The sequence below is a fragment of the Manihot esculenta genome, chromosome 3 (genome assembly GCF_001659605.2).
Source record: "Manihot esculenta cultivar AM560-2 chromosome 3, M.esculenta_v8, whole genome shotgun sequence".
NCBI lineage: Eukaryota > Viridiplantae > Streptophyta > Magnoliopsida > Malpighiales > Euphorbiaceae > Manihot > Manihot esculenta.
In genome coordinates, this window is record NC_035163.2 from 11,169,576 (window position 1) to 11,241,664 (window position 72,089).

The following is a 72,089-nucleotide window of genomic DNA, read 5'->3' on the forward strand; positions in this document are numbered from 1 at the left end:
CAGGGTGAGGTACTCGGTCGGATGAAGCCCTTTTCTACCAGCTCTTGCAACTGTTCTTTCAATTCCTTCAACTCAGCTGGAGCCATCCTGTAGGGAGGGATAAAGATCGGTCGGGTTCCAGGCATCAATTCTATCTCGAACCCTATCTCCCTAGCAGGTGGTAAACCTGGCAACTCGACTGGGAAGACGTCTAGAAACTCTCTAACCACTGGCACCGAGGCGGGCTCTCTGACCTGACTGCTAAGCTCTCTCACATGAGCCAAATACCCCTGACATCCCTTCCTAAGCAACCTACGAGCCTAAAGAGCTGATATCAGACCTTTAGGTGTACCCCTCCTGTCTCCCCTGAAGACAACCTCTGACCCATCCTGACCTCTAAACCTGACTACCTTGTCCCTGCAGTCCAAGGTAGCACCATGGGTAGATAACCAGTCCATCCTTAGAATGACGTCAAAATCTGTCAAGTCTAGAACCACAAGGTCGGCGGACAAGCATCTTCTCTCAACAAACACAGGACTACACTGGCAGACTGACTCTGCCACTGATGGATCACACTTGGGTCCACTGACCCAGAGAGGACACTCTAACTCAGAGATCATCAACCCTAACCTCTGGACGGCTCTCGGTGTAACAAAAGAATGAGATGCACCAGGGTCCATCAAGGCATACACATCTGAACAACCAATGACTAAGTTACCTGCCACCACGGTGTTAGATGCATCTGCCTCCTGCTGTGTCATTGTGAAGATCTGTGCTGGAGCTGATGGACCTTCACCTCTGAAACCCGCTGAAGAAGAGGCTGCCCCTCTCCCTCTGCGTCTGCCACTGGCCTGCGTCATGGCTGGAGCTGCTGGCTACGCTACACTACCTGAAGCTGTCTGCTGGGACTGTGCCATCGGGGCTGCTCTTGGACATTCTCGAGACATATGCCCCTCCTGACCACATCTGTAACAGGCTGTCGTCCCAAATCGACATACTCCTCTGTGTGGCTTACCACACCTTGCACAAACTGCATTATCAGCACCAGAGCTTGAGCCACTCCCTAGTCCCAGACTGGACTTAACCTTGTTCCAGAACTTGTTCTTCTTAGACTTCCTGGGACCTCTGTCCCACTTCTTGCTACCTGAAGTTGCTGCACTCATTGAAGAAGAGCCTGGGGTTTTAGAACCAGAAGGCTATGCCACTGACTGTTTAACTGACTCCTGAACGATGGCACTGGCCTCCATTTTCCGGGCCATATCCACTATGGCATGGAAGCTCTCCCTATCTGCTGACTGGATCAAGGAGGAATATCTGGAGTGGAGTTTCATGATATACCTCCTTGACCTTTTCTGGTCTAAGTCAAGGCTTTGCCCTGCAAATGGCAACAACTCCAAAAATCTGTCTGTGAACTCCTCTACGCCCATCCCATCAGTCTGCCTCAACTGTTCAAACTCTATCATCTTCAGCTCCCTTGAACTATCAGGGAAAGCCCATCCTGCAAACTCGTTTGCAAACTCCTCCCAAGACATGCTATCCACTTTCGGGTTCACATAATTCTTGAACCACTCTCGTGCCTTTTTGCACTTAAGTGTGAACCCAGCCATCTGAATGGCTCTACTATCATCAGCCCCAATCTCATCTGTGATCACCTTGACCCTCTCCAGATACACAAACGGGTCATCCCCTTTTTCATACTGGGGAGCACCCAACTTCATGTAGTCAGTCATCTTGGCCTTGCTCCCACTGGCTGAGCTAGGTCTAGGAGGTTGGGTAACTGAGGCTGCTGGTTCTGCTGGAGGAGGAGGAGGTGCAGCATCCCCTGGGGTAGGGTTTGCTGGATTTGGATAGTAAGGTGGGGGTGGATACATTGGATACTGTGGGTATGGTGGATAATAAGGTGGGTATGGCATCTGTGTGGGATAAGGGCTAAAGCTATGGTAATCCGATGTGCCTCCCATCGAATACCCAGAGTTTTGTGAGAAGGGTGGGTAGTAAGGTGGCTGAACAAATCCCGAGGCCTGAGTGCCTCCTTGGGATTCTCCCATTCCTTCTTCTGACATGCTAACTCCCAGACTGCCATCCCTCCTCTGCTCTACATCCATATCATCCCCCATGTCCTCTGACGCTCCTCCCTGAACTGTTCCTCTGACTGATCTGCTTCTACCCAGATCCAAAGACCTTCTAGGGTCTCTTACTGCTCTTTCTCTGTTAGACCTACTAGACATTGCCCTAGGCAATGCTGGAGGACGGGCGCTCGTGCCCTCATCCTCAGGTGGTACTCCAGTCAATCTTGCTGATCGACGAGTTCCTCTCATCCTATTTTCTGAAAAACAGTACACATCACATAAACATTAGCATCATATGGTTCATGTGGGCACACATGAACCTGCATCACACATCATAGCATATCATTAATGCACATGCATATAATCATGGCATTTCACATCATCATGTAAGACAGGACTCCACATCCTATCCTAGTGGACATGATCTTCCTATTGTGCTTGACCTTCTATAACATCTATGAGCCCGACACTCTAGGTCCGACCATATGAATCTAGGGCTCTGATACCATTCTGTAACGACCCGAAAATCGGACCGCTACCGGCGCTAGGATCCAGATCGGCTTAAGGCCGCCGGAACCCGTAGCAAGCCTGACATGCAACCTGTAAACCTGTTTAATCCCATACATGATCAACAACATACATAAAAATTAAAACTTTACTTTCATACATTCTATCATACACCAAACTCAACCTGTGCATGCACTGAACATTGCCATAATAAAAAACTTGACCCCTCTGTGGGATCTCATCAATGCCCCCAATGGGTGGCATAACATGTGTTGAGTTGGCTAAACATCTCTATTCATAAAACATCAAAGATCATGCATCAAAAGGGATTACAATAAACTATGGTCAAGCACACTTCTAACCTTAATATCGTTACATTACATATCTATACACCATTATACAAACTGTCATGTCCACATTCTAACTATTACATACATAAGACTTCCTTACTCCTCTTGACTTCTCTGTCTAACCCGTACCTGCAAACCTAGGGAATTTGGGAGAGGGGTGAGCTACTAGAGCCCAGTGAGCAGAATAGTAAAGCATTTAAAACACATGCTATCATGGAATGCATCACATCACAACTAATCATATCAAGGATGAACTTGTCACCATTTAGCCCTCTACATATTCCAATCATGCCAGGGGCGTAGTGCAGGCCACACCTGGTCTTTCTCTTATACATAACATAACATAACATACATAATCCACGGTGCCGGGGGCGTAGTACAGGCCACGTCCGGTCTTTCTCTTACGTAGTGCCAGGGGAGTAGTGCAGGCCACACCTGGACTTCCATACCATATCATCATGTCATAACATATGAGGGCTAATGGATCATTCAACATTCATCCACATCAACAACATATTATACAATGCAACATATTCGTGATTTCTAATGCAAACAACCTAAAAATATCACATGGCATCCGTGATGCATGAACATGTTCAAAACTGATTTATTACTTGAAACATAAGGAGTTATTCTACTCACCTCTGGCTAGCTCTGACACTGACTGAAGCAGCTGACTCACTGCTGAGGTCCTCGGTTCCTCGGGTCCGAACCTACACAGGTGGACTCAAATGAGGGACCAAACAACTAGAACATAACTCTAAAAACATCCCCCAAAAACCCCCTGTAACGACCCGAAAATCGGACCGCTACCGGAGCTAGGATCCGGGTCGACTTAAGGCCGCCGGGACCCGTAGCAAGCCAAACATACATCCTGGAAACCTGTTTAATCCCATACATGATCAAGAAAATACATAAAAATTTTAAAAAAAAAACCTTTCTTTCAAACATCCAACTCAACCTGAACATATACTGTACATAGTCATAATCATAATTATGATCCCTCTGTGGGATCTCATCAATGCCCCATGGGCAAATACATCATGAGATGAGTTGGCTTTCATAACATAATAAAACATATCTGATCATGTAATAAAAGGGATTCCTCATACACAATGTCAAGCACAATATCTAATCCTCAATATCATTACAAAGCTGAAATTATACTTTTACATAACACTGATACAATTATCATGTCCACCCTATCTATTACATACACGTGACTGCATTACTCTTGTAAACCTCCTGGTCTACCCTGTACCTGCACATCTGGGGTTAGGGGAGAGGGGTGAGCTACAAAGCCCAGTGAGCAGAATAGTGAAAACATATATTAAAATTTCATGCCATTATGTAATGCAACACATCACAACTAATCACATCTCGGATGGTATTGTCACCAATAGTCCTCTACATAGTCCAACTGTGCCGGGACGTAGAATGGGTACAACCGGTCTTTCCCTTATCATAACATATCATAACATACCAATGTGCCAGGGACGTAGAATGGGTACAACCTGGACTTTCTCTTACATCGTGCCAGGGACGTAGAATGGGTACAACCTGGACTTCCATACCATATCATGCCGTAACATCATCATGCCATATGAGGACTAAAGGATCATCCAATAACCAATCCACATCAACATTTTAAATGCAATGCAACATATTCGTGAATACTAATGCAAACAACCTACTATATCTCATGGCATTCATGATGCATGGATCATGCTCAAAATTCATATTTCATTTATTTTAAAACTTAAGGTTTATTCCACTCACCTCTGGCAAGCTCTGACAAACTCTGTAGCAGCTGGCTCACTGCTGAGGTCCTCGGGTCCGAACCTACACAGGTGGACTCCAATGAGGGACCAAACATACATAAACATAACTCTAACATACTCCCCAAAAATCCCTTAAAACATCATGAAAACATCACATAAAAACATGCAAGAAATGGCTGAACAGGGCACTTTCGGCGGCAGGTTCGGCGGCCGAAAGTCCCTCCAGAGCCGAAAGTCAGGCACTTTCGGCGGCACCTTCGGCGGCCGAAAGTCCCAGACAGATCCGAAAGTCTTCTTTCGGGGGCAAGCTTCGGCAGCCGAATGCTGCCTCCACAAGGGGGTTCGGTGGCCGAAAGTTCCTTCGGCTGCCGAACCTGGTTTCTCCCAAAAGGGCAGAAACTTGGCTCACATGAGCCTCTTGCCTCCCAAAACCTCAAATCATGCATATAGCTCAACTAAAACATGCATACAAGTTCCTAGGGGTCTCAAACAACCATATACTCCAACTACAACACTTCAAACACACACAATCAACACACATTGCTTAAAACATCAATATTAACCCATAACTCAACATATATCCTAACATGCATTCTACCCCATAAAACAACTTAAAACTTACTTAAAACACATAAGGAGCTTAAGATCGGCTCTTACCTCTTGAAGATCGAGAGGGAGACGACCTAAACTTGGAGATCCACAAAAATGAGCTCCTGAGTTCCCAAAGCTCCAAAACTTGTTTCAAAAGTTCAAAACCTTCAATGCAAGCTTAAAACTCAAGAAAAATGGTGGGGATTTGAAGGAAGAACACTAGATTTGGAAGAGGGAGGTCGGAAGCTAGCTGTGGCCGAAAATGGGAGAAAGCTCGCCCATTTCGGCTCAGTGGACCCTTTTATAGGTGGCTGGCCAGGCCACGTTCGGGGGCCGAAAGTGCTTCCGCATGCATGCCATGTTTGGCGGCCGAACTTGACTTTCGGCGGCCGAACCTGGACTGCCCTCACTCATGCTTTCGGGGGCCTAACGTGCCTCCAAAAACGCATGCATGTTCGGCGGCCGAACTTGACTTTCGGCGGCCGAACCTGGGTTTTCCTCCAAAGACTTTTCATGAAAAAACTCATTAAATCTTCATACTTAAAACCATGAAATACCTTAAAACATTTTATGAAAACATGTTTCTACCCTACTAGAGGCTTCCGACATCCGAGATTCCACCGGACGGTAGGAATTCCGATACCGGAGTCTAGCCGGGTATTACACCCCCTAAAACATCTCTAAACATCCATGCAAGAACATGCAAAAGAAGGCTGGATAGGGCACTTTTGGCGGCAGGTTCGGCGGTCGAAAGTCCCTTCAGGGCCGAAAGTCAGGCAGGTTCGGCGGCACCTTCGGCGGCCGAAACTCCCAGACAGAGGCGAAACTCATGCATGTTCGGCGGCACTTTCGGCGGCCGAAACTCCCAGACAGAGACGAAAGTCTCCTTTCGGGGGTAAGCTTCGGCAGCCGAAGGCTGCCTCCACAAGAGGGTTCGGCGGCCGAAAGTCCCTTCGGCTGCCGAACCTGGTTTCTCCCAAAGGGCAGAAACTTGGTTCAAACATGCACAAATGCCTCCAAACTCAAACCATCGTGCATTTAGCTCAACCAAAACATGCATACAAGCTCCTAGGGGTCTCAAACTACCTTAAACCCCAACTACAACACATCAAACACACATTACAAGCCACATTGCTCAAAAACTCATCAAAAACCCATAAACTCAACATAAGCTTACTCATGCATTTTCTACCCCATGAACTTGCATAAAACTTGTTTAAAACATAATGTAAGCTAGAGATCGACTCTTACCTCTTAAAGATCGAGAGTAGAGGTGATCTAACTTGGAGTTGGGAGAGATTTAGCTCCTTGGGTCTCCAAGTTCAAAACTTGCTCAAAACTTGAAAATCTTCAAAAGAAAGTAAAAACTTGTGAAAATCTTGAAAGATCTGAAGGAAAAGACTCAAGATTGGTGAGGAACGATGGAGAGCTCACCTTGGCCGATAATGGGGAGAAAACTCGCCCGTTTTCGGCTAAGGGACCCTTTTATAGTGGCTGGCCAGGCCACGTTCGGGGGCCGAACGTGCCTCCGCATGCATGCCATGTTCGGCGGCCAAACTTGAGGTTCGGCGGCCGAACCTGGACTTCCCTCACTTATGCCTTCGGGGGCCTAAGGCTCACCCGAAATGCATGCATGTTCGGCGGCCGAACTTTGAGTTTCGGCGGCCGAACCTAAGTTTTCCTCTAAGGTTGTTTTCATGCAAAAACTCATTTCCTTTTCATTTAAAATTATGAAAAACATTAAAAAATTTTATGAAAACATGTTTCTACCCTACTAGAGGCTTTCGACATCCGAGATTCCACCGGACGGTAGGAATTCCGATACCGGAGTCTAGCCGGGTATTACACATTCTCCCTTACTTTAATCTTTTCGTGCCCATACAATTTTCTTTTATTAGTACAAAGGTCTTTTAGAAATTTCGCGTACCTGGGTATTTGCTTTATAGTTTTAAAAAGGGGTATGTTACCTGGACTTTGCAAAAAATCTCCAATATCTCTTTTTCTTCCTTTTCTCTTTTTGATTGAGCAAATCTTTCAGGAAAAGGAGGACGGATTACCTGCATTGGGGGTTGTTCTACCTCTGATTTTTTAGGGTGATTCTCTGCTGAAATTTCTATTTATGCTTCTAACTTTAGGTTTGTCGTACTGCCTTAGGCAAGCCTCTTCGGGCTGGCAGATTTTAACTCCTTCCCACTTCGCAGTGTAATTGCACTTACTTTCTGTTTTGGATTTAGCACGGGTTAGGAGGGCAGTTTCCCTTGAGATTCTAGCTTACTCACTGATGTAGCAAGTTGGCTCATTTGATTCTCCAAATTCTGTATGCTCGATTTCATTTCCCATTGAAAAGCAAGAGTGCTATTAGTAAGGGATTGAATAAGGTCTTCTAGAGACATACCTGATTTTGTAGCTTGATAGTTTGCTATAGGCTGGAAGTTCTGTTGTTTATTCCTATAGCTAAGGTTTGGATGATCTCTCCACCCTGGATTGTAGGTACTTGAAAATGGGTCATACTTCCTTTGTTGTTCATTGAACCCTCCAATGGCATTTACCTATTTCTCTCCTTCCTGAAAGATAGGACACATATCTGTGGGATGGTGGGTTTGTTTACAAATACCATAAGTTCGTACATTATTCCCTGCAGCCAATTGTTGAATTGTAGCTGTTGTGAAATTTTAGAATCTAAAGATGCAATACTTACCTCATTGGTATTTCTTGGAATGTCTTTTTCTTGGCTATATTGTCTAGAATTGGAGCTATTTTTGAGATTAAGGTTTTACCTTCTTCAGATTCCATTTTTGAAATGGCATTTTCACTAGCAACATCAATCATCCTTCGTTCTAATGGCAAAAGTCCTTTGTATAAGTGAAGGTTAAGCTGTTTTGGAGTGATTCCATGTTTTGGACAACTTGCAATTAATTTCTTATATCGTTCCCAATATTCATGTAAAGTTTCGTTATTTCTTTGTTTAATTCCACTTATTTCCTTCCTTATTGATGATGCTTTGCTCGCTGGAAAACTCTTTCTAAGAATAAGTCTCTAATTTGCGTCCAAGTGGTGATTGAACTTGGGGGCAAATAGTAGAACTAATTCTTAGCGAATTCAATTAAAGTGAAAGAAAAAATTACCAACTTTATTTGTTCGTCAGTTATATTTTGTGGTCTCATACTTGTACAAACCACATAAAACTCCTTTAGATGACAATGGGGTCTTCATTCTCCAAGTCTTGAAATTTTGTTAACATATTAATGATACCTATTTGCAATTTCAAGGGTGCATTCAGTACTAGATATGTGATGCAAAGGGGTTGCTCTTTAGCGGCAGCAGCTGCGGCCATATTGTCTATTTGGTTTGTGTCAATTAGAGGCTCGATTGGTGTTAAGATGATGTCTCTTCGATGCGCAAAGGGGATCGGGCAGATGATTGAGAGGCTCCCAATTTGGCTTGTTTTTATAACTTGGTTGCTTTTCTCAACCTTTTTGCACTCTTCTTGATCTCTGGATCAAACTAAATTATGTTATTTTCAGATTTAGTCATAAAAATAAAAAGAAATTATTAAAGGTTCCCAGCAATGGCGCCAAAATTTGACGAGTGTTGAATCCATCAATTTAAAATTTATTTTCCTTTTCTTGATTGATAAGAATTTATAGATAGAGTAAGTGAGTATCGATCCTATAGAAACCTTAATTCTGTTTAATTTAAATGACCAATTTGAAATAAAAAAGTAGTTTAATACAAAAAGTGAGAAGAAGATTTTTTTTTTTTTTTATGAAAGTGGTTTTGCCTTGGACAAGTCAAGAAAAATAATAAATAATGCAATTAAAATTTAAAAAATAATTAATTAATTAAGACTTTCAGCTGAAGGTAATCAAATTGAGGTGTTTTGCAGTTGATCATTAGTTAGAAAAATAATTCATATTATTATCTATTGTTTGGTTATAGTGGTCAAACACGCGAATCCCACCAATTCTTTTTTGTGAATAAAGTAATCCGCTTCGTGCTTAGATTAATTCCTAGTTAACTAACAACCCCAACACAGATGTAGATTTAATTAGTCAACTACATTAAAAGAGAAAAACTCAAACTTGATCAATAAAAACACGCGATTTATTTAAATCAAATTTACCAATTTCTTAACATAAATTAATATGTTAATTGTTACTTGTTATTCATTTAATTAAATAATTATGGACTTAATTAAATTAATTAGCTGTATATTATTTTTCCAAGAGATTCAATAGGATTCTCAAATTCTCAAGAAAACAACAATGGAGGTGGTGTTCTCAAAATCAGAAATTAATAGAAAATAGAAATAAGATGAAGAGAATTGAAGTGCATAACCTCACAACTTGAATAAAAATCTCAATTTAATTTAGCATTCAACTGAAAATAAACAACTAAAGAAAAGAAGAAGAAAAGAAGAAGAAGAAGATGGAGAAGAAGAAGATGGAGAAGAAGATGGGGGCGGCAACAAAAGAGGAAAGAGGGACAGAGGAAAAAATATGATGCTCTCAGTTTAATACTAGGAGGTTTTATATAGGCATAAAAAGATAAAATTTAATAGTTTAAAATAAATTCTACTACTTCTATCTTATCTCTATCCTAATCTAATTGAGTTTGATTTAACTTGATCCAACTTGAAATTGATTTTATCCTTGCTTAAGTGGCAAAATCTGCTGAGGTGGCGCTTTCTGAAACTTCTCATCACCTTGGCTACAAGTTTGGCCAAGGTTGCAACCTTCCAGTCTAAGAAATCTTCAATTCACCCTCTTTTTGTTCCTTTTTTTCAACTTCTGCTCAAAAAACTTATTCAAAATTAAATTTCAAGTAAAAATTAAATATTTATACCAAAATCATAGCAAAATTATATATTTAAATAAGGAAAAAGTTGTGAGTTTTTCAACTCATCAGTATTAGCTCTAAAACACTATAAGTTCAATGATGTGATTTCTGACTAGCATTTGTGAAGTTCCTATTTCATTATGATTGTGTACATATAATTATTGAATGGTTAAAAAATAGGAAAGTCTTTTGAGACATTATTATAGACCATGATGTGTTATACATATATTCATTATAATTTATAATCATACCATGGTAAGTTATTAGTGTTATAATATATGAAAGTGAGATATGATTAAATAATATACGACTGCTATAACATGCACTTAATAATTTATTATAATATAATATTTATGAAGAATATTATGAAAAGATTTGTTTATTATACGTGTGTCTAAAACTTATAGTATTAAAGTTTATGTCATTTAATTCTCATACCAAATGAAAAAATGTAAGAATTTATCCATAATTAGGATTAAGTATTTTTCTATTAATTAGAATTTATTATTGGATTAAAATTCTATCCAATAAAGTGCCATGATATTAAAGGATGTCATTTTAATTAAAATAAATGTTATCCGTTCATTTGGTACTTGATAGACGTATCAGATTAAATCATGAAATATAAATAAATTGGTCCTCTCTCTATCCATAACAAGTTTACGCACATCCGTTCTAAGTATCAGAGATATTAGGATTATTTCTTTTAGAAATCCTCCATTAATAAAAGTTGTGTAAAATCAAAAAGGGTCAATCTAGAAAAATCAATTTATTCAAATTTAATGCTCTCTCCTATTAAATCAAGATGGCTCAAGTTAATTCAACATTAAGTATATTTTTCAGATTCATAAGATTTAATTTGTTCAAAATCCATTATTAGAGTGTTAGATGACTCATATGTTTAAAATTAATATTATGTCGATACTTATGATAAATTAAAAAAATTAATTTTATACCAACTTCTCATATGAAATTAAAAAAAAAGAAAAGAAATTAAACGAATTTTTTCACCGATTAATAAAATAGCGAATAAAATACAACAAAAATATTATATGTTACCTTGAAATTAAATATTATTTTTATAGCTTAAGTACATAAAATCTAAGTTATATATATATATACTTTGAGTTTTCTTTAAAAGGAGTTATATATTGAGTTTATTTTCCGTTATTATTATTATTTTTTTGAAATACGGATTTAAAATCGAAAATTGAGGAAATAAAATTTGAAATCTCAAATTTACTCAAATACATTTACTACCAGGCTAAACCTATGAGTGCTACTCGTAGATAATTTTTTTTAACATTATTTTATTTTTACTTTCTAATATTGATTATTTATAATCATTGGCATTAGCTGTCACTTAAATTCCATTATTATTGTTATTTTAGTATATAAAATTAATTTAATAAATGATATTAAAAAAATAATACATTTTTATATTACTTTTAAAACATAAATTTACCATTTTTATAAAAAACCAAAATTTATGATTGTTAAATAATTTGTCACTTTTTAATTTCCACATGAATTTTGTTAGAAAACATAAATTTCTCATCTTAATTAACTATTTAATATTAAAAAATTTTAGCGAATAAGAGAGAACTATGTGCATGTTCTCAAAATCCTAGGCACTTTATTATAATTTTGTACTTAATTAAGTTCTATTGGTTCAAAAAAAAATCATAACTTTACAGATTTTCTAATTTATCGTAAAATTTTTTAATTTTGAATAAAAAAATACTAATTTTTAAATTTATTATAATTATAATAATTTTTAAAATTAATTTTGATCATATTTTATATAATAAATTGCGTGTCATTATTTTTATCATATAAGTACTTGATTAATTTGAATTAAATTTTAGTTAAGATTTTAAATTCTTAATTATTTAAAATTTTCAAATAAAATTTTTATTTAAGTAAGCGAAAATTAAATATTTTATTTATATAATTTGGGAATTTTATATAATTAAAAATTTAGAGTACTATTGTGTAAGTTAATTTAATTCTAGTTAAAATTAATTTAAAAGGTTGCTACAGTTAGAATTAATTTAAAAAAAAATAAAAAATTTTAATTAATTGAATTACATGTTAGTATTTAGACTTTAGATATCTAAATAAAATTTAAAATTGAAATAATAATTTAAGTAAAGCGTGTAATAGGAATTATAATATGAGTAAAAATATATTAATTATTAGTATTAATAAATATTACTAATTTTAAAATTTTTATTGCGGAGTCTTTTATTATCATAATTTCTAAAATTCTGTTAGAATTGTCTATTATGGTTTTATGATAAAATTTACTAAAAATATATTAATTAAATTTGATTAACCAATTAGAATAAAATAAAATAAATTATTTATTATGATAATAATAAAAAATATCATAAATATTTATGAAAGTCTAAGTGTTGCCCTCTTTCCCCATTTATGTAATAATAATAGTAGGAAGAAGAGGAGGTAAATAATAGAAAATGTGTGTATCTACTAAAATATTCTAAAAATAAAAATAATTAAAAATAAAGATATAAAAAGAAAACAATGTTTTTTTAAAGTTTTATTGAATAGAAAATCTAAAAATTAATATTTATATCTAAAATTTTAAATTTTAAATAATAAAGTCAATCTTTTCTATTTATTATAATTATAATAAAAAAATTAGATTGAATTTAGAAGGGTTAATAATAAATTATAATACAGCTGCTAAAAAAATTTTATATTAATAAAATATATAGTTTTTAATTTAAATTTTATATTTAAAGTAATTATTTTTATTTATTCCATGTAATATTAAATAAATAAATTTTTATTACATATAAATATTTTATATTAAAATATTTTATTAAGTGTATATATATATATATATTTAATATTATAAATTATGTACATATTTTTAATATATAAAAAATTATAATTCACATTAATAATATTAAATAAAATAAAATATTATATATTTTAGTTTATAAAAATTTTCTTTTAGCTTTAAATTTTTGTTAATATATATTTTAAAAATGATTTTATTAATCAAATTAAAATTTAAAAATTATATTATAATTTATCGTTAAAAATTTTTAAAAATATATATATAATTATGAATTAATTTAAAACTTATTCATATTAATTGCTTGAAATTTTTTTTTAAATAAAAAGTAAAATATTTAGCTCAATTATTTTTTTTTTAGGGTGTAGTATTGGACGTTTTTTATTAAAGTTTTTTCTTAAATTATTAATAAAATATTAATTTTTTTTTTATAAATAGAGATCCAAGGAGTAAAATCTAACGTCTCTTATATTTACCTACAGGCACTTACCACCAAAATAAGCCTGCAAATACAATAAAATATTAATTATCATTTGATAAAAGCCAACTTATTTATACGCTTTATTTTTTATAATCTTCATTAACTACAATAATTATAGAACAGTTTAAAACTTTGCCCCTCCATGAGTAACCCTACCTCCAACCCCATTACTATCAATAAAGCAAGGCAAGCATCAGCGGATTTACCTAATCAACTGTACGATCTGTGCTTATACAAGACAAGATCTTATTTTCTGCAACTTATATTAGATAAGATAAACTATTTTAGATCAATGTTTAGGCAGCAGCTTCAGCAGCAGAAGAGACTTTCCTCACAACAACAACAGGATCTCCCACATTAATAATGTTCCCTCTTCCTCCATTAAGATTGTCTTTCCAAACCATGTTCTGTCCGAAGTAGATCTGCAGCAAAATTTTATAAACTATGCTGTATCAATGGTTTTACACCAAACATGTTTAAAATTTTGTATCTGCATCTTACCTTTCCCTGCTGTTTCTTATGTGGACGCAAAACTTTGTCCGAGCGGATTTTCATTAGAGTTTCATTTGGCTCCTTATCTGCCACCCCATTAGATTGATTAATTGTAGGAACCTGCAAGCCAAACAATGTCATTTATACATTGAATCATATAATATATGTAGGAATATATACAATGCATAATTCTGCATGAAAATTGCATAATTAGAGACAAGGCATGAAGGAAGAACTAAAGGAACTGATAGACCATTTCTTAAATAAAAATATAGCATTTGTCTCTTGGGAGTCTGTAACTAATACTTCTTACTTCTTGTTAGCATGGTAACATACGAGAGGCCATGAGCTAGCAGAAGTGCTAAAGGCACAAAGCTGGGTTATTCAATTAGGCCATCAGCTAGCCATACTAAGGCTTCATTTATTTTGGAAAATAACTTGTATTTTAAAATATTTTACATGGAAAATATTTCAAAATATTTTCTGAAAAATGTTTTTTGTCATCAAAATAATTTATTTTCTATTGTTTAATTTTAATTTAAAAAATAAAATATATTAACAAATTTATATAAAGGTCTTAATAAGATACTCAACAGCTGGAAAATGATTTTTCACTTTAAAAAAAAGAAAGTTATTTTCCTTAAAATAACTTTATTTTTTTCCCTTTTGACCAGAAAAATATTTTCCATTAACTAATTTTTCTAAATGCTACAAACACCAGAAAATATGAAAAAGGATATCAGAAAATGATTCCATAACCGTAAGGCTCTGATTAAGAACAAGAAAGTCTCCTCAGATCAGACATTCTGGTGATCCTTCAACTTTAAACTAGCTGTGCAGTATTTAAGAAAGTCTCCTAAGACCAGATATTCTTGTGATGTCCACCATTAAACTACCTGTACAGTCTTCAAGCTTCAGAAAGCACCTATATTTTCTCCTCAACCCAACTGCAAGCATTATTCCTTATTTTTTGTGACTTTCAAATTCGACTTTCCAAAGGGGTAAAAAAATCCTAATCTAGCGACAACAGTTAGGGAAATGATCATATTTTTTTATGTGATTAAATAACATCAACATGATTAAACATCCAAGCCAGAAACATTAAAAACCCATGCCAGCATTTTCCTTATATGAGCATCCCTTTACAAATTCTTAGTGCTGTATAATTTTTATAGAAGATACAGAAAAATACAGAAAGAAAAGGCATATACCTTACAGCGGGAGCACAGTTTCACACCTTGAAATGTGAACTTATTTATCCTAATTTCTTTCCATAAGTCCTCAGAAAATGGCTCACAGCCTTCAACAAGGATACTGTGACACGCAACAAATGAGTTAAGAGATTACAAAACCGTGCAGATGGAGTAGGGAAAACTGGTACTACTGAAAATTACTAAAGCAATCAAATAGTACACGAACTAGTAACATTTGGATCTTACTCAATGCCTCCACAAGCAGTGCACTTACAAGCATACTTATTTAAATAAAAAATGGACGTTTGTAAGTAAGATAAATAAATCTGACATGGATCTTAAATATACTTGGGTCTAAAACGGTTAATTGGAACAGGCTCCTTGAGAAGCTTATTTAGTGCATCCAGTGATCCCTGCAAAAAATAAATTTACAAGATCCAGATATTAGATTATATAAAAGCAAAGACAATAATAGTTTGTCATAAATTGACTAACCTGAGATATTAGCATGTATGGAAAAAGGTCAGCAAACATAGTCTTGTATCCTGGAGCATAATCAGGATCCACTGGCCTAGTTTCTGATGCTGCAGTAGTGATCATAATGAACATTTAGAAAAGCATGCAGCATTGAACTGGGGCTACAGATACAGGATAAGCAAATTAATTAATATGGTATACTATTTTAACCTGCATTAAAACGCACTAGTCGACTGGGTTTCCCAAGATAATCTGAGAACCATTTTGCAGCTTCAGCTCCCTCATCCAATGCAGAGCCAGACCATTCCCATACCGAGACACCATCTGCTACTGCTTGTGGCTTTGCCAGTGGTACATTGAGCACGCCCATCCCAGGAGCCTTTATTACTGTGAGAGAGTGATGAATAATGGGTCATAGCTGAAATCACATAAAACAATAGGCAGGAACATGATTAACAAGTAATATTTAGAAGGATGCCCATGAATTTTTTCTCTTGCTTTTAGCAACGCATAAAAACTACTACAACATCCCCTAAAGCTGACGCAATGTAAACTTAAGCATCCACTAGGATATTGTCATACTAAATACAAAAAACTAAAAGGCACATGCCATAAGCAATCAGGGCTTTCAATCATGACTAAGCAGACCAAATTTGTGAAGATGAATTTCCTTCCATAAGAAAAGGCATCTTGTCCAGCAAATTGTCCATTGTCTTCAACAACCTCAAATTGTTCATGTGAACAGTTTTCTTTCCTTCTCATGTTTAATAACTTTATTAGATGATGGTTAAAGCATGGAAATACAAGGAATTTTCGGAACTCTGAGGTTCTGCAAAGCCACTTTCAGTAATTGCAATAAGCTGGGAGAATAAAATCGGTTGATAATACACATATACAAGCAGAAAAAATTTTAAGTTAGTTTGAAATCAGCTACCATTATAATCTTAAAAAACACAACATTTGAAGATTCCATCTCTATTTTCACTAAACAGAATATAAGAAAAAAATTGAAGTAATAAAATAACAATATATTTTTACCCATATTATAGGAGGTTTCAGCAGGTTCCCAACCATCCAAAAATGCCTCACGTGGCAGTCCTACCTCAACCAGAGCAAGTTTTGGTTCAACTCTCTGGGTATATGCCCTCCCTTTGTAATTCACAACCAACCAGTTTCGATCCCATCGAAATCCTGCATATCCAAGCACAAATGAATATGGCATATAAAAATGTAAAATTAAGTTTACTGGTCCAACTCCAAAGTACAGAAGGATCTGATCATAATTGAACTTAAAGAGAATCACACACTGCACCTATTGCTAAAACCAGATTAAGGTTGCAGAAATTCACAAAACTACACCATTATTTCAAGAAATAGATAGTTCCTGTATTTCTTACATTTCAGGTATTTATGCTGATATTCCAACACAGTGTTTTACATTTTAACTTGAAATTATATAACCAGTCCCTATTCTAATTCCTAACCAAACGACAGAAGTTCTTGGTGATCTGGGCCTCGCAATTGCTACGTAGGTATACGAATGTTACAGCAATCAATTTGCACTCTTGATGGGGGACAACTACCTTGCACTTTAGTTTTTGAACAAGGAGCATACTTTTTTCACTGACGTTAATCATTGAAAAGTTAAAGCACTAAAAATTATTCACTACCCATATTTTATCAAAATTAAACACTTATCAAATATCAAAGCTCAACATCATATTCCCTCTCAAGAATTTTTTCCATTTCCTTACTAAAAGTCGGTCAAAATAAAGAAAAATAACAATAACACAGAGACCCAGAAGCATGCAGATTACTGAATTCAAGAAACTGATAAAATGGATCAATATAGACGATAACAAAATGCAGAACCTAAGAGATTAACGGCAAAATCGAACTGGGTAACAGAGAAATGAATAAAAGAATTTAAGTTACGATATGAAGGAAAGAAATCAATTAAGTGGGTAGTGGTTGGAATAACCTGTAGGAGTGACTGGAGCATGAGAAACAGAGATGCCACGGCATGACTTGATTGGGTAGATGAATATCGATGATACTTTTGCAATTGCCTCCATCCTTTTTCTCTCTCTCAATCACTGGGAGCTGAAATGGCAGATTGAAACTTGATGAGAGCCATGATTCTGAATCCTTTGTAGGGAGACTGGAGATTGGAAGATTCGAGTCCCTCTCCTCTAGTGGACTGATGCATGTTGGATTAGTACAAAATTGGTCCCTCCAGAATCCGAAGGTGGGTCCCCTCCGAAAAGGTTTTATACTCTAACACCCACCCCCAAGAAAAAGGAAAATTCCCTACGTAAATCCCTGCCAGAATCAGAGAAGGTGGGTCCCTTCCAAAAGGCCACATACTCTCCCCCTCAAATTCCTTGCGCAACTCTCCCAACAACCTACCATTGTCGTTTATGTATCTTTCGAGCTCACGCTTAAAACGAGAGGAAGAAGCACTCAGCTACCATGCTGGGGATTTGGTATGGTGCTGCCAAATCTAGTAATAGATATCCACACCCAATTTTATAATATTTTTTTATTTAGGTTAAATTGTAGATTATTGAACAAAAGCTTATTTTTTATCTTTAAAATATTAGTCAACCGTTATGGCTCTTCAATTTGTTTTAGAAAATTTATAATTTAGTTTTTAGTACCATTATTAATAAGCCACTAGTTTTTATTTTTAAAAAATTTATAATTTAATTCTTAAATATTAAAATTATTAATAACCTACCATTTACATTTTTAAAAATTTATTAAAATATTTATTTTTTATTAATAAAATAATTTTTTATTTATTTTTACCGTTACAAATATAGCTTCTCTTCTAATTCTTTTTTTTTATTCAATTTTTTTTATTCATTTTTATAAAGAGAAAGGAAAGGAGGCAATTCTTCTTCTTCTCCATTTTTTTCTTCATCATCGTCTTTTTCTTATCTTCTTCTTTTTATTTTTCTCCTTTTTTTTCTTCTTTTTCTTTTTTTTTTCTTTTTCTTCTTCTTCTTTCTTTTTTTTTGAGGAGAATGAGAGAAACTATTTCATTGACGAAAAGAAATAATAAAAATATTTTAATAAATATGAGAAAATATACAAATGTCTTAATAGATTTCTAAAAATATAGGGATTGATTTATTAATAATAGTAATATTTAAAAACTAAATAAGAGATTTTATTTGAAAACAAAATTAAATTTTAAAAATTTGCTCTCTCATCCTTTATCGATTTTTAACGGAAAAGAAAACAAAACGAAAGGATTATTTCGTTGACGGAGAAAAGAAATAAAAACGTTTTAATAGATTTTTAAAAATGTATAGACTGATTTGTTAATAATGAAAATATTCAGAGACTAAATAATAAATCTCCTTTTAAAAAAAATTATTATTTACTCGTATATACAAAAATTTATTTGTTACTTCTTCCTTAAAAATATATTAAAATATTTTTTAAATTTAAAAAATTTATTAATTAATTTTTCTCATTTATTTTAATTATTAAAATTATAAAAAATTCTATAGAGATTAATTAGTAATTATTTTTATAAAATTAATAAATATTTTCATATTATAAAAATTAAATAGTAAAGTATTTAAGATTTAAATTAATGAAAAGACTAACTAGTAAATTGTTTAAAACTTTAAAAAGGTCTTAATATATTTTAAAAAATTAAAATATTAATTAATAAATTTTTTTATATTTCAGAGATAAAATAATACATTTTTATTTTTTAATTCAAATACACTCTTCAACTATTAAATTCAGCAGAATATTTTTTTAATGTTTTAAAATAAATCAATTATGTCCTTTGAGAATACATATGCCTTCCAAAATTTTAAATGAGAAATAAGTTCTTTGATTTTTAAAAATAAATAAATGGAGGGATTAGACTATATTTTTAAATTGAAAAAATTAATCAAATCAAATTAATTTAAAAATTTAGGAATTTTTACTTATTTTGATTCGATTCAGTTCAATTTTTAATTTAAAAAATTTCAGTTATTTCGATTTAATTCAATTTAAAAAATGAAAAATAAAAAAATCAAATCAAATCAATTAGTGATAATAATATATTATTTTGAATAATATAGAGAGATTAAATCTTATTAAAGTTAAAATATTCTAATTAAATTTTAAATATTAAATATTAAAAATCAAGGGTAAAAAATAAAAAATTTATTAAAAATTCAAACCGATCAAATTGAACTGAATTGAATTGAACCGAATCAGATTGATTTGATTCAATTTAATTTTTGATCAAAATCAATTCGATTTTCATAAATACTAAAATTTGAATTTTCAATTTATTCAGTTCGGTTCGATTTTGAATCAAATTGAACCAACTAAATGTTCACCCCTACTCACATCCTATTTAATTGATTCAATTGAATTCAATTTTTGATCAAAATCAATTTGATTTTCATAAATATTAAAATTTTGATTTTCAATTTATTCGATTCGATTTGATTTTAAATCGAACTAACCAAATGCTCGCACCTGCTCACATCCAATTTAAGTGCAATCAAAGCAATACATAAAACCTTCTACTATCTAACGTTCTTACTAATTATCTTATTCATCCAATTTCTAATATCATGATTAAGTATTCACAGATTTAATTTAATTTGATGGTAAGTGGATCTGAGTAAATCTGAGGGGTCTCAGATTCTATTTTTTCAGTTTTTAATTTTCGATTAAAAAAATATATATATCATGATTAATATTTGGTATATTTATAGCAAATTGAGAAGTCATTTTTTGCTACATGCTTCAAAAAGTTTATCTATAATTTATTACCCACTTTATTAATTTAATTATAATCTAATTAAGAAATTATTTTAATTATTTTGTTGGGAGTTGAGAAGATAATATAATGTAGCAGATAGTACCAAAATATGTTAATTATAGAATAATGAGGTCCAACATGAAAAAAAATACAAAAAATTTATTTAGCATTATTCATAATTTGAAGGGTTTATATATTTTTAATAACATATTTAATATATTTTTAAAATTTTATTTGATTTAATTTAATAGGTAAAGAGTTTGTTTGCAAAAAGATTTAAGGGTTTATATAATTAATAATTTATACTGTAAAGATCAAAATAGACATTTTTGTCTAAATTATTTTTAAAAATTGTTTGCACTAAAAATAATTTATTAGAGCTAGTTAATTATATCATTTTTTAATTAATTTATTTTTATTAATTTAATCAATTAAATAGCATATTTATAAATTATTTTTGAATGGTTAAAAGTATTTATCAACAAGTGAGTTGTTATTTTTTTTGAAAATAAATAGATAGAATTATATTAATTCAAAAGAGGAATTACAAAATTAGGAGGGATGAACGACCACTCCAACATGTTCGGAAATAAACGCGTTGCTTGTGTAAGAGCATGAGCAACTTTGTTTGCCGAACGAAATATATGAGAAACTAACAAGTTCCCACTAATCTCTTGAATTAGAGATTTACAATCTGAAACAATACCCCAAAAATAGAAAAATCAGTCATAGAGACAGCCTGAAGAGCTTGAATTACTTGAAGGTTGTCTGATTCCACCTCCATTCTCATCCAACCTTTTTCCTTAATCCAGCTTAATGCTTCCCTCATACCCATCACTTCTGCAATTAAAGGAGAGAAATTACCAGACATACTCCTGTCCATCCGCATCTCGAACCACCATCCCTACTCCTGTCCATCCGCCGGCACTGGTAGTGGCAATATCTACATTTAACTTCAGCCAATGAGGAGCTGGTTTCTGCCAAACACTTCCTGCATGTAGCGATATACGGGTTGCGTCTGGTATCATGGTAGTCAGTTGAGCACCCTCCCATTCCTGGTGTAAACGAACAGCTCTAAACATGGTTGACAAAACGTTTGGAGTTCTATTACTCCACACCACACCATTCCTCTCCTCCCACAACAACCAACAGAGGTATACTAAGGTAGCAGAATCCTTTGGATTGAAGAGAGCTAAAGCTCTTTTGGTCCATTCCTTAAAAGAATGAACATCTGGGGCAAACTATCCAATAGGAGAAGTATGCCATACCTGTTTAGCAAAAGAGCAGTCGACCAAAAGATGTTTTATTGACTCTGGTTCAATACTGCACATAGGACAAGACGCTGCTACATCTACATGCTGAGATCGAAGCAAGTCCCTGCAAGGCAGAGAATGTGAAACAGCTCGCCACATAAAGTTCTTAAATTTTGGAGCAGCTTGAATCGCCCAAAGCTTCTTCCAAAAACTACGTTCTCCAGCCTCTGCTCCCTCAACGCTGGTCAGTGCCTTATAAGCACTCTTGACTGAATACACTCATTTTCTCTCAAAACGCCAATACTGAATGTAGCGTGAGAAGCTCCTCGCAAAGGGATCGATAAAATTAAATCCTTGTCTCTCTGATTAAAAATAGCTTGGACCAAATCCACATTCCACCTCCCCCCCACAATCAGGTCCGAAACCATGAACACACCAAAATTAAAATCAAATTCGGTAGTAACAGTAGGTAACTCACAGTCAGGGAGCCAATTATCTATCCAAATAGAAATGTCTTTGCCGTTTCCAACGCGCCATGAGAGACCATTCTAATTAAATCCTGTGATTCCCTGATGCTTCTCCACATATAGCTGGGGTTTGTACCAAGAGGAGCTTTAAGAAATGAGCTATCTGGAAAATATCTAGCTCGAAGAATCTGACTTGCAAGAGAACTAGAATTAACAAACAAATGCCAACCCAATTTACCAAGCATTGCAACATTAAATTGTCGAATCCTCCGAAAACTCAAGCCACCAAAATGTTTGTGGCGAGCTAACCGATCCCAGCTTAGCCAATGTATTTTCCTGCTGCCATCGGCTTTAGAACCCCACCAAAACCGTGCCATCATCTTTTGTAGTTCATCACAAATGCCTTGTGTAAGTAAAAAGAGGTTCATAACATAGCTTGGCAAAGACTGCAGTACAGATTTTACCAAAACCTCTTTACCGGCACGAGAAAGAGCCTTGTGCTTCCATGAATTCAAGCGTTTCCAGAATTTATCTTTAACAAACTGAAATACCTCAGCTTTATTACGGCCAATAGCAGTGGGTAGACCAAGATAGAACCCCAAATTATCATGCTCATTGACTAATAGAGTACCACAAATCACCCTCCTCACCTCATGTGGCACATTCTTACTGAAACAAATAAGAGATTTATCGAAATTTATGAGCTGACCTGCTGCTGAAGCATAAAGTTGCAAAGCTTCCTTAAGATTCAAAGCTTGAGAATGTTCGGCCTTGAAGAAAAAAATACTATCATCCGCGAAGAAAAGGTGAGATACCACCGGGGCCCTCTACAAATCGAAACACCCTCCAAAGCACCCACCTCCACCTTTCTCTGAATTAGGCGCGATAATCCTTCCATACAAAGAATAAAAAGATAAGGAGAGAGAGGGTCTCCCTGCCTCAACCCTCTCTCCGAAGTAATAGTCTCTAATAATCTACCCTGATAAAGGACTTTAAAAGAAACAGTAGAAACACACAATAATAAGAACTCAACAAACACTGCAGAAAACCCAAGTTTCAAGAGCATAGCAGTCATAAAGCTCCATTCAAGCCTATCATAGGCTTTACTAACATCAATCTTGAGGGCTGCATATCCATCCTTGCCTCGCCGCTTGCCACGCATATAATGAAGGATTTCATAAGCAATAACAGTGTTCTCTGGTATGTGTCTACCAGGAACAAAAGCACCTTGAGATGAAGAAATGATTTCCGGCAGGATAAGTTTCAACCTGTTCGCAACCATTTTGGAAATAATTTTATACAACACCTGACAAAGTGCTATTGGTCGCAAATCAATAACCTTCTCTACCTGCTCTTTCTTTGGAATTAGTACAATTGCCGTTTCGTTAAGTTCTTGTGGAAAATTGCCCGTATGAAGGCAGTTGAGACAGAAATCTGCAACTTGGTCACCAATAATACTCCAGTATTTGCGATAGAAGCCCCGATTGAATCCATCCAAGCCAGGTGATTTCTCTGCTTGCATACTGAAAACCGCAACACGCACCTCTTCCCTTGTATATGGTAAGCATAACTCCTCATTCTGTGAGTCTGAAATAATCGTTGGAACTAAATCAATGATAGCCCGAGGAGAGCCAGCTTGAGAGGTGAAGATATTCTGAAAGTACCCTATAATAACCTCCTCCAGCCCTGAGTTCCAATCACACCACACACCAGAATCATCCTTCAAACGATCAATTCTATTCTTCCTTTGTCTGATAGTTGCTTTCCTGTGAAAAAACTTTGTGTTCTGATCACCCTCCTTCAGCCAAAACTCTTTAGCTCTCTGCCTCCAATACCATTCCCTTCGTTGAAGAAGATCAACAAACCTGGCCTTTATGTATTAAACTCCCGTCGACTCGCATTATCCCTTTTACCCCGCAATAGCCCCAAAACTTTCTTACAATTGTCAATATCAAGCTGGAATTGTTGCCTCATAGTACTCCCCCAATCGCCCAATCTAGAGCTACAAACTTTTAATTTATCCAAAACCGAGCCCAAAGTAGGATCAGACCAAACAGATTGAACAATTTCCCGACACCCAGGCTCTAGACTCCAAGAATTCTCAAACCGAAAAAGTCTAGGGGTGGAACAAGGTAAAAATAACCTGACCTGTAAGAAAATAGGCAAGTGATCCGAGGAGCTGTAATCCAGGACACTAGCTGTAGACAGACTAAATCTCCTTCTCCAATCATCGTTCACAAGGAAACGATCTAGCTTAGCTTCAGTCCAAACTTCATCCTCTCGCCCATTATCCCAAGTGTACCTATAACCAGACATAGGAAGATCCGAAAGACCAGCTTCCATCACCCCATCTCGAAAGTCCCGTATCAAGTTGTTGGGCTGAGCATTACCTCCTCTCTTCTCATCTTGAGTCAAAATAGCATTAAAGTCCCCACAGTAGACCCAAGGATATGAATACTGTCTAGATAAATCTTTCAACAAAACCCATGAAGCTTGTCTTTCATTTCTATTGGGCCTACCATAGAAACCCGTAATCCTCCACTCACCGATTAAAGCAACCTCCACCAAAACATCAATATGCCAAAAAGAAGAACTTAAAAGTGAAACCGTCTGGGCCGACTTCCATAGGAAAGCAAGCCCACCACTCCTACCTACATTAGAAACTGCAAACACACCATGACTTTTATTTCATCAAGTTGTAATACAGAAGAAATTGTTTCAACAAGAAAAATAAAATGTGGCCTCTTCTCCCTGATTAATTCCTGTAGGGTCCCTAGCGCACGTGGGTTGCCCAGCCCACGGCAATTCCAGCTAATACAACTCATTTTGTTCGGCGGGTCCTCTCTCTGAGGCCCACTGCTGGTCCATTTTTTGAAGATGAAGAATTAGAAAGGCTCACTTCTGGTTGCTTACCCAGGCCCGTTCTTCTCCTTTTGGGATCATTAATAGTGATTCCTTCCTTCTCTGCCAGTGAGTTGTTATTAATTAAGGTTTGTTTTGGTTTAACTGTTATACACCGTTAATAATTAGTAATTTATAGTGGATTGTTAATTACAATTAAATATTTTAAATGTTTAATAAATTATTTATAATTAGAAAAAATTATTTTTTAGTCTCTAAGATTTAATATAATTAACACTTCTATCCCTCTATTTTGGCGACCCAACACTTAAGTCCCCCACTTTCTTCCGTCTAAATTCCTAGTCCTTCCGTACATTTAAACTGTTTGGTCAAAGAATCAAAGATGAGAGGTGATAATTTTTTCCAAAAATAGCCTCCTCTCAATGTGAAATCTCTATCTTTCTTCTCTTTCATATTTTCTCCATTTTCTTTTATCTATTGTTAATTCTCATCTTTTTTTTTTCTCTCTCTCTTTTTTTCATCTTTCTTCTCCCTGTTTTCTCTATTTCCTTTTGACATTGTTGATTTTTCTTTTTTTTTTTTTCTCTTTTTCATCTTTTTTCTCCCTTATATTTTCTCTATTTCTTTTTGACATTGTTGATTTTTCTTTTTCTTTTTCTCTTTTTCATCTTTCTTCTCCCTCATATTTTCTCTATTTCCTTTTGACATTGTTGATTTTTTTTTTCTTTTCTATCTTTCTTCTTCTTGAAACATTATTTGAGAGTTGCAGAAAGGTAGGAGTTATAGTGAAGAAGAAGAAGAAAAAGAAGAAGTTATAGAAAGTGTAGGAGTTGTGGTGAAGAAGTTGCAAAAAGTGTAGAGTTATGGTGAAGAAGTTGCAGAAAGGGCGGGAAGAAGAAGAAGAGGCAGAAAGGGTAGGAGTCATGAAGAAGTTGCATAAAGGGTAGGAAGAAGAATTTACAATGAAGAGACGTTGGGTTTGGATTTCGTGATGAAGTTGGACAGAATAGAAAATGAGGGATTTAAGTATTGAGTCACCAAAATAGAGAGACAGAAGTATTAATTACGTTAAACCTCAGGGATTAAAAAATAATTTTCCTTTTATAATTATTGTTGTTGACATTAAAATAATAAATAAATAAATATATATATTATATAATTTATTTATTATTAAAATATAAATAATTTTAAAATTAAAGAGATTTAAATATTTAATTATAAGAATATAAAAATTGATACATTAATTATAATATAATTTAAAGATTAAAATGTAATTTAATCAAAATAAAGATAAGAAAGGAGGCGGAGGTGGATAACGTTATTCAACTTTGTTTTTAATTTTGAGGAATCAGGAGTTGAAGACTGAAGTGTGATAGCCACTGAGCCAATGGCCTCGTCCGTAGCTCTTCATCAGCTCACTAACTGCTTCTTCATCGACTCCCAGGTCCAATATCTCTCTCCCTCTCCCCGCCTCTTTTCTCTCTGTGTGTGTTCCCAAATATTTTGATGTTTGCATTTGTGGAGTTTCTTATTTTTGGCGTATATGTGAAAGGAACAGTCTGCTTTATCGTATACAAGACCCAGATACTCATTCACCAGACACAGAGGAAGCAGCGTAACTAATAACCTTATCAGACCCATCAAAGCTTCTTCAGTGGAAACACCTCCATTTCCTCTCTTTCAACCTCCCAAAGTAGAGGAATCTCCCTCTGAGGTGAAATGCTATCCCCATTATGTTTCTTTTAATTTACGGTTTGGTTTCTGAGAAATTTTCGGCTATGTGACTAGGAAAGCGCAATTCACCTGGGGCATCTTAAAGGCTTGCCCAATTGGTTCATAAAATCCTAAAAGTTGCACTGCCAGTTTGTAGAATTAAGAAACTTAGAGTTCCTAAACTATTGAAATATTTGCTATTGGATTGTATTATTAATGGGAAATGCTTCCCAAAGAAAGCAAATTAACTATCCAACTGAGCTTGCTGCAAATTTTCTGACAAATTTTTCTTTATTTGCTTTCAAATATTTATATTAGAAATTACAAAATCATAAATGAGACTCTACATGTTCTTTCCTCATTTTCCCACCTAAGAGACGAACATTTCACCATAATATTTGTTTTAAAAAACTGTCACTGTGCATTAAGCTGTGAACATCTGACCCTCCCTAGAATCCACGATTGAGGAAGCCTCATAAACTAGGAGTGCTGTCACACCTCTAGATATTTTTACTTCTATTTTTTCAGAATTGGGTAAGGCGTGTGATTGATTTCTTTTCTCTGTAACAGTTGGAACCAGCAGACCCTGATTTCTACAAGATAGGCTATGTTCGAAGTATGCGTGCTTATGGAGTTGAATTTAAGGAAGGGCCAGATGGATTCGGGGTCTATGCTTCTAAGGATGTTGAACCACTTCGCCGTGCCAGGGTGAGTTAAATTCAGCAGTTTACTATGTGTAATTGGCAGCAATGTCTTTACTTCTCCATTTGTTTGTAGACGTCTACATGCCGTTGTATCAGTTAGCTAACTAACTTTCGTCATTATTCCAGTGCTAAAGTTTTTATCCTTGTTCATAATTGCACTAATTATAAAATGGACAAGCATTTGTGGTTTTGGGTTTTCCTAATAATTATCTGAGGTTTTGAATTTGAATGAACAGATGATTATGGAAATCCCTATTGAGTTGATGTTAACCATAAGCAAGAAGCTCCCATGGATGTTTTTCCCTGACATAATCCCTATTGGTCATCCAATATTTGATATTATCAACTCAACTGACCCAGAGGTATTTTTCCTTAGCATTAATGTTATGTTATTACTCCTAATAATTAAATTAATACTTTATTTTACTTTATACATTTTATTTTTATTTCTCTGATCCTTCTCTCAATGTATTATTGTTTGGGTTCAATTTAATTAATGAAGAAGATATATTTGCTGCAATTTTGGATAGTTCTTAATTGTTTTTTAGAAGAATTTTATGAGTGGTATTTCATATACCAGTTTATCTGTGCCAGATAGATTGGGACTTGAGGATGGCATGCCTTCTTTTATATGCATTCGATTGTAAGGATAACTTTTGGCAGCTATATGGTGACTTCTTACCTAGTGCGGATGAGTGCACTAGCTTGCTTTTAGCTACAGAGGTGCGTGCAATGTATGACTATTGTTATGTTAATACTTTATATGACTTGATTAATATTCATGGATTACTATTTATTTCATTTACCAGCTTTCAATTTAATATTGTGTCAAATCTGGGCCTTACCTTTTGCTAGGAATTATCTTGAAGATATGGGTTTTTTTTTTTTTTGAATTGAAAAAAAGGTGTTTTATGCTTATATCTTAAGAGCTTAGTCTCAGCTGTTGGGAAGAAGTAAGCAAAACTCTAGAAATCCACCTTGAGGTTCATGCCTCAAATGTGCAAAAGAATATACCATGAAAGCTTTGATGCTGTGGTTTTAAATAACAGCCATTGCCTTTGGGTACCTTTATCATCACAACCGTTATGCAAAGAACAAACTTTTTAATATTATTATAATGGCCATTACCACCATTCCATAAAGGTAAAGGCCACTGCTATTTCCATTCAGACCATTATCCTATAGAGCTTTTTTTTTTGTTAACAGCATCCCTCTTTCCCAAGCTTCCAACACATCTAGCTTTCAAAAGCTTCGGAAGTTGCCAATTTTAATTTCTTTGAAGCACTTGAAATTAATTCCACATTTTATTGTAGATCAGGAGAAATATCATGTAGAAAGCAGTAAGAAGTTTTTAGTTAAAGTTGGATTCCTATTAGTACTTTGTTTTATGCTACTTAGTTAAAGTACTTGTTAGTAAGTGTAGAAAAGTAATATTTCTTGTGTATATTACAATAGAGATTACAACATATTTATACATGAAAAATCTATCCAGAAAGAAAAGGGAATCCTTTTATCAAACCCATGATCATGCAATCCCTAAGATTAACCAATTAACAAATCTAAGATCATGCAAATTCTTGGTCTTGAGCAGTAGGGGGAATCTGACTGGATGAATGGGTACTCTTATAATGTTCATAAAACTAAGTTATTAATCCACACTTGTCTAGTGGCATGCCATTTTATATATAAAATTGAAAGAGATAATTGCTATATATAAGCTCAGCTCTTAGAAGTCTTTTACTAGTCTTCAATTGTTTTACATTCTAAAATTTCTAGTTGATAGCCATTTGTCTCTGATCAACTTCTTTTGTGTAGTTTTTTTCTTTAAATGTGTATCAAGCATGACCATTGACCAACCTTATTTCTCTTTTCTATTGGGTGATATAGGAGGAGCTTTTGGAGTTGCAGGATGAGAATCTTGCATCAAATATGAGAAAACAGCAACATCGAGCCTTGGAATTTTGGGAAAAAAATTGGGTATAAGAAACCTGCCTATCTTATGAATGTTTCCATTGATGTTACCCTCTGACAAACCCTTTATATATTCAACCACACAGCACTCAGGTGCTCCCCTCAAAATAAGGCGCCTTGCACATGATCCTGAGAGATTCATTTGGGCTGTTAGCATGGCACAATCTCGGTGCATTAACATGCAAATGAGAATTGGCGCTCTAGTTCAAGATGCAAACATGATAGTTCCTTATGCTGGTATGCTTCTATCTCAGTGCCTCTAATATTCCTTATGTTTGAAAAGCTTCTATCTCAGGATCTCTAATATTTCCTCATGTCTGATATAGCTCTTTGAAACTAATATAAGTACAAAAGCAAAAAGCACAGAGGGTTCTTGCAATCAATCATATTTTATGTTTTTCTGAGTGTATTATTTGAAATGTTCCCAGCTACCTTTGCTGACTGCCTAATTAAGCTTCACAATATAGTAATCCAATTCATTAAAGCCTTGATTCCCAATTGTATTGTAACTCGATAAAGCCATTTACAAGTCCTTTGTGGTTGTCAGTAGCACCCCTGAAATTAGGGTTTGTACTGAGAACAGAAAGATGAACTACAGAAGAAAGAGGGAAGAATCTCAGGAAGTAGATGAGAGAGAAATAGAAAGAGTAAAGAGAAGATTGAGAGAGAAGATCAGATATGTTATTATATTTCTTGAGTAGTTCACTGTTATGTGTATGATCTGTTTTTATACTACCTCAGCTACAATAACTGCCTTTGACTGATCTGTGAACTACTTTAACTTCCATTAACAACCTGTAAACAATTACCCTGACCAACTCCCTAATTTCCCTCCAAAATCACCTATCCCTGAGGCTCAGCTACTCAGGTAACTCTTGCTCTTGTTCCTACCTCAGCTTTTTCTCTTATATGTGACCATACCCTTCTCAGCTACTCAGCTAACTCTTGCTCTTGTTTCTACCTCAGCTTTTTCTCTTATGTGTGACCATACCCTTCCATGAGTTCATGCTGCCAAGAAGACTGAAATTCTGGAAATTGAGCTTGAATAAAGGCTTCCCGAGTGCTCTATTGAGCTGCTTCCAATTGATTAGTCAGGGTTGCTGGAACCCAGCACTTCTCATTAGGAACGAGTAAATCCAAGGAGCTTTGCAACTAGCATAACCTATGCCTGATCACAAATACAACAAACCCGCCCCTTGTTGCAAACCCAGAAACCACCCTTAGCTTGATTTGAAGAATAAGAAAAGTGTATTACATTTCCTTACCTTTCCACCAGTCGCAAACCCAAAAGGCAGGTTCACCCATCATCGCCTTATCTTGCCAACATAGCTGCATCACTATCTTAGGCCTCACTGTCTAACCAATTTGTTACTTTACCTTGTTCCTCTCTCCTAGTCTGTTAGTCACTTGTAGCACTCTCCACCTAGCATCTCACTTCTTGAGGACCATATTTGACACTCTAGTGAAGAAAGGTAATCATTGCTGTCAGTAAAATGCTATTTTCAGTTTCATTGTTATACTTTTAATCGTTGAGATTATGGTTCAATTTCTTGGTTTTTTCTATTCCTTTTTTCTTCTCTTGGAAAAATGAATTTTTAGCTTTTGATTGTAGAGAATTTTGATTTCAATTGAAGTAGGTTTGTGAATGTTGTTGATTTAGTTCTCATTTTTTTATTGTGATTTTGGGGAAACAATGGGGAAGTGGTAGATATAGCAAAATGAGAAAGAGGGACAGAAAACGGATAACAACATGAGAGAGAGAGAGAGAGAGAGGGAGGAGTGGAAGAAAGAGAGTGACAGACTGACGGATGGATAGAAAGAGCATGATGAGGGATTTACAAAGATATAGAAGGCCAAGGGATGGAACATAGGGAAAAAATTCATTAGAGTTACTTTTGGTATTTCAATTCTCACCTAGCGGCAATTTAAACGAAATGGCCATTCTATTAACAAAATCAAACCTCAGAATCCATGAAATTTAAATTTAAACAAAATTACTTAAGTTTTGTAATTTTAATAATATTTTATAATAATACTTAATTCTGTGATTTCATTTTTTCTTTCGACATTCATCAGAATCCATGAAATTTAAATTTCGACTTGTGGATCTATGCAGTCCCTTCATTATTGACTTTTTCTTATAATAATATTTTTCTATATTATGATTATAATATATTTAATTATTAATATGATAAAATATATTTATATAATATAATGAGAATAATTTTTTATATAATATAATTAAAAGTGGGTTGAAACAAATGATTCAAGTGATTTTGCTAGACAATTAAATATGACTATTGGTGTAACATCTTTTATTATTTTTAAAAATGTAACATTATATAGAAAAAAGTTATTATAAAAGTACTATTATATTGATTCAGTTAAGTGAATACTTATTTTCAGTCTCCATGAACGAAATTTATCTAATAAAAAAATATAATTATAGTCAAATGTCTATGCAGACTGCAACTATCCTACTTATACTATAAAAATATATATTTTTCTAATTTAGCAATGTAATAAAATATATTTTGTTGTAATATAATCAAATTTATTTTAAATTATTATAAAAAGAAATAATTACTGTCCTAACTAATTAAAATATCTCTATAGTTTTAGAATTACTTTAAAATATTCTTATATTTTTATTTCATCAATTAAAAATGACATCCATTAGTTTTTATCCATTTTACTTTTAGTCTATTAGTCAATGCTGAAAAATTTTTGGTATTTTGCCTTTGTAGTTTGTACTAACTAATTACAATGCTCCTTAATTTTAGAATTACATTAAAATATTCTTATATTTTTATTTTTATTAATTAAAACTGACATTTGTTAGTTTCTATCCATTTTTATTATTAGTTTATTGGTCAAAATTAAAGAATTTTTTTGTGTCCATATTAACCTCGTATTAAACAAAACTCACTACTTACCAGTCTCATCAGTTAGCTCACGATTGTTAACGCTGTCAATACTCTATTATTAGTTTTAAATCTCTATTTTTTGGGAGAAATAAGGAGAGTGATGCAAGAGAATATGAGAAGAAAATACGAAAGCAAATTGAAAAGGAATGGGTGGTAAGTTTTATTTGATGAGGGTAATTTGGGTCTAGAAAACTTTTTCCCAGTTTTGACTAATAAACAAACCGTAAAAATTGAGAAAAACTAATAAATGTCTTTTTTAAGTTAACACAAGAAAAATATAAAGGTATTTTAATGTTTTAGGGTATTTTAATGTGATCCTAAAACTATAGAGACATTTTAATTATTTAGGACAAACTTAATAATAAAAATAGATAAAAATTAACAGATGTCTTTTTTAGTTAACAAAATAAAAATATAAAGGTATTTTAATGTAATTCTAAAATTACGTGGACATTTTAATTAATTAGGACAAATTATAGAGGCGGTATAGTAATTATCCTTTATAAAAATATTATATATTATTAATGTATATAATATATAATATGTATATTAAAAAATAAAAAGGCAAAAGTGCCCCATTATAATATCACAACTTGCCATTGTGGTAGGCTGTGTCTGCAGCCTGCTGCTTCCTTTGACAATTTTTTTTTTATTTTTGATCCTTTTAAAAATTAAACCGTACTGGTCAACTCTGTGGCAGAGAGAACCTCTACCCACAAATAAATTTTCCCACACGCCCTTTCCACAATTATTTTTTTTTTTCAACACTTAATTCATAAAAACCCCTTTAGAAAAGGTCTTGTTTCCTTGAGAAATAGTTTAAAAATACAACGTGATACTTGTGTTAAATTTCTGCTGTCAACCGCAATTCTAAATAACAAGCGAAACATAATAGGCTAAAAGGGAGAAGAACATTTTTACTTAAAGGCTATTCCTCTTTGGAGTCAAAAGTTCCTTCTTATACTTGTCTCATGTTTTACTCTTTTCCTGAATTCTTACTGTATGTAGAAATACCACGCCACAAATTTCCTTGTCAAATTGTTTATCGTTCTTCTTAGAATACTAATTTTCGGATGTATTATTTACTTTTCAATACAAATAATGGGCTTATTTAGTATTATTTTGCAGATATGTTAAACCATTCCTTCCAGCCCAACTGTTTTTTCCATTGGCGATTTAAGGATCGCATGCTTGAGGTGATGATAAATGCTGGACAACAGATTAAGAAAGGAGAAGAGGTACTATTTTATTTCTTTCCTATACTTTACTTTGAACCAGTTCCTATATGGTAGGTATTTTTAACAGGGAAAAGACATACATAAAATTCTTGGGAATTGAAAATGAGAATAAAACTCTCTTTGGCACCATGTTGATTAATCAGCGAATATGGAGAAACTGTTTTTTCTTTCCCTTCTTTTGGTTTTTTTTTTTTTTGGGGGGGGGAGGGGGGTTGGTTCATATCTCTTTTATTTGAAGAAAAAAATGATAAAGCCTTCATAATAATTGTTCTTCAAAATGACTAAATGATGAGTGATCATGTTGCATAAGGTCATTGCAGCTTCAAAAACTAGAAATCAGGCCTGGTATTCTAGTCTGAGTCTATTCTCATTAATTGTCTTTCATTTTGGTAATATGGAATATGATTCACATGAGTTGTCTTATTTCATGATATTAGTTGCCTTTCTATAAACATTATTCCTTAATTCTTTAGCAGGTTATGGAATGGTAACATATAGTCTTCTCAACTTGCTCTCATACTTATCTAATACCCAATGGTTTTATTCTTTGCAGATGACTATAAATTACATGAATGGACAGATGAATGACATTTTCATGCAACGATATGGTTTTTCATCACCGGTGGTAATTTGCTTTTAGCTTTACTCTATGCCAAAAGGAAAATTACCATTTTTCTTCATTCCTTTCTTTTATCCCCAGAATGTGCTTATTGCATTTTTGGTTATTGTCTAGTTTATGGCATGATTAATTTAGAACAAGGAAGAACAAAGGCACATGAAGAATTTTGGGAAAATTTAGAGTATTCTTGTATTTCACTCTTAATCTTTACAATTGATCTAAATGACTATTTATACACAAAAAATTATATCTAAACAAGAAGCAAATAATCAAATAATAATTACAGAGATAATTAAGAATCCTAATCAGATCAAATCATATCCCTAGAATCAGCTAGGATCAGCAAATAAGTCAATACTCTCCCTCAAGTTGGTGCAAAGATGTTGCAAATGCCCAACTTGCAAATCAGATTATGGTAGATCTTGTTGTTGAGCCCTTTAGTAAACACATCCGCAAGTTGCCCAGTAGAAGTTACATGTACTAGGCTCAAGATACCTTCTGTTAATTTTTCTTTAATGAAGTGCCGATCAATTTCAATGTGCTTCGTCCGATTATGTTGGACTGGATTTTGTGCTATACTTATAGCAGTTTTATTGTCACAATACAAGGTTATCTTGTCTCTTTCGGGCAATCTCAACTCTTCCAATAACTTCTGCAACCATAAAAGTTCACACACACCTTGGGCCATTGCTCTGTATTCTACTTCAGCACTTGACCGAGCAACAACACTTTGTTTTTTGCTCCTCCAGGTGATAAGGTTCCCTCCCACAACTGTGCAGTAGCCAGAGGTGGATCTCCTGTCATCGAGAGATCCTGCCCAATCTGCATCTGTAAAAGTTTCAACTCGGAGGTGACCATGTTTAGAGTAAAGAAGCCCTTTTCTTGGAGCAAACTTTAGATATCTCAAGATGCGAAGTACAGCCTGCATATGAGTCTCGCGAAGGTCATGCATGAATTGGCTGACTAAGCTAACAGCATAGGCTATACCCGTTCGAGTGTGTGAGAGATAAATCAACCTTCCTACCAATCTATGATGTCTTCCAATATCCACGGACTCGCCAGTTCTTGCTTCCAACTTGTGATTACTTTAAATGGGAGATTCTGCTGGTTTACACCCCATTATACCAGTTTTTTCCAAAAGATCTAGAATGTACTTTTTTTGGGAGACGAAAATTCATTTTTCTGATCTAGCCACCTCGATATCTAAGAAATATTGCAGTTTTCCTAGATCTTTGATTCCAAATTCTTGAGCCAACAATCTCTTTAGTTGAGCCATTTCCTCTTTAGTTGATCTCCCATGATGCTAAGCTTTGATACCAATTTGCTATGTCCCCTAGATACGAATCGCATTACAAGTCTGTTTACAGTAAAATCAATGTCCAAGACCAAAGCCGTTGGTTTTTCTTGATTCTTTCCTCACCCAATTGTTGTTGTTGTGAGCTCAATGAAGGGAGTTCTGACCTTTTGAACTCATTTAAGAGAGAGTTCAGATCTCAATTTAGTAGGGAATAGATAGGAGTTCTAAGGAATAAGAAATAAGATAAGATAAAAAAATCTAATCTTAAAATAAATCAAATACTTAACAATCTAACCCTAAAATAAATCACATATTAGAAAAGAGCCCATAACAAAATTCTAACATTCATTACTGGCATGTCATAGTATTTATACATGAATAGTACTGAAGTTTGTTAACCAAACTCCTATAATTAAGGAAGTTTGTCATGCAAACTAAATTCGAATAAAGCTTCAACATTCCTTTATACCCGCCTCACCTAACACAATATAGTGCCAAACAACAACTTTATATATATATATCGGTTACAGTAGTCAAAAGATCCAGCAACAACACTTCAATCATCTTCAATGAAACAGGGGCAGCAACACAATACTTCAACACTCCTTGACACAAGTGTTGGAGCATTCACCAAGCTGAAACCTGAGGAATTCAAATCTCAACTTCTGCAATGCTTTGGTGAAAATATCAGTTGTTTGGTCTTCAGAATTGCAGTGGACAATCAGAACGTCTTTTTCTTTCTTTGTCTCACGGATTGCATGATATTTGATCTTGATAGGCTTGGTTTTGCCATGGAAGATTGGATTCTTTACTATGGCAACTGTTGATTTGTTATAACAAAATAGTTCAGTTGGATCATGTTGACCAACATAAAAGGTTGGTAATTAAGAGGATTCAAATTTTTGAGATTCTAATTAGGCTTGATTATAGAGATTTTGTTTTTATTGTAAATATTTCTAGTTTAGGTTAATCCTTTATATATAACTTGTAAAGATCAATTCAATTGGAACATAATTAAAAATTTCTCCAAAATTTTTCATGGTATCAAAGCTTTGCCACTTTAATTAGCATAGATTTCAAATTTGTCATAAAAAATTAGGGTTAACTAATAGGTCAAACTTGTAGGCAACTATATCAAGGGAGTTGTTCGACACCACCTTTACCGAAGGAAAGCCCATTAAATTTTCGGCCAATCCCCAGCAATGCAACCCCACTCTGAGCACGCGCATGTCCTCACGCGCCGCCACAACTTTTGCGTCTCCTTCCACACGCTAGCGCGTGAGTCTTTCTCCGGCCTCGTTTTCCATCGGCGCTCCTTTCTGGCCCTCTTTCCGGCATGTCGCGCCTTTGACTGGCCCTGTTCTATGACCGGATTCTCCTTTGGGCTTTTCAAGGTGTTTTAATAGTAACTTGGTCATTTCTACCTATTTGTGTTGCTGGTCCCTTTTTACCTTTAAAATGTCAGATAAGAAAGGCACTAATAGAGGTTATGTACGTGTTTTTAATATTGCTCCATGGATTATTGATTCTGATGTAAATAGACACATAACGGGTTCCTCTAAAAGCTTCCTTGATTACCTTCCGTGTCTACAAAAAGGCACTGTCAGAATAGCCGATAGTTCTTTTATTTCAGTCTCCATGTTCCTCATTTTCTTGTTAATCTTTTATCTGTCAGTACTCTTACCAAAGTCCTTAACTGTAAAATTGAGTTTTTCCCTTATCATTCTGTTATTCAAGACCTTCAAACTGGAAAGAGGATTGGCTATGGCAGACTATACGATGTCTTAAATATATTGGAAGGGAATCCATATTTAAATTCACCTCGGGCTTTTTTTAGAAGAAATCAGGATATCAACCAGGAAATCATACAGTGGCATCAGCGATTAGGACAACCATCCTTATTTGTTTTAGAGAAACTTTATCCTGATTTATTTTTCAGGTCTCAATGTGGTTCTTTAGTTTGTGATGCTTGTGAGTATACTAAGCATACAAGAACCTTTTATCCCTCCAGTAATAATAGAAGTATGATTCTTTTTGTGACCATCCATTCTGACGTTTGGGGACCTATTCAAATAGTCTCACTATCTGGTAATCGTTGGTTTGTTACTTTTATTGATTGTTGTACTTGTATGACTTGTATTTATTTGATAAAGGCAAAAAGTGATGTGTTTTCTTGCTTTCAATTTTTTTACAAGATAGTTTGTACTTAATTTGATACTAAGATAAAAGTTTTGAAAACTAATAATGGCACAGAGTACATGGATGGATATTTTCCTGCTTATCCGGAGTCTAATGGAATATTGCATCAAACTAGTTGTCCTTACACTAGTGCCCAAAATGGTGTTGCTGAAAGAAAAAACAGACACCTGTTAGAAGTAGTCCGATCTCTCCTTTTCACCATGACCTTTCCAAAAATCTATTGGGAAGATGCAGTCTTAGCCGCAGTTTATCTCATTAATAAAATGCCTCTTAAATCTCTTGCCTTTAAAAGCCCTTTAGACTTGCTATAAGGGAAAAATGCTTAGACTGCTCCACCAAAGGTAGATGCACGTGTTTTGTTCATACTAAGACAGGTGGGAAGCTCGATCCAAGAGCTCGATCCGAGAGCTCTTAAATGTGTGTTTGTTGGGTACTCTCTCCACATAAAAGGGTTACAAGTGTTACAACCCTCTATCTAAAAAATATTTTATCAGTATGGATGTTACGTGGATATTACATTTCGAGAGACTGAACCTTATTTCAGTACTACTCCATCACCTCTTAGGGGGAGAACAATGAGAGAAAAGAGGTGATTTCTAGTCCTATAACTTTAGAGTGTTTTACTCTAGAGTCTAGAGGAGACTACTATTCAGGGGCAGACTAATGGTGATCAGGAAAAGATAATAATTGGACGTTTGGATAAATCAGATTTAAGGAGACACTTAATAAGAAATACACAGAAGCAGAAAAAATCATTGTGTAGCCTACCTAGTGTCATGAATCTTCCTCTTCTCCATCTGGTGAGTCATCCCTAAACTATGACCCCATTGATGATCTAGATAAATTGATTGCTCAAAGAAAAGGAGTTAGGTCTTGTATAAAGCACTCTATTTCTAACTTTTTCTCTTTTGATTCTGTATCCATCTTATAGAGTCTTTGCCTTGTCTATTTTCTCTGTGTGAGTGGATTACCAGGAGAGATTTGCCCCTGTTGCCAAGATGAACTCAATCAGAGTGTTGCTATCTTGCGCTGCCAATATTGACTGGGACCTATAGCAATTTAATGTAAAAATGCATTCCTCTATAGAGACTTGGAGGAGTGTATATGAAAATTTCTCCTGGTTTTGCTGATGAAAAGACTACAAGGAAAAGTGTGTAGGCTAAAGAAAGCTTTGTATGTATTGAAGCAGTCACCCAGAGCTTGGTTTGATCAATTAAGCAGAGCTATGATTTTCTTTGGCTATCAATAGAGTAATGGTGACCATACTCTATTTATCAGACATCACAAGAGTAAAATTACTCTTCTCATGGTTCTCATAGTCTATGTAGTTGACATAGTACACTATAAGAAAGTTCCAGATTACTAACGAATTTTAATCTGTTAGTAATTTTAACGGATTTGAAAATCCGTTGGTAATTCTTAATATAAAAAAAATTGTGTAAAAATTTTACCAACGAATTTGAAATCCATTGATAATCTATTGGTATTACTAATAGATTTCAAAATTTATTGATAATTTATAAATATATAAAATAATTAGTGTTGAAATTTATTAAAGAACTTAAAATTCATTAGTAAATCCATTGGTAATTTACTAACGGATTTCAATCTGTTAGCAAATTTTAAAAAGTATTTAAATTACTAACGGATTCTAAATCTGTTAGTAATATGCTCAAAAAATTACTAATGGATTTGAAAATCTGTTACTGAATTTTATAAGTAAATTAATAAGTAAAAAAAGTGTTGAATTTACCAACGAATGTGATCTGCTAGTAAATCCATTATGAAATTCCACGTAAAATTTCCGCGTTCTTTTTTTAAAAACCCACATTTTTCGGTTACCAACAAATTTACTAATGGATTTTAAATCCATTGGTAGTTCTTGAAAGGAAAAAAGCCCGCTTTTTTTCAAAATTTAGTAACGGATTGCGAATCCATTACTAAATCCGTTAGTAATCTGCGTTTATAAATATAATATTACCTTCTCTCCTTTAATCATTCATTCATTTTATCATTTTCTTTTCTTCCATTTTCTTTTCGGTTCTCTCATTTTCTTTCTTTTTTTATGACTTTCTTTCATTTCACTTTCTTATCTTATAATTTTTTCCTCTCATTTTTTTCTATTATTTTCCTTTCATCTCTTATCCTTTTTTCTCTCATTCTCATCCCTCTTCTATTATTTTCTTCATTTTTCTCCATAACTTTTCTATCACTTTCTCCATTTTTTTTCCATCATTTTCTTCCCTTTTCTCTCATTTTCTCATTTCCTCTATAATTTTCATTCATATTATTTTCTTCTCTAATCATTTCCCCTTTTTTTCTCATTTCCCTGATCACCTTTTTACTCTACTCTCATTCTTCCGTATTTTTCATAATTTTTATTTTTCTATCATTTTCTTCCTTTTTCTCTTTTCTTTCCTTTTTATCATTTTCTCTCATTTGCTTTTCTCTTATTTCCACTTTCTATGTATTTCTAATAAATATTGCATATAAATTAAAAATTTAGTATCAATAATAATATAATTTTAAATTTTATTGAATTAATAAAAAAATATTAATAATAAAATTTACTATTTAATCGAAATAATAATCATTTTAGAATTATTTAAATTTTTAATAGATTTATTAACGGATTGCAATCCATTAGTAATTTACTAATAGATTTATCAACGGATTTCACATCTGTTAGTAAATTATTTTTCTCTCAATTAATTAACAACGGATTTTAAATTTGTTAGTAATAATAAAGGAAACTCCGTTAGTAAATCTATTAGTATTACTAATGGACTTGAAAGCAATTGGTAAAAATTTACCAATGAGCTTTTTAACAACGGATCATAATCCTTTGGTAATCCGTTTACCAACAAATTTTTATTGGATTACCAATTGAAAGATCCGTTGGTAAACCGAAAGTTTCTTGTAGTGGTAATGACAGGGGATGACACTAAAGAAATGACTCGGTTGAAAAAGTTTTTAATTCAAGAGTTTGAAATTAAAGATTGAGGAGAACTTCAATATTTCCTGGGAATCGAGCTTGTCAGATCAAAGAAAGGAAACTTTATTTTTAAGAGAAAATACATTTTGGATATTTTGGAAGAAACTGGTATGTTAGACTGCAAATCAACAGAAACTCTCATTGAAACTAATCACGAGCTACAAACATGGATTGGTGAATCAGTGGATATTGACAAATACCATAGGTTGGTAGACAGACTGATTTATCTTTTGCATACTCAACCAAACATAGCATATGTAGTCAGCTTAGTCAGTCAGTTTATACATAATCCTCGTGAGTCTCACATGCAAGCTGTTTTTCGCATTTTGTGATACTTGAAGTCTGCTCCCGGAAAAGGTTTGCTATTTTCTAAACAGGATCATCTCCGCATACAGGCATTCATAGATGCAGATTGGGTTGGATCCCTTGACGATAGGAGGTCGACCAGTGGTTACTGCACACTTGTAGGAGAAAACCTAGTCACTTGGAGAAGTAAAAAGCAAAATGTTGTTGTTCGATCAAGTGCTGAGGCGGAATTTAGAGCAATGGTATAAAGTGTTTGTGAACTTCTATAGTTGCAGAGATTGTTGAAGGAATTGATACTGTTGGAGAGGGACAAACTCCTCTTGTACTGTAACAACAAAATTGTCATCAGTATAGCTCACAATCTGGTTCAACATGATTGAACGAAGCACATAAAGATTGATCGATATTTCATTAAAGAGAAATTAATAAATGGTGTCTTGAGATTAAATAATGTGACTTCCGATGAACAGCTAGCTGATGTGTTTATCAAAGAGCTCAGCAACAAGATCTATCACACTTTGATTTGCAAGTTGGGCTTGTGTAATATCTATGCACCAACTTGAGGAGGTATAAAAGGTTCCTAATTAGGAGGATTCAGATTTTTGGATCCTAATTAGGCTTGATCATAGAGTTTGATTATGGGGATTTTATTCTTATTATAAATATTCCTAATTTAGGTTAATTCTTTGTGTTTTGAGTAAGTTCAATTGGAAATGAGTTAAAAATTCCTTCCAAAATTCTTCAGATCATTTTGATGGAAATTCAGATCAGGTTAAAATCCTCCTTGACCTAATTGCTTGGTTAACAGCAGCAGATTCTGCAATCTACTCTGCCTCAGGCAGTCAATTGAGCAATTGAAGCTTGCTTTCTTGTTCCCCAACAAATGACAGCAGAACCAATTAAGAAACAAAGACTAGTACTTTTCATATCTTCTAGTGAACCAGCCCTATCATTATCAGAGAAACCCAGCAACTTCACATTGGTGGACCTCCTGTAAAAAAAACAAATCCAGCAATCCCTTGCACATATCTCAAAACTCGTTTGGCTGCTGTAAGATGGTTCTCAGTTGGTGAATTCATGAACATAAACAATAAACTGGTAGCAAACATAATAGCTGACTTAGCCATTGACAAATAAAGCAAAGAACCAACCATGCTTCTCTACATTGAAGCATCAATGGAATCACACCATCATCCTTTTGCAATTTAACTCCATGAGCTACAGGACTGCTCACTGGTTTGCATCTGCTAAGAACAAATTTTCTTTTTTCTAAATCTCCCAAGCATATGTCTTCTATGAAATGAAAATAACTCGCACATTTTGAATAATTTGTTTACCGAGAAAATAGTTGGGTCTATGGCAATAGTAATGGTTGTAGGAGGTTGTCGTGGCTAGGATCGACTTTGACGGAACCAAGAACAAAGCTTGAAAGGTTTGAAAATATCACGGGAATCTATGAATTTGAATTGATTGTCAGCTCTGATACCATTTGATGTAGAACAACAAGAAAGAACAAAGAGAAACAAAGGAACAAGTCTTTAGGGAAAATGAGAATACATTCTCAATAGTATTATTTCATGTAATTATCATAATCCGAAGCTGCTAAAGCAGTAGAAAATTTGTCCTGTTTATAGAGCTTGTAAACCTAATCAAATTAGGAAAGACATAATAACTTAAAATCTGTTTGGAATGTTAAATAAATTAAACTAGGAAATAATAATATGATATGAACAGAAAATACAGAAGAAGAGAGAAGAAGAAAGAGAAATCAGATCAAAGAGAAATTTCTTATCAACCATTCAGTTGTCAACCACTGAGCAACATGCATGTGGAAGATCGTACTTATAGCCGAACAATTGCAAATCGCTTGGTTCACACTCTAACTAATTTTTGTCCCTGCATGTGAAGATGCTCAATTCCCTCGTTTATTCTTGAAGCCAAACGATATCGTAGCATAATAATAATAATAACAATAAAGGAGAAAATAGTAAACTTTCTAATTAATTAAACCCTAAATTTTTCTTATCCTAAAATAAACAAAATTTGTAAGTTATAATAGGATCCTTGTGTTTCCATACTGCATTAATGATGCACATGGAAATTTTTTGCAACTTAAACCTGGTTTACATTGAGCAGTTTGTTTAACAGGTGTTGCCCTGGTATTATCTGGTATTATTCCCAAAAATGTAATAATATTGATAGTGGGCTTAATATTGCAGAATCCTTGGGATGTCCTCCCGTTCTCTGGCAATGCACGCATTCACTTGGATTCTTTCTTGTCAACGTTCAATATATCTGGCCTTCCTGAAGAATATTATCATAACAGTATGGTTGATATTGTTTACCATGAATTTCTACTCACAGCTTCTTCTTAGTGTGAGTGATGTGTTGAATTTTGGCAGACATAACAAATGCAGACTTTCTTACAGGTCAGCTGACGAGAAATGGAGATAGTTTTGTTGATGGAGCAGTTGTAGCTGCAGCACGAACATTGCCTACTTGGTCTGATAGAGATATTCCTCCACTTCCAAGCGAAGAAAGGAAAGCTGTAAAGGAATTGCAAGAAGAATGCCAAAAGATGCTTGCAAAATTTCCCACAACTTCCAAGGAAGACCAAAAATTGCTAGGTAAATTGACTCTGCATTTTCCTATGATGTCCTTAATAAACTACAATAACATCATTTCTTTACCTCTCCCTTTGGCTTGTCCCGTACCTCATGATTAAATTTCTCCATCATCCTGTAAATGATTTTGCTTGTTAGCGTTCTTTGTATTCATTAGTCCACTTCTCAAGTCATAGTTGAGTCACTAGATGCTTGGCAGTCTTTAATTAGGAATGACAACTGCACAGCGTGCTGAAATTTTCTTGCCTTGTTCTGCTGCAAACAGATACAATGGTAGAAGCTAGTAGGCCTCTAGAAGCTGCAATAAAGTATGTATCTCTTAACACTTTATTCCCTGAGAATGTGCATGGTTGTAGTTTCAAGTGAACAAATTATGGGTTTATGCAATGCAGGTATAGATTGCATCGGAAGAAGTTCATTGAGAAGGTTATCAAGTCATTGGATATATATCAAGAGCGCTTATTGTTCTAACCATGCAAATTTTCCTCTTTTGAAAATTTATTATAATTCAGGGAGTGCTCTGAGTTTGGCAAATCACTAAATTTCCATTAGCCCTGTTTAGAATTAAGAATTTTTTAAAAATTTAATTTAAATGATTTCTTTTCTATTAATTTTATTATCTGAAATGAAAAGAATTAGTTCTTTTTAACTCATAAAAATTTCATTTTTAAAAAAAATTAAAATCATACGTGTTTTTCCTAAAAATACATTTAATTATTTCTAACTAATTTATCTGTAAATATTTTAATTATTTATAAATAGGTGTCTATAATTTTACAGGTTCATTTTTAAATAATTTAATTTTTATAAATCATCCATATCTATTTTACCTATTTATAAATAAATACCTATAATATTATAAGTTGATCCTAGATGATATGCTTATTAACAAATATGTCCTTATATTTTACAAATTGATTCTTGTGTATTTTATTTATTTACAAGTAATTCCAAATAATTTTACAAATTGATATCTGCTTGTTATAATTCTTTATAAATAAGACTTTATATTAGTTATATATTCATGCAATGCCAAGAGCTTTTCATTTTTGATGTACTCAGCACCGTCAGTAGTAGGCTGAGCCGAATAGCCCTGGTGAGCCGTATTCGGTTCAAACTAAAAAAATCGATCGAATTGAATTAATTTAAAATTTCAATTTGATTTTTTATTTATTTCAATTTGATTTAATTTTTAATTCTAAAAATTTCAATTATTTTGGTTTGATTCGTTTTTAATAAAAAAAATTGAAAAAATCAAACCGAATCGATTAATGATAATAATATATTATTTTCAATAATATAGAGAGATTAGATTATATTAAAATTAAAATATTTCAATTAAATTTTAAATAATAAAAATAAAGTGTAAAAATAAAAAATTATTAAAAATTTAAACTGATGAAATTGAACAGAATCGAATTGAATCAGATCAGTTTGATTTGATTTAATTTCTGATCAAAATTGATTTGATTTAATTTTTACAAATACTAAAATTTTAGTTTTTAATTTATTCAATTTTAAATCGAACCGATCGATTGGGCTAGTATCTAGTCAATGTTGGAAATGGTTGTCCAGTTATTGATTTTTACTATGTATTGATTCATAAATATAAATAGTCATAATTTTTAGGTTGTAAAATTTAACAACTTATTTATAAAAAAATAATAATAATTAGTATTTGGATAAATTTGTGAAATATAATAGCTTATTTATAAATAATTATAATATTTAGGAATTGGTTTGTGAAATATAAAATTATATTCTTAAATATTAAATATTTATAAAATTTAAGGATTAATTTATAAATACATATGAGCTTGTTCTTAAATAATATAATATTAAAGTATTTGGAGATTAATTCACAAAATATAATGTCTTAGGTAATTAATATCATTCATGAGTTGTTAACTTGAGAAAGGAACCAATGAAAATGAAAAGGGATGATGAGATTTTTCATGAAGTAGAATTTGTGTGAGAAGAGATGAAGTTTATTGAAAGAGCAAAGGAAAAATGGAGAAATTCTCAATAATACTGCAAACACACTATTATTGTGTTTGGAAAGGCTTAGGCTTGCCTAGTAGGAAGATTTGGTTTAAAATTAAATTAAACTGAATAAATTGAAAATTGAAATTTTAATATTTATAAAAATTAAATTGAATTGATTTTAATGGAAAATTAAATCAAATCAAACCGATCTTATTCGATTTAATTCAATTCAATTTGATCGGTTTGAATTTTTAACAAAATTTTTATTTTTTATCCTTTATTTTTTAATATTTTAAAATTTAATTGAAATATTTTATCGAATTTCATTATATTATTAAAAATAATATATTATTATTATTATTAATTGGTTTAATTTAATTTTTTTAATTTTTTTTTAATTAAAATCAAAACGAATCGAAATAATTGAAATTTTTAAAATTAAAAATTGAATTGAAACTAATAAAAAATAAAATAAAATATTTAAATTAATTCAATTTAATTAATTTTTTTTTTTAAATTAAATACTACTCACCCTGCGGCTAATGCAGTAGCCTAAGCGTTAGCTGCCTCAATCCCAGGTTCCTCAGTTCGAACCTTCTCTTCTTTTCCCCTATGGTTGCCCATGCAGGGTTCTAAAAATAGCTTTATATCGTCAATTGATTAATAAAGACAAAAAGACTAAAGTTAAACGTTTCTTATTACAACATCTTTATTAATATATTTTATTTTTTAAATTAAAATTAAATAATAAAAATAAATTATTTTACTAAAAAATATTTTTCTACAGAAAATATTTTTTAAATATAAATTATAAACTTATACAAACAAATAATTTTAATTTGATAATAATTTGATTTTAAAATTTTAGAATTATATTTTTTAATTTTTGAATAATGAGGTTTTTTCTTAAAAAATGATAATATACAGTTTTTTTTGAAATAATAATATACAGTTAAATCTATAACATTTAGTAAAATCTACATATTACTCCTTGTTCTAAGTTTGAGCAATAATTAACTCTTAATTTTTATTTCTATTAATAAATTAATCCTTTTGTTAAAATATATCTGAATTTACAGAAGTTATTGATAAAATATTAGAATTATCCCTTTTGAGAAATTAAATTTAGAGAGATTTATTATTTAGTTTCTGAGTATTGTTATTATTAATAAATCAGTCTCTCGATTTTGAAAAATCTATTAAAACATTTTTATTTTTTCTCTCTGTCAACGAAATAATTCTTTCGTTTATTTTTACCATTAAAAATATAGCAAACTACCACATTACCTCCTCCTCCTCTTCCTCTCCCTCCTCCTTCTCTTTCTTTAAGGAGGGACTATTTTGTTGACAGAGAGAAAAAATAAGATATTTTAATAGGTTTCTAAAATGCAGAAACTGACTTGTTAATAATAGTAATACTCAGGAACTAAATAAGGAGATTTATTTAAGAGCAAAATTGATTTTTAAAAATTTTCCCTCTCATTCTTCTCTATTTTTAATGGAAAAGAAAACGAAATAACTATTTGGTTGACGGAGACAAAAGATAAGAACGTTTTAATAGATTTCTGAAATTACAGAAATCGACTTATTAATAATAACAATATCCAAAAACTATATAGTACATCTCCCGTAAATTTATTATTTTTTGTCCTTGTAAGAAACCAAAGAACTAGAAATTTTTGCTCAAGTCTCAAGCTCAAGCTAGTAGCTTAAATTCATCTTCTCCATTAGCAACTTTTATGCTCAAGTCTCAAGCTTGAAATCATTCGCCATCTGTATGGTCCTAATCTAGTTTGCTTCATCTAGCAAAATCCATCTGCCATACAACACCCAAAATGATGAAGCTAAATATAAACAACTGAGGTTTTATCTTAGGTTCATATCCAGGCAGACTCTCATTAGCAGTGTTTGAACTATATATTATATAACTTAATTGATTTTAGGTTGCCATTAGGAATTAATTTCCCTCATTATAGTTGCTGCAGTATCTTTTACCTCTCAATGAAAAATTCGAGGAAAAATAAACATTCTTGCGATTTGTATTCAAAAATCAATTAGAAATTAAAAAATTAGATTATGAAATTACGAAACATAATTTTTGTTAATTTGATTAATATTTTCAATTTTTTTAGTATGAGTAAAGGATCTACACAAAAAGATAGAAAAGTTTATTTCTAATTGTAATTAAGTTTTCAATTTGTTCTTTGTTTTGTATTGTCGAGATTGAAGTAGACAATATTTTATTCAAAATACAATAAAACCTTTAAAAATCGTAGGCAATAATTTTTATAAGTTTTTCGAAAATTCGAGTTGAAAAGAAGAATAGAAAAAGAAAGAAAGGCGATTAAGAATTTTGAATGATGACAGATGAAAAGAAAACATAAAAAGAAAGAAAGGCTGTTAAGAATTTTGGACAAGAATAGATACTCATTACAAACCGAAACAATTACTAATTATTAATTATTGTTGGTAATCCTTTAAATAGATGTGTCTGAAAAACTATAAATCTATTTAAAATTTGAAAATAAAATAAAAAAAAGGCTTAAAACTCTAAAAAATCCAAACTTTAGTACTTTTATCAATTTTAGTCAATTCTTTTTTCTTATCAATTTTAGCCTAATTTAAAACTTTAGTGTTAATTTTAGCCCATAATCAAAATTGAGATTAGAAATTGCTGATATGGAAACTGATATATAATAAATATTAATATCTTATTTTGATATTACTGATGTGGCTAAAGTCTCGCAATAAAAAATCTAAAACTTTTCGATATTTGTGAATTATAGCTTAATTTCAAAATTTTATTTTAATTATAGCCGATTGACTAATTTTGACCTAAATTATTTAAAATTAATATCTTCTTACTTAGTACAATAAAAAATTAATATATTTATTTATTTTACTTAGTTTAGTTGTTATATTTTTTGATATATTTATGAAATAAATATAATATTTATAATTAAAAATATTATATTATTTAAAGCAGTGTTGGAGATTGTTTTACTTTTTCCTCAAATTAATTATTTTTCCTTAAAATTTGAGTGAGCAGGCATAACTAATATTTTTAAGGGATATTAGAACATGACATATTAATTCATGATTAGCAATAATAAATCCATATATTTTTCAAAAAAATCCCCATTAAAAGAATGTGTAATAGCAACGATCGAATACCCCACAAATAATCACAAAATTTATGAGATTCGACTAAAAAAATCTATTCCAGACTAACACATGCTACAATTCAGTTTCCTAATTGTACTTTAAAAGCATACTGAAAATTGTCATTGATGTACTAATTCATAAAACCTAGATTTTATGATTTTGTAGATGAATAGATCATCGATGAATAGGGAATCTAATCATTGTACACTAACAACCATCGAAGGAAAAACTCAATAGCAAGGGAGGCCTCAACTTTGGCACACTCATAATCACTAGAGACGAAACAGAAGCAAGGCATCATTATACACCAGCAGCCATTGGAGGGCAACTCGATCGCAAAGGAGGCTATAGAGATGAAAACATCGTCAAGAAGAAGAAGAAGAAGACCATCGTTTTCTTGGGATAGATGAGAATGTTGTCTTCTCTAGGTTAGATGAATGTTGACGTCGTCTTCTATGAAAGCTATAAAAGAAAGATATAAATAAGAAACAGAGGAAGAATAAGAAGAGGGATGGAGTGACTAGTGCCTGAGAATAAGATGAAAAAGGATAAAAAAAATTTTAATTGATAGGGTTTGAAAGGGACAAAATGGTGTGTATTAGAAAATAGTCGATTTGATTTGATTATTTTGATTTTTTTACCTCAAAAACCAAACTAAACTGAAAAAATAAAAATAAAAACTAAATAAATACACATGGTATGTCATGTCTGCTATTGATACACGCTCTCCCATTTGAAATTCAAATTTGGATAAAATCGCCAAAAACTTCCAAATTTTGGCTTATTTGTTAAGAAATAAAGGTTTGGATTAAAACGCAAAAACCCCGTAAAGGTTTGGATTTTTAATGCCAATATCTCTATTTCTAAAATATGAAATACACTTTTAAGTTGTAGTGCAAATTGTAATTCTATAAAAAAAAAAAGTTAAATTCTATGGTAATGGAAAAATATCAAAGTAGATATATATAATATTGTCTTTAATATTTCTATCTGTTTTTTGTATTGTGTTAAGAAATGGCAGCAATCACATATTTTTTATTATTGCTAATTATTTAGTATTAGTTGTTAGACATTTTGTATATGTACTTTTTTCAGTAGTATTACTTATTGTAATAACTGTGATAATTTTTATAATAGTAAATAGATATAACTAGGTAGGGATTAGTACTACGCTAAGTGAGTTTCAACTAGCATTTAAATGTGCAGATCACGTGTGCACCATGTAGAATATTTATACTAAAATACTTTCTAGAAAAATTAGGAGAAATTACAACTATAAGTTAATACATATTTTACTTAGAAAGAGAATGAGATATTATATTAGAATTGAATTATACCAACATAAATAATGTATTATGTGGTGATAAATTATATTTACTTAGTTTATTATAGAAGATTTATGGTATTGAGAATTCTATTTGGTCTTTGTATTTCTGTATAGAATACATTTATATAGTATATACCAGTGGTTGAGTTGGATACAGATTGTATGAATAACAAATATTATCTCAACCAACTCTAAACCTTATCATAACTCTAAATCTTATCACAACTCTAACCTTATCAGGACTCTAAATCTTATCACAACTCTAAGCCTTATCACACCTCCTCAATTCGTGCGTTTTAGGGACAGGACGAATTGTTAAATGTTGCATTAGAGTTTGATGCCGCATTTTGGATAATGGTTTAGTTAGAATGTCAGCTAATTGATCTTTAGAGCAAATAAACTGTACTTTGACTTCATTCTTTTGCACCTTATCATGAACGAAATGAAAATCGACTTCCAAGTGCTTCGTCCGAGCATGGAAAATAGGATTGATAGAAAGATATGTTGCGCCAATATTATCACACCACAAGTTGGGAGTTTTGGTGAAATGGAAAGTAATGTCCCGCAACATTGACTGAATCCAAGTTAATTCATTGACAGCAAGACCAATAGCTCGATATTCAGCCTCTGTTGATGAACGAGCAACTGTTTGTTGTTTCTTGGAATTCCAAGATATGAGATTTGTGCCCATGAAAATATCATAACCTGTGGTAGACTTGCGATCATCAATGTCACTCGCCCAATCAGCATCAGTATATATATTCAAATCTGTATTTGCCGATTTGGAGATGTAAAGACCATGACCAACAGTGTGCTTGAGATATCTCAATATACGCTTAACCGAACACCAATTATCCTCAGTAGGTGCATGAAGAAACTGAAAAACTTTGTGAACTGAATAACAGACCTCGGGTCGGGTTAAACTCAAGTATTGCAATCCACCTACTATACTCTGATATAACGTGGATCACTCATTGGGCGGCTTTGTATAGCAGACATCTTATCTTTTGGAGTTACTGGTGTAGAGATTCCCTTGCAGTCTCCCATCTGTGCTTTGTGAAGCAAGTCAAGGATATACTTTTGTTGAGTTAACAAAAGTCCATCAGCGGTCCAAGTTGCCTCCATACCAAGGAAATACTCCAATGTGCCCAAGTCTTTCAACAGGAACTCAGATTTGAGAGAGGAAATAATATGATTTAAAGTATGACTGCATGTACCGGTCATGATAATATCGTCCACATATACAAGGATAAACAACTTGATATTGTTCTTGTCATAGCAAAATAGAGAGGAATCGGCAGGAGAGACTCGAAACCCTTGATTGATTAAGGCTGAAAACAGACGTTTATACCACTGACGTGGAGCTTGACAAAGACCGTATAGTGAACGGCGTAGATGACAAACATGATCTGGTTTAGATGTATCAGTGAAACCTGGAGGCTGTTCCATGTAAACTTCATCATCCAAATCTCCATGCAGAAAAGCATTAGAAACATCAAATTGTTTCACTAACCAGCCATTTGAGACGGCTAAGGACAAAATTATTCGAATAGTAGTTGGTTTGACAACCGGTGAAAAGGTTTCAAAGTAATCAATGCCGGGACGTTGATGATATCCTTTAGCAACAAGGTGAGCCTTATATCTATCAATACTGCCATCAGATTTCTATTTAACTCTGAACACCCATTTATAACCAACTATATTATGTGCCTTGTCCCGAGGGACGAATTCCCAAGTTCCAGCTTGAATTAAAGCATTAAGCTCTTGAATCATGGCATCGCGCCAATTTGAATCTTTGACAGCTTGAGTATAGCAACTAGGTACTGAGAAAGAAGCAGTCACATTATTTAACTTTGGAGACCATGGAGTTTGCAGTTTGAGCTTGCCCGTTTGCTGTCTAGTCACCATGGAATATGTCTTAACGTGCAAAGGAACATGATGAAAATTGATCAGCTCGATTTGGTTAGTATTTAGTGATACGGTGCACTCAGATGATGGGTTTGGTATGTGGGCCTGACTTGTGTCAGTTGTGGCATCGTTTTGGGTAAGGGCTGGAGTAATGGAAGCAGCGTCATTTTGATGGCTAGGAGAGGTTTGGAAGTTGCGTTTTGGAGCTGCTCCTAGGATACCAGGTTGTGTATTTGACAAATGTGGAATGGGTGGTAATGGAATGGACGTAGGACTCACTTCAGCCACTGAGGTAGTGCCATTATCATCCAACTTCTTAAAAGAAAACTCCTGCTAAAAAAACAAGACATAGCGTGAGATAAAAAGACGACCAGAAGAAATTTCAAGACAAGTATACCCTTTATGAAGTTTACTATAGCCAAGAAAAATACAACGAGAAGACTTAGGAGCAAGTTTGTGAGATGAATAAGGTTTCAACCAAGGATAACACAATGAACCAACACACGCAATTCATCATAAGTAGGTTTCTCATGAAATAAAATTTCATAAGGAGTGCGTTTGTTATTGGATGAAGAGGGCAATCTATTTATTGTGTAGGTAGTAGTATTGAAGGCATAGGTCCAGTAATTGTAAGGAACTAAAGCATGATGTAATAGAGATTGGCCTAACTCAACAATATGCCTATGCTTTCGTTCTGCACATCCATTTTGTTCAGGAGTGTGAGGACAAGAAACCCTTTATGAAATCCCATGTTGTTTCAAGTAATTGGACAAAGACCGAAATTCTCCCCCCCCAATCCGATTGAAAGTTTTTGATAGGTAGTCCAAAATATTTGCCACTAAACACCGAAATTAAACAAAGACAGATAAGACATCAGATTTTTGTTTAAGAAAATATAACCAACAATACTTACTAAAATGATCATAGAAAATTACATAATAACGAAAACTATCAATAGAAACAACAGGGGCAGGACCCCAAATGTCATAACAAATGAGTTCAAGAGGCTGTTTAGCACGATAAAAAGAATCAACAAACGGTAATTTATGTGATTTACTCACATTACAAGCATGACAATGATGAAATTTATTACTAGAAATAAAAGAAATATTATTAGATCTAAGAACATCATGAACAACTCGAAAATTTGCATGTCCTAGCCGCTCATGCCATAATAAAACTATTGCTGGGAAAGCTTTTGGAGAGAATGACCGAACTTGCTGCAAAGGAAAGAGATAAAGGCCATTGTCACTCGGGCCTTGGTATAATACCTGCTTCGTGGAGATATCCTTCACACAATATTTGTCAGGGAAAAATTCAATTGAAGTGTTATTTTGTGAGGTAAAAGCAGAAACTGACATTAAATTGTTAGTGATAGCAGGTGAATAAAGGACATCATTCAAACGAAAATTATGACCATTAATAGAAGTAATTGAAGAACCACGAGATAAGACAGGAAGTGTTTTACCATTGGCAATTGTGAGAGCGGTGGCATCATTGACAGGAATAGGATGAGCTATAGTTTCCTAATTAGCTGCTAGATGATAATTTGCACGGAGTCCACAGTCCAAGCCTGAAGAGGTTCAGTTTGAGTTTTGGCTACATTGGCTTGAGGATTGGTGCGAGGTGAGGGACATTGTCTTGAAACATGTCCTGTTCCATTGCAATTAAAACATATTAAAGTAGAAGTGCCACGACCAGAAGCATAACTAGACTGCCCAAAACCGCGTCCTTGGTATGATGACTGTCCACCACGCCCACTGTAATCACGGCCACGCTCTCTACTGCCTCACCCAGAATTTGCATAGTGAGCAGTAGCAGGAACGACAGAATTAAGAGTGAGAGAATCAAACTTCAATTGGGATTCTTCACTGAGTAGTAATGCATACAACTCATCAAAAGTAATCGGAGTATTTCGTGCTTCTATAGCACGCGTAAAAGGACGATAATCCGAACCCAATCCTTCCAAAACATCGCACACAAGATTTTCCTCGGTAAAAGATCCTTCTAATGCACAAAGCTGATCATAATACGATTTCGCTTTGCGCATGTAATTGTCAATCGAATCATTACCTCGTTGCAGATGCTTGAGTTGTTTACGCAGCTGCTGAATCCGCGTTTTAGCACCGGCGGAATAGATTACAGTGAGCTTATCCCAGGCATCCTTGGCAGTGGTGCAACGAGTGATCTGATGAAGAATAGATTCAGAAACGGAACAATTGATCCAGCTACGAATGATCTGATCGTGACAGAACCAATCCATAAATGCGGGATTTGGTTTGGTTCTTAGTTGAACTTTGGTTCTTCTTCTATCCATTACAAATATGGTTAATTCTTTGTGTTTCTCCATGATTAACAACTTATTATGGATCTTTCTGTGTGGCATTCTAATATGGATTTTATCGCTCCATACTTTGTTAACTTATCAATAATTTCTTATATCGTTCTCTAGCTAGAGTTATCTTCATTTCTAATCAAAATTATTAATTAGGGGAGGAGTATAGTAACTTTAAAAAATTATCTTAGTCTTGTTATTTGTCAAAGTTGTGTGATGGAGTTCTTGGTCACAAGTTAATTCTGGGTTCTGCATCAGTTTGGTATTAGAGCACTGTAATACCCAGCTAGACTCCGGTATCGGAATTCCTACCGTCTGGTGGAATCTCGGATGTCGGAAACCTCTAGAAGGGTAAAAACCATGTTTTCATAAAATGTTTTAATGTATTTTATGGTTTTAAGCAAGAAAGGAAATTGTGTTTTGAATGAAAAAGACCAAGGAGGCATTTCCAGGTTCGGCCGCCGAACCTCAAGTTCGGCCGCCGAACATTGGATAGTTTAGGGGGGCAAGTTAGGCTTCCGAAAGTTTCAAAGGTTCGGCCGCCGAACCTCATGTTCGGCCGCCGAACTTGCAGGAGTTTTGGAGGCACTTTAGGCTGCCGAAAGGTGGTCTGGCAGCCCCTATAAAAGGGCTCCATGGCCGAAACGGGCGAGTTTTCTCCCCATTTTCGGCCACGGTGAGTCCCTACTCTCCCATGGTTCGTTTTTGATGTTTTTCCTCCGATCTTTAGAGTTTTAACGAGTTTTATCTTGATTTGAAGATATTTGAGCAAAAGAGCAAGTTTTGGAGCTTGGAGACCAAAGAGTTGAGATCTCCCCCATCTCCAAGTTAGGATCGTTTCTCCGCTAGATCTTCAAGAGGTAAGCTTCAATCCTGCCATTCTAGTATGTTTTAAACAAGTTTTATGAGTTTTGTGGGGTAGAAATGCATGTTTAGGTTATTGTTGAAGTTTATGGATTTATGTTATGTTTATGAGCAATGTGGGTTGTTTGATGTGTTTTGGTTGGGGTTTAAGTTAGTTTGAGACCCCTATGTGCTTGTTGGCTTGAGTTTGCATGTTGTAGACTAGGTAAATGCATAATGGAATGGGTTGGGAGGCTTTTGTGCATGTTGGAGATGAGTTTCTGCCCCTTTGGGAGAACTCAGGTTCGGCAGCCGAAGGGACTTTCGGCCGCCAAACCTGCCTGTGGAGGCCAACTTTTGGCTGCCGAACCCTGCCCCCGAAAGTGGACTTTCGGCTCTGGAAGGGAGTTTCGGCCGCCGAAGGTGCCGCCGAACATGCATGAGTTTCGTCTCTGGAGGGAACCTTCGGCCGCCGAAAGTGCCGCCGAAGGTGCATGACTTTCGGCTCTGGAGGGACTTTCGGCCGCCGAACCTGCCGCCGAAAGTGCCCTGTTCAGCCTTCCTTTGCATGATTTATGTGATTGTTTTAAGGTGTTTTAGGGGATTTTTGGGGAGTATTTTAGAGTCATGTTCATGGATATTTGGTCCCTCATTTGAGTCCACCTATGTAGAGCTTCAGCCAGAGGTGAGTGGAATAACTCTTCACGTTTCAAAGAAAATAAATAAATGTTGAGCATGATACATGCATCACGTATGCCATGAGATATACTAGGTTGTTTGCATTAGAATTCACGAATATGTTGCATTGCATAACTTGATGATGATGTGGATGGATGTTGGATGATCCTTTAGTCCTCGTATGTTATGGTATGATGATGATACGATATGGATAGCCAGTGAGGCCCATTCTACGCCCCTAACACTATGTTAAGAGAAAGACCAGTGAGGCCCATTCGACGCCCCTGGCACGATTGGACTATATAGAGGACTATTAGTGACAAGTCCATCCTTGATGTGATTTGTTTGTGATGTGATGCATTCCATGATATCATATGTTTTAAACATAATGTTTTACTATTCTGCTCACTGGGCTTTATAGCTCACCCCTCTCCCTTAACCCCCAGGCTTGCAGGTACAGGGTAGACCAGGAGGTCAGCAGGAGTAGAGTTATGTTATTGTAATAGCTAGATGTGGACATGAATATGATGTAATGTAAAAGTATAGTATATAAATGTAATGTAATGATGCTTATGGAAGTTTAGAGTTGTGCTTGACCATAGTATGTTGTTAATCCCTCTCTAGTACATGATCTTAAATGTTTAATGATGATTATTGTAAATCAAGCTTAATGTATGTTATGTTACCCCATTGGAGTATTTGATGAGGACTCCAGTGCGAGGTTTTATGTTATGATTTGTACATGCACAGGTTAAGCTTGGTGAATGAATGAATGAATGAAAGAATGATAGAATGAATGAAAGAGGAATGAATGACCAAATGAGAAAGTTTTAAAATTTTTATGTAATTGTTGATCATGTATGGGATTAAACAGGTTTACAGGATGAATGTTTGGCTTGCTACGGGTCCCGGCGGTCTTAAGCCGATCTGGATCCTAGCGCCGGTAGCGGTCCGGTTTCCGGGTCGTTACAAGCACGAAGATAGATAATTTTCTATTTATTTATTTCATTGATCTTGGATTCCATATTAGTTTGATAACAAAGCACGGTGATAGATAAATTCCTATTTATCTATATTTATTTGTTTCGTAAGTTTAACATTTGATTTTCTTTAATTTTAGTTTTATTTCATTATTTCATTTTTTTTGTTATTTCATTATTTCAGTTTATCTCATAGTTTTAGTTTGCAAAGAAAAAAAGAAGAAATTAAATTATATTTATTTAGAAAAAAATGAGAGTTGTGTTCGAGGGAAAAAAAAAAAAGAAAGAAAGAAAACATGGCATATAGAAGAAGATGACCGATCAAAAATCATCAAATCTTTAAGAGAAGATTGCCATCTGATCAAGATGCAATTCAGAGAAGTCCAAAAACAAATGAAAGACTTGAAGAAGCTTCTATTGCAGTGGGTCAAGCAATCTCAACCATCACCATGACAACATGATGATGCTAAGATACAAACCATACATAAGGAGAACTCTTTTAAAGAGGAGATTAGCAATTGTGAATATATTAAGCCTTAGTATAATGAATATGATGATGTCGAGGAAGATGTATTCAACTTGAACTTGACATAAATTGTGAATCCAATTGGGATGATTGCTTTATTGAAGAGATCAAAGATGAGCCCATATTAAGTTTGAATGCCATTGCAATCCCAATTACTGGTGAAATTAGTAGGATTAGATTTAGTTTTCCTTATTTAAATAGGATTACTGTAACGACCCGAAAATCGGACCGCTACCGGCGCTAGGATCCAGGTCGGCTTAAGGCCGCCGGGACCCGTAGCAAGCCTAACATAACATCCTGAGAACCTGTTTAATCCCATACATAATCAACAACATATATAAAAAAATTAAAACTTTTCTTTTCATACATTCTCTCATATACCAACTCAACCTGTGCATGCACTGAACATAGCCATAAACATAAACATTGACCCCTCTGTGGGATCTCATCAATACCCCAAAGGGCGATATAACATATGTTGAGTTGGTTTACATAAGCATCATAAAACATCTATGATCATGTATCAAAAGGGATACCATACACATAGGGTCAAGCACAACCCCTAATCCTCAACATCATTACATAACATAACTATTTATAACTTTACATCATTTTACAATTTATCATGTCCACATTCTATCTATTACATACATATGACTTCATTACTCTTGCTGACCTCCTGGTCTACCCTGTACCTGCAAACCTGGGGGATTAGGAAGAGGGGTGAGCTACTAGAGCCCAGTGAGCAGAATAGATAAAAACATTTAAAACATATGGTAACATGGAATGCATCACATCACAGCTAATCACATCAAGGATGAACTTGTCACCAGTAGCCCTCTACATAGTCCAACTGTGCCAGAACGTAGAATGGGTCCTGGTATTTCCCTTACATAGCATAACATAACATTATGGTCCAACTGTGCCAGAACGTAGAATGGGTCCTGGTCTTTCTCTTACATAGTGCCAGCGAACGTAGAATGGGTCCCACTGGTCTTACATTCCGTACCGTACATATCACATCGTCACATCATAGATCGAGGGCTATGGATCATCCAACGTTCATCCTCATCAACATTAAAATATGCAATGCAACATATTCGTGAATTCTAATGCAACAACCTAAATCATCACATGGCATTCATAATGCATGAATCATGCTCAAAACTTTATAATTAATTTGCTTTAAAACGTAAAGGTTTATTCTACTCACCTCAACTAGCTCTGACCAGACACTGGGGCAACTGACTCACTGCTGGGGTCCTCGGTTCCTCGGGTCCGAACCTACACAGGTGGACTCAAATGAGGGACCAAACATACATGAACATAACTCTAAACTACTCCCCAAAAACCCCCCTAGAACATCATGAAACAATTATAGAGAAACATGCAAAGGAAGGCTGGACAGGGCACATTTGGCGGCAGGTTCGGCGGCCGAAAGTCCCTCCAGAGTCAAAAGTTAGGCAGGTTTGGCGGCACCTTCGGTGACCGAAACTCCCAGACAGAGGCGAAACTCATATGCATGTTCGGCGGCACTTTCGGCAGCCGAATCTGCCCTCCAGAGATGAAAGTCCTCTTTCGGGGGCAGGCTTCGGCAGCCGAAGGCTGCCTCCACAAGCTTGTTCGGTGGCCGAAAGTTCCTTCGGCTGCCGAACCTGGTTTCTCCCATAGTGGCAGAAACTCAGCTCTTCTATGCACATACGCGTCCAAAACTTTCCAATTATGCATAAACCTATTCTACAACACTCATACACAAGCATACAAGCTCCTAGGGGTTTCAAACTATCTTAAACCCCTCCTACAACATATCAAACAAACATATCCAAGCCACATTGTCCAAAATCATAACATAAACCCATAAACCTAACCATAAGCTAAACATGCATTCTACCCCATAGATCTACTTAAAACTTACTTAAAACATGCCATAAGCTCAAGATCGGCCCTTACCTCTTGAAGATCGAGAGGAGAACGACCCTAGCTCGAAAAATGGGAGAGAGAGAGTTCCTTGAACCTCCAAGCTTCAAAACTTGCTCAAAAGTTCAAAACCTTCAAAACAAAGTTGCAAACTCATAAAAAATCATGAAGAATGGAAGGAAGAAACTCAAGATCGGTGAGGGACGACGGAGAGCTCACCTTGGCCGAAAATGGGGAGAAAAACTCGCCCGTTTTCGGCTAAGGGACCCCTTTATAGGTGATTGGCCAGGCCACGTTCGGGAGCCGAAAGTGCCTCCGCATGCATGCCATGTTCGGCGGCCGAACTTGAGGTTCGGCGGCCGAACCTGGACTTCCCTCACTTATGCTTTCGGGGGCCTAAGGCACACCCGCAACGCATGCATGTTCGGCGGCCGAACTTGAGGTTCGGCGGCCGAACCTGAGTTTTCCTCCAAGGTTGTTTTCGTGCAAAAACTCAATTCCTTTTTACTTAAAACCATGAAATACATTAAAACATTTTATGAAAACATGTTTCTACCCTACTAGAGGCTTCCGACATCCGAGATTCCACCGGGCGGTAGGAATTCCGATACCGGAGTCTAGCCGGGTATTACATTCTCCCCCCCTTAAGAACATTCATCCCCGAATGTTCCTCAACTAGCACATGCAAGGCATACAACAAACATACACACATAGCACATAAACACATAGAGATCTAACCTTAAAAGAGATGAGGGTACTGCTGGAGCATAGACTCCCGTGTCTCCCAAGTGCATTCTTCCATATTGTGGTGGTTCCAAAGGACTTTCACCATCGGGATTTCCTTGTTCCTTAGCTTTCTGATCTGGGTGTCTATGATCCGTACTGGCTGTTCAACATAGGTGAGATCCTCTTGGACCTCCACATCAGGCTCACTAAGAACCTTGCCCGGATCTGACACAAACTTCCTCAACATTGAAACATGGAAAACCGGACGGATTCTTTCCATTGAAGCAGGTAAATCCAGCTTGTACGACACATTCCCAATCTTTTGTAAGATTTCAAAGGGTCCGATGTATCGTGGGGCTAGTTTACCTTTCTTCCCAAAGCGAACCACTCCTTTCATAGGAGACACCTTGAGCAATACCAGATCCCCCTCCTGAAACTCTACTTGTCTTCTGCGGATGTCTGCATAGCTCTTCTGTCTGCTCGTAGCAGTCTTGATCCTTTCTCTGATTATGGGTACCACCCTGCTGGTGATCTCTACTAGCTCAGGCCCTGCCAAGGCCTTCTCTCCAACTTTCTCCCAGCAAACCGGTGACCTGCACTTCCTTCCATATAAAGCTTCATATGGAGCCATCCCGATGCTAGCATGATGGCTGTTATTGTAGGCAAACTCCACCAAGGGTAGATGCTGCCTCCAAGAACTGCCAAAATCTAGCACACACATTCTAAGCATATCCTCTATTGTCTGGATGGTCCTTTCTGATTGTCCGTCTGTCTGTGGATGGAAAGCAGTGCTAAAATCCAACCTGGTACCCATGGCATTCTGCAGACTCCGCCAAAATCTGGAGGTGAACTGGGGCCCTCTATCCGACACTATTGAAACAGGAACCCCATGCAGCCTGACGATCTCATCAACATATACCTGCGCTAACTTGTCCACAGAATAGCCACTCCTGACAGGGATGAAGTGAGCAGATTTGGTGAGTCTGTCCACTATCACCCATATGGAGTCCAATCTGTTGGACGTCGCCGGTAACCCCACTACGAAGTCCATCGCTATATTCTCCATTTCCACTCTGGAATAGGTAGCGGGTTAAGCATTCCAGCTGGCTTCTAATGTTCCAGCTTCACCCTCTGACACACTTCGCAGGCTGACACGAACTGTGCCACTTCTTTCTTCATAGCTGGCCATCAATAAACCTTCTTCAGATCTTGATACATCTTGGTGGCTCCGGGGTGAACACTGTATCTTGCATTATGAGCCTCTCTCATAATGTCTCCCTTTAGCCTTATGTCATCTGGTACACATAGTCTGCTCTCATAGCGGAGGATCCCCTTGCTGTCGAATCTAAACTCACTATCTTTGCCTGACTGAACAATCCTGACAATCTTCACTAACTCTGGGTCCTCATGCTGTTTCTGAGCCACCTGCTCTAGAAACACGGGTGCCACTCTCATCTGAGCAACTAAAGCTCCTGTACCAGACAACTCCAACTGTAGACCTTCATCTATGAGCTTGTAAAACTCCTTCACCACTGGTCTCCTCTCTGCTGAAATATGGGACAAACTGCCAAGTGATTTCCGGCTTAAGGCGTCTGCCACAACATTTGCCTTACCCGGATGGTACTGAATCTTGCAATCATAGTCACTTAGTAGCTCTACCCATATTCTCTGTCTCAAGTTCAAATCTCTCTGACTCAAGATGTACTGTAGGCTCTTATGATTTGTGAAGATCTCACATTTAACCCCATAGAGGTAGTGCCTCCACATCTTGAGTGCAAAGATCACTGCTGCCATCTCTAGGTCATGTGTGGGGTAATTAAACTCATGCTTCTTCAGCTGTCTAGAAGCATAAGCAATCACCCTTTCATTCTGCATTAGCACACAGCCTAGTCCCACACGGGACGCATCACAGTAGACTGAGAAGTCTTCATTGCTAGATGGCAGGGCTAACACTGGTGCTGAAGTCAACCTCCTCTTAAGCTCTTCAAAACTCTCTTCGCACTGGTCGGTCCACACAAACTTCTGATTCTTCCTGATCAATCTGGTCAGAGGAGCTGCATCTTTGAGAAGTCCTGGACAAACCTCCGGTAGTAACCTGCCAAACCCAAGAAACTCCTGATTTCTGTTACTGAAGTGGGTCTAGGCTAGTTAGCCACAGCTTCTATCTTCTTGGGGTCCACCTCTATCCCGTTCTCTGACACTACATGCCCCAAGAATGAAATGCTCCTCAGCCAGAACTCACACTTTGAGAACTTGGCATACAAGCCATGTTCCCTCAAGGTCTGCAGAACCAACCTCAGATGATGGGCATGCTCCTCTGCATTCCTGGAATACACTAAGATATCATCTATGAAGACAATAACAAAGTGATCCAGGTACTGGCTAAACACTCTGTTCATGAGATCCATGAATGCTGCAGGGGCGTTGGTTAACCCGAACGGCATCACAAGGAACTCAAAATGCCCATATCTGGTCCTGAAAGCTGTCTTTGACACATCTTCCTCCCTTATCCTCAGCTGATGGTACCCAGATCTCATATCTATTTTGGAGAAACAACCCGCTCCTGCTAGCTGGTCGAATAGATCATCGATCCTTGGCAGAGGGTACCTATTCTTGGTAGTGACTTTGTTCAACTGCCTGTAGTCGATACAAAGCTAAGGGATCCATCCTTCTTTCTCACAAACAAGACTGGAGCACCCCAAGGTGAGGTACTCGGTCGGATGAAGCCCTTTTCTACCAGCTCTTGTAACTGCTCTTTCAACTCCTTCAACTCGGCTGGAGCCATCCTGTAGGGAGGGATAGAGATCGGTCTAGTTCCAGGCATCAACTCTATCTCGAACTCTATCTCCCTAGCAGGTGGTAAACCTGGAAGCTCGTCTGGAAAAACATCCTGAAATTCTCTGACAACTGGCACCGAGGCTGGCTCCCTGACCTGACTGCTAAGCTCTCTCACATGAGCCAAATACCCCTGACATCCCTTCCTAAGCAACCTACGAGCCTGAAGAGCTGATATCAGACCTCTAGGCGTACCCCTCTTGTCTCCTCTGAAGACAACCTCTGACCCATTCTGATCTCTGAACCTGACTACCTTGTCTCTGCAGTCCAAGTTAGCACCATGGGTAGATAGTCAATCCATCCCTAGAATGACGTCAAAGTCTGTCAAATCTAGAACCACAAGGTCGGTGGAGAGGCATCTTCCCTCAACAAAAACTGGACTGAACTGGCAAACCGACTCTGCCACAGACGGGTCACAGTTGGGTCCACTGACCCATAGGGGACACTCTAACCCAGAGACTATCAGACCCAACCTCTCAACGGCTCTCGGAGCAATAAAAGAATGAGAAGCACCCGGGTCCATTAAAGCATACACATCAGAACACCCTATGATGAGATTACCTGACACCACGGTGTTGGATGTGTTAGCCTCTTGCTGTGTCATGGTGAAGATCCTGGCTGGAGCTGACGGACCTTCACCTCGGGAACCAGAAGAAGAGGCTGCCCCTCTCCCTCTACCTCTGCCACTGCCCTGAGTTGTGGCTGGAGCTGCTGGCTGTGCCACACTACCAGAAGCTGTCTGCTGGGGCTGGCCCACAAAAGGTGCTCTAGGACACTCCCGAGCCATGTGTCCCTCCTGTCCACATCTGAAACATGCATTAGTCCCAGCCCGACACACTCCCTTGTGTGGCCTCCCACACCTTAGGCATTCTGTACCATCTGAGCCTGAGCTCGAGCCACCGCCTAATCCCAGACCGGATTTCAACATACTCCGAAACTTGTTCTTCTTCGGCTTCTTGGTGGTGTTATTCCACCTCTTGGTACCTGAACTCTGAGAAGAGAGACCTGGCCCTCCTCTGCCTGGCGTCTTAACCCCTGAAGACTGGGTCACTGACTGCTTCACTGACCCCTCAACTATAGCACTTGCCTCCATTCTTCGAGCCATATCCACCACAGTGTGGAAACTTTCCCTTTCAACTGACTGAATCAAAGAGGAGTACCTAGAATGCAGTTTCATAACATATCTCTTGGCTTTCTTGGAATCTGTATCTAGAGCTTGCCCTGAAAAAGGCAATAGCTCCAAGAATTTATCCGTGTACTCTTCTACACTCATGTTTTCTGTCTGCCTCAGCTGTTCAAACTCTATCATCTTCAGTTCTCTGGAACTGTCTGGAAAAGCCCATCCAGCGAACTCATTCGCAAATTCTTCCCATGTCATGCCGTCTAGTCTCGGGTCCACATAACACTTGAACCATTCCCGTGCCTTTTTGCACTTTAAAGTGAACCCTGCCATCTGAATGGCCCTGCTGTCATCTGCCCCTAGTTCATCAGTTATCGTCTTCACTACTCTCAGGTACTCAAAGGGATTATCCCCTGACTTGTATTTGGGAGCATCCAGCTTAAGGTAATCTGTCATCTTCACTTTGCTCCCACTGGCTGAACTAGGTCTAGAAGGTTGAGTAACTGGGGCTGCTGGTTCTGTAGGTGGTGGAGGTGGGGGTGCAGCATTCCCCGAGGCAGGGTTTGCTGGGTTAGGATAGAAGGGTGAGGGTGGATAAGCTGGGTACTGGGGGTAAGGTGGATAGAAAGGTGGATAAGGCATGTAGGTAGGGTAGGGGTTAAAGATGGAGTAATCCGATGTGCCTCCCATCGGATACCCTGAACCCTATGGGAAGGGTGGATAATGGGGTGGAAAACCATACCCCGAGGCCTGAGCGCCTCCCTGTGACTCCCCTGTCCCTTCTTCTGCCATGCTGACATCCAGATTCCCATCCCTCCTTTGATCCTCTTCCATAACCTCCCTCACATCTGAAGAACTTCCTCCTCTATCAGTCCCCCTTCTGCTAACATCAAAAGACCTTTTAGGGTCCCTTGACACTCTTTCTCTGTTTGATCTACATGACATTGCCCTAGGCAATGCAGGAGGACGGGCACTCGTGCCCTCATCCTCAGGTGGCACTCCAGTCAATCTTGCAGATCGACGGGTTCCTCTCATCCTGTTTTCTGAAAAACAGTACACATCACATAAACATTAGCATCATATGGTTCATGTGGAAATACATGAACCCGCATCACATACATAGCATTCATAGCATATCATCAATGCACATGTATATAATCATGGCATTTCACATCATCATACAAGACAGGACTCAACATCCTATCCTAGTGGACATGATCTTCCTATTGTGCTTGACCTTCTAGAACATCTATAAGCCCGACACTCTAGGTTCGATCCTATGAACCTAGGGCTCTGATACCATTCTGTAACGACCCAAAAATCGGATCGCTACCGGCGCTAGGATCCAGGTCGGCTTAAGGCCGCCGGGACCCGTAGTAAGCCTAACATAACATCCTGAGAACCTGTTTAATCCCATACATGATCAACAACATACATAAAAAAATTAAAACTTTTCTTTTCATACATTCTCTCATATACCAACTCAACCTGTGCATGCACTGAACATAGCCATAAACATAAACATTGACCCCTCTGTGGGATCTCATCAATACCCCAAAGGGCGATATAACATATGTTGAGTTGGTTTACATAAGCATCATAAAACATCTATGATCATGTATCAAAAGGGATACCATACACATAGGGTCAAGCACAACCCCTAATCCTCAACATCATTACATAACATAACTATTTATAACTTTACATCATTTTACAATTTATCATGTCCACATTCTATCTATTACATACATATGACTTCATTACTCTTGCTGACCTCCTGGTCTACCCTGTACCTGCAAACCTGGGGGATTAGGGAGACGGGTGAGCTACTAGAGCCCAGTGAGCAGAATAGATAAAAACATTTAAAACATATGGTAACATGGAATGCATCACATCACAGCTAATCACATCAAGGATGAACTTGTCACCAGTAGCCCTCTACATAGTCCAACTGTGCCAGAACGTAGAATGGGTCCTGGTCTTTCCCTTACATAGCATAACATAACACTATGGTCCAACTGTGCCAGAACGTAGAATGGGTCCTGGTCTTTGTCTTACATAGTGCCAACGAACGTAGAATGGGTCCCACTGGTCTTACATTCCGTACCGTACATATCACATCGTCACATCATAGATCGAGGGCTATGGATCATCCAACGTTCATCCACATCAACATTAAAATATGCAATGCAACATATTCGTGAATTCTAATGCAACAACCTAAATCATCACATGGCATTCATGATGCATGAATCATGCTCAAAACTTTATAATTAATTTGCTTTAAAATGTAAAGGTTTATTCTACTCACCTCAACTAGCTCTGACCAGACACTGGGGCAACTGACTCACTGCTGGGGTCCTCGGTTCCTCGGGTCCGAACCTACACAGGTGGACTCAAATGAGGGACCAAACATACATGAACATAACTCTAAACTACTCCCCAAAAACCCCCCCAGAACATCATGAAACAATCATAGAGAAACATGCAAAGGAAGGCTGGACAGGGCACTTTCGGCGGCAGGTTCGGATGCCGAAAGTCCCTCCAGAGCCGAAAGTCAGGCAGGTTCGGCGGCACCTTCGGCGGCCGAAACTCCCAGACAGAGGCGAAACTCATGCATGTTCGGCGGCACTTTCGGCGGCCGAATCTGCCCTCCAGAGACGAAAGTCCTCTTTCGGGGGCAGGCTTCGGCAGCCGAAGGCTGCCTCCACAAGCATGTTCGGCGGCCGAAAGTTCCTTCGGCTGCCGAACCTGGTTTCTCCCATAGTGGCAGAAACTCAGCTCTTCTATGCACATACGCCTCCAAAACTTTCCAATCATGCATAAACCTATTCTACAACACTCATACACAAGCATACAAGCTCCTAGGGGTTTCAAACTATCTTAAACCCCTCCTACAACATATCAAACAAACATATCCAAGCCACATTGTCCAAAATCATAACATAAACCCATAAACCTAACCATAAGCTAAACATGCATTCTACCCCATAGATCTACTTAAAACTTACTTAAAACATGCCATAAGCTCAAGATCGGCCCTTACCTCTTGAAGATCGAGAGGAGAACAACCCTAGCTCGGAAAATGGGAGAGAGAGAGTTCCTTGAACCTCTAAGCTTCAAAACTTGCTCAAAAGTTCAAAACCTTCAAAACAAAGTTGCAAACTCATAAAAAATCATGAAGAATGGAAGGAAGAAACTCAAGATCGGTGAGGGACGGCGGAGAGCTCACCTTGGCCGAAAATGGGGAGAAAAACTCGCCCGTTTTCGGCTAAGGGACCCCTTTATAGGTGACTGGCCAGGCCACGTTAGGGAGCTGAAAGTGCCTCCGCATGCATGCCATGTTCGGCGGCCGAACTTGAGGTTCGGCGGCCGAACTTGAGGTTCGGCGGCCGAACTTGAGGTTCGGCGGCAGAACTTGAGGTTCGGCGGCCGAACCTGGACTTCCCTCACTTATGCTTTCGGGGGCCTAAGGCACACCCGCAACGCATGCATGTTCAGCGGCCGAACCTGAGTTTTCCTCCAAGGTTGTTTTCATGCAAAAACTCAATTCCTTTTTACTTAAAACCATGAAATACATTAAAACATTTTATGAAAACATGTTTCTACCCTACTAGAGGCTTCCGACATCCGAGATTCCACCGAGCGGTAGGAATTTCGATACCGGAGTCTAGCCGGGTATTACAATTACCTTATATTTTTCTATTTCAACTAGGATTTATTTTATTTTCCTATTTCAACTATGATTTATTTTATTTTCCTATTTCAATTAAGATTTGTTTTTTTTTTTATTATAACTAGGATTAAATGATATTTGACTATAAATAACCTTTATTTTGTACATTAAAAAAAGTTAAAATTTGATATTTTTCTTTATAATGAGAATTCTCAGTTGAATTTGGTTCTTCTTCTATCCATTGTAAAGATAATTAATTTTTTGTATTTCTCCATAATTAACAACTTATCAAGGATCTTTTCTTATGGCGTTTTAATATGGATTTTACCACTCCATCCTTAGTTAACTTAATAAGACTTTCTTGTGGAATTCTCTAGCTAAAATTATCACTTGATTATCTTCATTTCTAGTCATAATTGTTGATTAAGGATAAAGTAAAACAACTCTTGAAAATTATCTTAGGTTCATTCTTTGTCTAAGTTGTGTGACAGAGTTTTTAATCAGAGGTTGATCTTATATTTCGTATCAGTTTGATATCAAAGCACGATAATAGATAAATTTCTATTTATCTATATTTATTTATTTTGTTGGTTCTAAGTTATGCATTAGTTGTGACTACAACTTTATATCCTATAACAAATTTCTTACTTATTTTGCTCCTTACCTACTGCACCAAGAGCATTAAATTCATATTCCATTGTAGAGTGTGTTATACACGTGTGTTTCTTTAATGCCTAAGAAACAACACCACCTCATAAAGTGAAAACCCATTCGAAAGTAGATTTGTTCTCATCAAGGATAGTCATTTGCTAGCATCAACATAACCTACCAATATTACAGGAAACTTATTATAAAACAATCCATAGTTCATAGTTTTCTTTAAGTAATCAAGTACTCTTACAATTGTTTTACAATATTCTATACCAGGATTACTAATATATCTTGATAATTTACATACTGTAAAAGTAATTTTTGGTCTTGTACAATATATAACATACATCAAATTGTCTATAGCACTTGCAAATTCAAGTTGAGCTACTGCTTTGACAGTATTAATATTTACTTTGCATGATATCTCATATGGATTATTTGCTTTTTTTATATTCAAATATTTTAACTTATTTAGTGCTTTTTCAATATAATGGATTTACAAAAAGTAAACTCTTACTTTATTTTTTTTTATTTTAATACCTAAGATTATATCTATCTCATTTAATATTTTATCTTAAATTGTGAAGCAATATACTTCTTTGTATTATTCACACTAAACATATTAGTTCTAATAATTAACATATCATCTATATAAATACATATAATAACTCCAAATTCATTTGTAAATTAAAAATAAATACATTTATTTGCACTATTATGCTGAAAACTATATTTTAAAATCAAAAAATTAAAATTTTCATGTCATTATTTGGTTGCTTATTTTAATCCATACAAAGATTTAACCAACTTGCAAACTTTATTTTCATTTTCTAGTAGAGCAAAACCCTCAGATTGCTCCAGGTAAACTTATTCATCTAAATCACCATTCAATAATATAGTTATAATATTAATTTGATACACATAAAATTATAAATTGAAGCTAAAGCCAAAAGAATTCTAATGGATGTAATTCTATCAACTGGTGCATAGGTATTCAAATAATCTATTTTTTTCATTTTTTTTGTTATCCAAGATAAGTGACTAAGAGGGGAGTGAATGGATCACTTTACTAATTCTGAGTGTGAAAGACTGATAGATTCAAACCAATTTTTTAAGAGTTTTTTTTGGAAGATTTTAAAAAGCAGCTAAATACAAATACACAAGTATTCAACAAATGCAATTAAAAAAAACCATAAATTAAATTAGCAAGCTAATTTTATCAAACTTTCATCAGCAGTGAAAACTTGTAAACACATATCTCAAATTAATAATGAGAAATAAAAATAAAGAGTTTAGGGATAAGAAAATCAAACATAAAGATTTTACTTACATCCACTTTAACAACTACTGAAAGCAATTAAATAAGAAGATGATTAAAATAAAGATGAAATCAATATGAGAAAAGTCTAGTTGAAGAGATGGATCCACTTTGGTTGTTCGGATTGATCATTGAAACTTATGTTCCTTAGGTTGATTCAATAGATTAGTTATGGAGATGGAAGACGCTTCTCACCACCATGTCTCTCCTTATGATTAAACCAATTAGGGAACGTCCTCTAATTAATTACTAATTAACATATTGCCAAGGAACGTCCTTGGGCCTTAGGCATCAAACAATTGTTAATTGCATGAAGAAAGAGAGAGATCCAATCCTAACTACTCAAACGTATGAAATGTTGTTAGATCATACAATTCCTTAGTTATTACACCAAGTGTTCTTATGTTCGAATAATTCCAGCAATTACGGACTAAAAATTATCCAAACTAACAATTAATTACCTTGCAATCAAGAATCAAGTGGTCAATTTGATCAAAACAACAAAGTAATAATAGAAATCAAGCATGAACTGTATGAATATTGAATAACCAAAAGATAAACAATATGTGTTCAGATCTCACAATCCTTTAAACAACCTTAGTTTCAACCAATCTTCAACTAAAGTAAAAGGTTTCAGCCACTCATGTCTGAATCAAAAACCAAAAAATAAAGAAAGGAAGAAGAAGAGATGGTATCAATTGCAATCCCGTAGGTGTGCCCAAGTGAGAGTGTAAAAGTTGTGTGGAGGCTCCTTATGTGTCTTTTTATAGTTGAAAGTGCTGCCCTAGGTCATACTTGCTTCCTAATTAGTGAAGAGGCTGCCCAAAGTGCTGAAAAGGAAAGAATCGCGTTTCAAATTCTCCAGAAGGAAGGAGGCACGCGGATCAGGCTTCAAAAGAGGAAGGATGCGCGCGGATCATGTTTGCAGAAGAGGTGTGCGCGCGAATCATGTTTCCAGAAGAGGTGTGTGCGTGGATAGTCTTTAGAAGAGGAAAGAATCGTGCATTAATGCTTCTAGAAGAGGAAGGGCGCGTGCCTTGGCTTCAGGAGGCAATTGGCGTGCGCATGGGCTGCAGAAGAGGAAGTGGAGCGCAGTCATTGAATGCAGAAGGGAAAGTGAATCTGTCCAGTCTTTCCTTTTTAGGTGGAGCCTTCGTTTGAATTTTGAATGCTGAACGCAGAAGAGACAAGTGCGTCTTCATGAGATCTTGCTGCCTAAATAGAAAGATATGACTGCTGCAGTGTGTGCACATCTTTGAACAAGGAAAGAAAGATCTGCGATTTGAATTTCAAATAATCTTCTGGCTGAGCTTTCCTTATTCGCTTTTGCTTCTGCACTTCCCTTATTTGAAAACTTTCCTTATTTGAAAACTTTCCTTTTTTGGCAGTTTTAGGAGCATTTTCTCCAGATTGTCTCTTTACACCTAATATCTACAAAACATGATTAAAACCATAAAATTAGGCAGAAAAGATACAAATAAACATCAAGAACATAATGATAAAGTGGACTAAAATGTGCTCTATCATGCATCATAAACCCTTAACCCTTCATAAAACTTAATTAAAAGCATAAGTGAGGCAAAGATCTAGGCTCACCTCTTGGAGATTTAGGAGTGACAACAACCCCCAACTTGGAGATGAGTCAAACGGTCTCCAAGGCTTCAAAACTCGGGTTTAAGCTTAGATCTTCAAAAACAAGATAAAAACTCATAAAGACATTGAAGGATTTGAAAGAAAATTATAAAATCAATAAAGGGAGGGCAAGAACTCACTTTTGTCTGAAAATGGAGAGAAAAACTCCCCCGTTTTCGGACTAGGGGACTCTTATAGGTGGCTGGCCAGACCACCTTCGGGGGCCGAAAGAGCTCCCGCGGCAGCACCATGTTCGGCGGCCGAACATGAGGTTCGGCAGCCGAACCTGGGCTTATCCCTCAAAAACATTTTCTTTTCATTTTTAAAACTTTAACTCAAAAACTTAGCATTAAAACCATGAAAAACATTTTGTAAAATCATATTTTACCCTTCCAGAGGTTCCGGTATCCGAGATTCCGGATTTCAGCGGATATTCCGTCGGAAGGTTGAAATTTCGACACCGGAGTCTAGCCGGGTATTACAGTTCTTCCTCAAATTTCTGGGGTTGTTTCTCTTCTAGAATCTCTATTTCTGCTTCTATCTTCTAGTCTGCCTTACTACCTTGGGCAAGCTTCTTCGGGCTGGCAAAGTCTAACTCCTTCCCATTTCGCAGCGTAATTGCGCTTACATTCTGTTTTAGATTTGGTATGGTTTGGGAGGGCAGTTTCCCTTAAGGTTCCAGCTTGCTCACTCATGTAGCAAGTTGGCTCATTTGATTCTCCAAATTCTGTATGCTCGATTTTGTTTCCTGTTGAAAAGCAAGGGTGCCATTAGCAAGGGATTGAACAAGGTCTTCTAGAGACATACCTGAATTTTTAGCTTGATAGTTTGCTCTAGGCTGGAAGTTCTGTTGTCTATTCCCATAACTAAGGTTTGGATGATCTCTCCATCCCGGATTGTAGGTACTTGAAAACGGGTC

At 35.5% G+C, this 72,089-nt stretch overlaps 3 protein-coding genes across 4 annotated transcripts; 1 reads left to right on the forward strand and 2 right to left on the reverse strand.

Moving 5' to 3' along the window:
- Nucleotides 1-13,453: 13,453 nt before the first annotated feature.
- On the reverse strand, nucleotides 13,454-17,851 carry LOC110612324 (mitochondrial amidoxime reducing component 2). The gene is made up of 8 exons (XM_021753077.2): nucleotides 17,568-17,851; nucleotides 16,625-16,777; nucleotides 15,797-15,973; nucleotides 15,605-15,693; nucleotides 15,458-15,522; nucleotides 15,128-15,230; nucleotides 13,926-14,036; nucleotides 13,454-13,846 (listed from the first exon to the last, which is right to left on the reverse strand). The coding sequence occupies exons 1-8, from the start codon at nucleotides 17,659-17,661 to the stop codon at nucleotides 13,721-13,723; spliced, it is 918 nt and encodes a 305-aa protein (XP_021608769.1). The 5' UTR covers nucleotides 17,662-17,851; the 3' UTR covers nucleotides 13,454-13,720.
- Nucleotides 17,852-21,232: 3,381 nt separating this feature from the next.
- On the reverse strand, nucleotides 21,233-24,917 carry LOC110611515. Its single transcript, XM_021751899.1, has 6 exons — nucleotides 24,875-24,917; nucleotides 24,006-24,755; nucleotides 22,908-23,778; nucleotides 22,229-22,761; nucleotides 21,641-21,894; nucleotides 21,233-21,586 (listed from the first exon to the last, which is right to left on the reverse strand). Exons 1-6 carry the CDS (start codon nucleotides 24,915-24,917, stop codon nucleotides 21,233-21,235), a joined length of 2,805 nt encoding a protein of 934 aa, XP_021607591.1.
- A 1,345-nt stretch (nucleotides 24,918-26,262) lies between these two features.
- Nucleotides 26,263-44,158, forward strand: LOC110610395 (protein PLASTID TRANSCRIPTIONALLY ACTIVE 14). Of its 2 annotated transcripts, none has more exons than XM_021750304.2 (13): nucleotides 26,263-26,398; nucleotides 26,513-26,668; nucleotides 27,238-27,375; nucleotides 27,608-27,733; nucleotides 27,966-28,094; nucleotides 29,259-29,348; nucleotides 29,429-29,579; nucleotides 33,398-33,507; nucleotides 34,061-34,132; nucleotides 43,143-43,248; nucleotides 43,353-43,550; nucleotides 43,813-43,855; nucleotides 43,940-44,158. In XM_021750304.2, the coding sequence occupies exons 1-13, from the start codon at nucleotides 26,342-26,344 to the stop codon at nucleotides 44,016-44,018; spliced, it is 1,455 nt and encodes a 484-aa protein (XP_021605996.1). In that variant the 5' UTR covers nucleotides 26,263-26,341; the 3' UTR covers nucleotides 44,019-44,158. The 2 variants fall into 2 exon arrangements, with proteins under 2 accessions (XP_021605996.1, XP_021605995.1); XM_021750303.2 differs by having other exon boundaries at nucleotides 26,267-26,398; nucleotides 26,507-26,668.
- Nucleotides 44,159-72,089: the final 27,931 nt, after the last annotated feature.

Coding starts and splice junctions, on each gene's coding strand:
- LOC110611515 (XM_021751899.1), bottom strand. CDS start 24,917: ATGAGTTGTATTAGCTGGAATTGCCGTGGGCTGGGCAACCCAC. Junction 23,779..24,005: donor AGTTTTGGGGCTATTGCGGG/GTAAAAGGGATA, acceptor ATTGGAACTCAG/GGCTGGAGGAGGTTATTATA. Junction 21,895..22,228: donor ATTTCTTAAAGCTCCTCTTG/GTACAAACCCCA, acceptor GAGTGTATTCAG/TCAAGAGTGCTTATAAGGCA.
- LOC110610395 (XM_021750303.2), top strand. CDS start 26,342: ATGGCCTCGTCCGTAGCTCTTCATCAGCTCACTAACTGCTTCTTCATC. Junction 34,133..43,142: donor ATGGTTTTTCATCACCGGTG/GTAATTTGCTTT, acceptor TTAATATTGCAG/AATCCTTGGGATGTCCTCCC. Junction 43,551..43,812: donor GGAAGACCAAAAATTGCTAG/GTAAATTGACTC, acceptor TGCTGCAAACAG/ATACAATGGTAGAAGCTAGT.
- LOC110612324 (XM_021753077.2), bottom strand. CDS start 17,661: ATGGAGGCAATTGCAAAAGTATCATCGATATTCATCTACCCAATCAAG. Junction 15,974..16,624: donor TGAAACCTCCTATAATATGG/GTAAAAATATAT, acceptor ACTCTCTCACAG/TAATAAAGGCTCCTGGGATG. Junction 15,231..15,457: donor ATTAACCGTTTTAGACCCAA/GTATATTTAAGA, acceptor TGCGTGTCACAG/TATCCTTGTTGAAGGCTGTG.